We start from the raw sequence: 72089 nt of genomic DNA, 5'->3' as shown, positions 1-72089 counted from the left end.
TCTCAAATAGTGCAATGTTCCTAATGACTCCTTCTTAACTTCTTGATTCCCTTATTGTGGCCTATTGTTAACACTTTGACAATTTGACATATTTTGGTATTGTACTTATTTGCATTACATATGCTAATCATGACCTTTTGACCACATTTAACCATCCTAATACCTTCTAGGATTCCATTTTCCCTTGAAACATTGTAAATTACCCTAGGTATATTCTAATTCCAATAATGCTATTTAGGCTTAAATAATTGTTTTTAATACAAGAATGATCATAAAACATATTTGAAGGACCATTTCATGGTCTCATTACAACCAATGACCTATCATGGTCATGTTCACATCTTTTCGCCTTTAGTGTCTTCTTGTGTCCTCATCCTTGGCCTTGATGCTCCTGCATCAGACATCTTTAAACTGCAAGACAACACCACTTGTCAAACATAATTTGGGTTTTATCTTTCATCTAAAATCAAAATGCTAAGAAGAAAAATCTAATGAAGATATCCTACTTAGATGATTTCTATGAGTATAATATGTATTCTTTAAATACAATTTGTATTTTGTGGTTTCTAGACAAAATGAGAATTTCAATTAGAACACTTAATCACAAAATTAATCCAGTATGTTTTCTCCTTAAAGAAGATATCTAGCAGCTCCTTTCTCATTTATGGATTCACACAAAATATTTATCAACACTTACCTTGTTGCTTGTAACAAAATGCTACATTTCTAAACTCAGATCTACAAGCATTTAAACCCTCCAAATATAATATTCCTTTATAAACTCTAAGTTAAACACAAAATCCATTTGAGTTTAGATATCTTGATCTCTAATTTATTTTCCAAAATCATCCTCCAAGGTGAAACTTGCCAATATGCTCTTCTTATATGCTTATCGAATTGTTTTGGATGTTCCAAAGAATTTCAACATCCAACCTTTATAGACATTTGAGTCCTAAATTCATGTCCCTTGATGTTAGGCCCAAATGGTCTAAAGATTAAGTTTTTTAAAATTGTACAACCACCATGAGGCCAAACTTGAATAAGCTAATTGATTTGTAATTAAGTGAAATTTGAATTCTTCTTTTGACCCTTAGGCCAACCCACTTAGGCCTATTTTTCAACAAATTTCAATTGCAATTATTTCATGGCTGAAATTGTAATGATCTTAGGCTCACGATTTTTTGAGATTTACCCATCTTTTGAGCTCACACGTTCTTGATTGAAGATTGCATTAATATGTTTCAATATTTTAGTCATCTTCATTAGTTGATGCATTAATCACATTAGTCATTGCTATCAAGATTAGTCATGGCATGCTTCTATTAGAACCTAAGTAACTTTCACCTTGTGAAATCTCTTTGAGGCATTTTGCAAATAACTAAGATACATTGTCTATAAATCCACATTTTGCAAACATCTAGGCCTTCTAGAAATTATAGGATCATTTTAGTTACATTTGAAAACATTAATCAACGATTTTCATATGTGCAAATATAAACATTAACTACAACATGTCCAATTTATTTGCAAATATATTTTCCTGTGAAGAAAGACCATGCCTAACAATATGAACCTAGAACAAAATAATGAGACAATTGCTGCATTGTGGGCTCAGTTCTGAAAAAAACTTGATAAATGTTATTGTCCTTGCAAAAAGTGTAAGGGGTTAAAGAATCAAAGAATTCTAATCACAACAGCCCAGAGTCATTGTAGGCAATATGGTCCTATTGAAGGGGGGCAATATTTTCATCCATTTCTAAATTTGGATTTCCTACTGGAGGAAAATGGAGGTGTGAATATCCAAGTTGAGGATAACACTCCCATGGACGAAGATGATAATGTGCTAGAGGACATGATTGAAGAAGATGGTATTGGGGCAGATGATGAAGAGGCTCACAATGATGGTACTATCGAATCTAATAATGATGATGAAGATGGTCTTGATATACCTTTACCTAAGAAGGCACACTAGCCCTTATACGAAGGCACCCAAACAACTCTACTCTCGGCTATAGTTTTGTTGGTGAACTTAAAGGTTATGAATGGTATATCAAATGTAGCAATGTTATGTATGCTAAGGTATGTCATTTTTTTCATCTTCAATGTTAGCATACAATTACTATTCATTATATTAACAATGCATATTTGTTGTTGTAGGTTAATTAGTGAGTTTTTGTTACCACCATCAAACATTTTTCCTCATTCGTATCGAGAATTATCTAAAATTATGGATTAGATTGGAATGAAGTATCAAACAATACATGCATGTCCCAATGATCACATTCTATATCATAAACAACATGAATTTGCAATAGAATGCCCTGATTGTCATGTTAGTAGATATCGGTCAAATCAAATAACAAAAAAAGTGCCTCACAAGGTTCTTCGATACATTCCCATTATTTCATGTCGTCAACAGTTATTTAGGTGCACTAGCTTGGCACAATTTATGGACTACCATACACGCAATAGAAGTTAGGATGACATTATGTGAATACCTACTAATGGTTCTACATTTAAAGAGATAGAAGAAACATGGTCACACTTTAAAGAAGAACCTCATAATCTAAAGCTTTCATTGGTGACAGACGGTGTCAATCCATATGGAGATATGAGATTTTTTTACTCAGTGTGGCCTATTTTTGTTATTAACAATAACATTCCTCCTTGGATGTCCATAAAGAGGGAGCACATAATGTTGTCAATGATTGTGCCAGGTATTTTTTTATTTTATAGTTATCTAGATTAATTTATAAATCTAGTGCATGAAAATGGTCATAATAATTATGTAATGTTTATGTTTATTCAAATGCTAGGTAAATACCAAGTTAAAGATATGAATGTGTATATTGAGCCCCTAATTGATGAGTTGTTGAAGTTATGAAATGGCATCACTATGTATGGCATCTCTAGACCGATAGGACATCAACAATTTCAATTCCATGCAATGCTTGTATGGACAATACATGATGCCCATGGGCTAACTCATTTTTGTGATATGTTATATTGTCAAGATCACATATTTTTGGTCTGTTATAGTGCTTACACATTACTATTGAATGCTTAAGTTGTGAATGATAATTGTACATGATCCAATTATACATGATCTTTTAGGTCTTTAGATAAAGGAAAAATTTGCATGTCTAGTTTATGGTCTGAAGATGAAAGGTCATCATTCGAGAAGTTTAGGAAAGTAGGTGTTTGATGAGTTTAGACACTTTCTTCACAATAATCATAGGTATTGAATTGCCAAAATACAAGTGCCCTTCCTTGGTTATTAACGGAGAAATGAAGTGATGCATTAAAATAAGTCATAAAAAAAATTCCAATAGGATTTGCTACAAATATAAACACTCTTCTATCAAAGAAAGGTAATTTTGGGCCAGGGTTGAAAACACATGATTGTAATACCTTCCTCAAGGTAAGTCATGTTCTCTGTTTACAGTATATTTGTAAGATTGAATGTAGTACCAATTGCATTATTTAATAATATATTGAAATGATCATTTTTTAATGAGTGTAGTTCATCCTACCTCTATCCCTTCCACAATAGTTTGATAGCAGTATTAAACAAGTTATATATGATCTTGGAAAATACATGAGGTTAGAAGTATTTTTTCTTAGATTTGTAGCTTTTTATCTAAAATCTATTGTATAATTTTATTTGAAATCTCCTTTATGTGTTTTTGTGTGTTGAATCTCTTTTAGGTAGTTATCATCTAAAGAAATTGATACAAAAGATATAAAATATTGGAAAAGAAAAATTCCATAACTTATGTGTGAAATGCAAAAGTGTTTACCTCTAACATTTTTCAGTGCTCAAGAACACTACCTCATACATCAAGTTGAGGAGATTGAATTGTGTGGAACTGTACAAGCTAGATCAATGTGGATTGTTGAGAGGCACTTGAAATTTATGAAGGGCTTGGTTCAACAAAGAGCACATCTTGAGGGTTTTATGATAGAGGGATATATGATATACCAGACCATGGTGTATATTACTGAATATCTTCCAAAGTTTACAGTAGATATCCATGTAGATCACATTTGGGATCCCAACTGTAATGACAAATTCAAAGGGGAGTACCTAACGAGGAAATGTAGATTGAGGAGGGTGAGAGGTAATTATAAGTTTTTTTTTGTAATTTAATAATTTTATCCATCATCAATATATATAAGTTGTTTCTAATTGGTGTAATTTTCTTCTTTATAGTTGGTTGTGAGTGGGATGCACTACACTTGTATATTGCAAACAATCTTGATTGGATGACAGTATGGATTGAACAGTCTCAAGAAAATGGTTGCTCATTAACATGGGATGGTGTTGATCCCAATGTTATGCCAATGGTACTTGATCTAATATATGGCTTAAGAGATACAAAGGTACGCATAAGATTACTAATCATGAGACATAAGTTTAATATCAACTCACAAATCAATGAGAAGATTCTTGACATGTTTGAATAATTGTAGGTCAAACACCACAAAGCTATGTACTACCATGGCTATAAATTTTGCACAAAAAAGTTAGATGAAATGAAGAAAACATGTGATTTTAGGATAAGTGTTGTCTTCACGGTCACCAATATTTTATCTAGAACTAACATACATCCTCAACAATCTAAAAATCAATACTATGGCATTTTGGATGATATACTTGAGTGTGACTTTAATTCATTCAAAATAGTTCTATTTTTCATCAAATGGTTCAAGTTACGATTGAATCAAAATGATCCCGATAGGACTGTTATTGAACATGATAGTGGATTTACTATGATTAATACAAGGTCATTTGAGCCAATCAGAGGTGAGCCCTATGTTCTTCCAAGCTAGTGTGAGCAAGTGTTTTACTTTGGTGTTCCACACAAACCAAGTTGGTCATTTTTTATTAGACATGACCCAAGAGGAAGGCCAGTAAAGTATAATGTGATCGAAGAAGAAGATATTGAAGAAGCACAAGAGGAAGTAAATGATTATCAGGAATGACAGTTACCCAGTGATGAAGAAGAAGAAGATGGTGATGATTTTGGTCATGCTAACGATAATGGTGATAATTATGATGATGATGCTGATGACGATCATAATCATGGTGATGATGATGGTGATGATCATGGCGATGATGGTCATGATGATGATAGTGATCAAGATGATGATGATGGTGATGAAGATGGTGGTGGTGACAACAACGATCAAAGTGACAAGTACGATGATGGTGATGATGATGATGATATGAATGAAGATCATGATGATCAATGAAATGTCTAGGTAGGATCAATGTCAACTATGATGGGGTCTTGTATGACCAAATTTTTATTTCCAAACCATATGTGCACATATAAACATTAAGTAGAACATGTCAAATATTTTTTTAGATATAAACATTAGTTACACTAAATTTTTAACTTAAGACAAATGATTTACATATATAATCTACTTTATTATTATTATTTTTTTGGTAAGTCTATTACTTTAATTTTGCTGCTGATTTCTAAGACTTACTAATTTTTTTCATAGGGCAATATGGATCCACCATCTCAGACACCTTCAATAGAGGTAAACATTAATTATTGTAAATTTTTATGTTAATATAGAAACAAATGTTGTCTTATTTTTTTCTTTTCTTTATGGCTTTGGACTTATTTTGATGAAATTATACTGATATTTGATGTCACAAATGATCATTGATCAAATGCAATCTGAAATACGGGCGTCATATCTACATGACATTGCCCTTAGTACTAATCTTGTGTTCATCACCTAGAAAATTAATAAAAGATACACTAATGAACTTTTTAACATTATCATTGAGGGTGACAAAAGTGAGGATGAATCTCATGTTTGGATTGCAAACTAAAGCTCCTTATATAGATGGCTTGAATAAAATATATGATACCTTTCATTGGTCCACATCCATGGAAAATAATAAATGCATAAACTAGCTGGTACTAATATTTTTAATGAGATTGACAATTACAAATCATTTAACGGCACAAAATATTTGCCACATCTAACTAGGCTCCCAATAGGTTCTATATATAGTCATCCCAAGTACAATTCTAAAGTTCCATGAGGAGTTAGATTATAAGACTTTAAAAACCTTTTGAATAATTGTATTACTTATAGTTGCATACATAGAGCTAATTTTAGCATTTTATTTTCTTTTTGCAAGTTATTGTTCGTATAACATGGGATCCTATTGCTTTGTTTTTAAGTATAATACATTTTATGGCTATCTTACTTGCAGCCTTCAAGGACCTTGACACTTCAGACCCTTCTAGTTTAGGAAAGATGGCTTTGTTGAACTATATGAAGGCAAGTACTAGCATAGAGCCTGGGTCTTGTAGCTAAGAAATCATTTGATTAGTGAAAACCATAGAAAAATGACAGCACATGGAAGCAAATTGTTAAACTAGATTTTGATGTTTGCATTGTGTATGGTCTAGCCAAAGTATCAAGTGTAGTACTTCACAAATAAATTAATAACTTGTGATATGTAATCTCTGCTACACAATTGGGATGTTATCAAGCTAAAGCATTTGCTGCAATAAGTTCAAATTCTCTATTCTGGATCAATTTTCTCTACAAGCAACAAGGTTAGCAACAAAGTATGCAGTTACCAATATAATTTTAATTGAATAGCTTATGTTTCAATGCCCATTTCTAAAGAGTAGTAGTCATTTTGATCATTCAAAGGAAGATCTAGTATTCCTTCCAAAGTAATGTTTGTTCTTTAAAAACACGATTAAAGTATAAATCTTTGTTTCTAGTGCATTCCATAGAAAGCCTATGTTTGTCCTTAAAAGGGTGATAAAGATGACACAGCAAATAAATTTAGAGAAAAATGGAAAAATAAAAACATATCCATCATTCTCAAAGCCATTGGTACAATCACTTGAACTTCTAGATGTTAGTTTTATCAGGGTATTAAAAATTTTGAAATGGCATTTACACAAAAAAAAATCATCCTAGATACAAGAAAGGAAAAGCATAGATCTCAAATCCTCCAAGTATTTGTATATAGTAAATAGCTTAAAGCCAAATTATGTAACCTTGGGGAAAAGAAAGCTAAAACTATGTTGATTGAATTTTTTCTGGCATGGACCATTTCTTTAATATTTATGCATACAAGTAAAAAATGGGTATCATTTTAGCAGTTATGTTTAATCTTACCATGTTTTATTGCATTTTTAGACCATGGGTGATCATTGATGCAGAGAATGCATTATCTAAAGGTTCATTTGGAGGGTTCTCTGCAAGGCATAAGGTTAGTTATCTTGCATGAGTTTTATCCCTTAAGGAATATGGGGTGTCTCAAGTTCAATTAGTACCTAGAAACCAATGCTAAATAATATTTATCATTCATTCCCTGTTTAATATAGTATTTACTGGTTAGCTGACAAAATGGAGTTTATGCATGATGCTTGAAGCAGATAAGTGTTCATCACCTTGGTTATTTTTACTAATTCAGTTTAACAAATTAAAATATATTTTTTTAATTGAGAGTCTTGACGAGCTTGACGTTTTCAATATAATGGTTCTAAGTAATTTTGCTAGGTGAGGATACAAGTAGTTTTTAATCCTTTTTAGGGGGTTTGCATGCCTACTTAGAGCGCAACCATTTTTATACAAATTATATTAGTATGCGCTCAAATGATTTGAAAAGCCAAATTTCAAGGCATTCTAAAGAAAATAAGGTTGGTCCATTAAGAATGCCTATTTTTCGTGGCATGATATAATAATTTTATACACGAGTGCTACTTTTTGTTCAAGCTCCAACTTTGGAAGTCACATCATGTGGCCAGTGGTTGAACATTATAAAAGAAAAACTAGACCATTTGACTATTGACTTTTCTCTGCAATTTTCTTTAAAAGTAGCTCATCCATAGTAATTTAGGACATGCCATTGAAGCTTGGATACTTTTAAGTCTAAGATTTTAACTCTAGAGTCTGTATCATGTTCAAGAATGACCAGTGCTCTTTTCAATTACCTCATATGTGATCTTTTTAGGTATAGTTTTCTCTCTATGCTAACAAGTCTAGTTTAATCTTTAGCTCATTAGTGTCCATAGTGTCAACCACAACTTTTTAATAAGTGGCAATGGAGATAAACATAAGTCACAAGTACATTTTAAGTACAGTACCAGAAGTATGGATATTTATTTGAAATAACTTTCACTTTTTCTCTCTAAAGCTACCATTTTCTCTAGGCTTTTCTAATATGGGACACACTTCTACCCATTGCTACTGGAGCATGGATCTATATCATTTTAGCTCTGCTCAAACATCATGCATTAAAATCCAGTTGTTAGTTTTTTTTGCCTTGAGGTGAACTATTCTAGAGTAGCCTTTATCTTTTAAAACATCAGTTGTTTCAATATTAAAGTGTGAGGTTGTCTAATGCATGAGATAAATATCAATAAGCACCAGTCCCTTTATAAAAATTTCTTCCCCAAAGATGAGATCAATTTTTAATAAGGTTTTTAAAGTTCTTTCCTTTACCTATATTTTGACCATCTTTGATGTTCTTCAATTTAGGTCCTATTTTTTTATATTTCAATATTTGAATTAATTCATGTTGATGTTTGTGTTTATGACATATGTTTGATCCCTTTTGGGACATTTGTAGACTATCCAGCTACACAAAATACATGAATGCTTACTTCTAGCCATATCTTGTTTGTGCTGCACAACTCTCAGTTGCTATTATTGCCAAACCCTTATTTTGTCTACCCAACATTTGTCCAATTCTGAAGACATTTCAAAGTTCTATAAAGAAAACCTTCAATGAGTAATGTCTTGGCAGGTAATAGTCACTCAGTTTCTATATCCAAGTGGATTATTGATTTATAGCATATAGATTTGTACGAGCTACACTACGTGGTTAATGATATAATGTTTTTCATTCTATATTTTCCCAAATTCGAGTAGTTACTCTTATTTCTTTTGAATACATTAGTATTAATACTTAGATTTCATGAATTACTTATGTTATCTCTTCTCTCCTATTTTTGACTTTTAGAAGTAAAAAAGAGATCTAATTTGTTTCTAACAAGATAGAGCTATAGTTAAGACCCATTATTTCTAGTCATCATGACTTTGGTTTACCTGCAATACCATGTTATTTTTCAACAGATTGGTGACTTGCACTGTTAAAGGATCTGGTTCATACTCAATCAGTGAGGTTTATAAACTACTTACAAGTTAAAGTGGGTGTAATCATGTATATAGATATGGCACATATTATCTATTCTTAATTCAAAATCAACAGCTTGCCTTAAATTATATAGCTAAATCCAACCATCCTGCTCTCTATCAAACAACAAAAAAGTAAATAAAGATAAACTTTGTGTTAGTGCTTATACCAAAAAGGCAAAGGAATGTACCATTTTTCATATCAATTCTCCTATTCCACTAACTCCTTTCTCTGGGACATCCCAACAGTCCTCCTTGGTCTTTAGAAATCACTTTTCTTACTCCCAAGGAAATATTTTAGAGAATGTAAAAATAAAGTGCTTTGGTCTTCTGGAACCTAAGTTCTTATCCTTGGATCTCTAGAAATGCTCTAAAGGGAATATAAACAGCAAGAAATCCTAGTCTTCTAGAACCTAAGTTCTCATCCTTGGGTCCCTAGAAATGCTCTAAAGGGGTAACCTCAGCTGCCAAGGTTGTAGGAGGCCTTTTCTATAATAGCACAACCTGCCTTAAATATGCTTTGGGCTTTGGATCTTCAAGGAATAATATTGCTTCAATGTAGTACCTTAATCTTAGCTAAGGACAACAGAATCAACTCAGTGAAAGTTTTCAATAATCCCAGTGTATTGTTAATCCTGTGAACAAGGATTTCTATAAAAATGGCATCTTGTAAGAAAAAAAATCTGCATTCATGTTTGACCAGATTTAACTAGATGTAATGTCAGAGTTCTTTTTTCATAGAAGGGATCAACTGATAACTTATTCAAAATATCAAGCCCACCAGTAAGCTTATAAAATTTTGCAATTTTTCATCATTAATTTGTAATTTGCAAAGCTTTGGGGCTTACAAACTAGCAACATTTGTTTATACCAACTGAAGAATCCTGTTCTTTTTTTCCTCAATTCTTTCACACGCATAAGAACTATGTTCGCAAACTACAAAAACTTGTTTGGGAAAATGTCTGATAATAATACCATCTTAATATTGGATGACTATATCTAGTTCTACATGTTTAAGAATATCAATTTAAAAAAGAACTTAGAAAAAAACATTAGAGCACCATTTTGAAACTCCCAAATACTTTTTGGGATATGAAATAATTTGACTGGTTAGAGAAGGATAAGAACAAATGGGACATAGTAAAATGAACCAAAATAAAAAATAAGGGAATATATAAAAAAAGAATCAAGAGAGCTCAAATTCCAAGAATTTTTAAATCTATTCAATAGGCTCTTGCAAATGTACATTCATTTGGGCCTCGCAATTCCTTGTATAGCCTCTCTGATCCACAGGAAACAAAAATCCAATAAGAGCTTTTGTAGGCCCGGTTTATTCCAATTGGCACTCAAACTATAGGCATATATTTCATGTTTGTTAGAATTAACAAATTTTTATCATAAACAATGGCTACTATTCATGAACTTTCTACAAACCCTACCACTATTTCTGCTACAACCACCAAGGGCAAGTCCTTCAAGTACCATTGTAGCTGATGGGAATGTCATGGAGCTTGCTATGGATGACTAGCTTGCATACAACAGCTGTCAAGGTCATGCGTGTTGTTGATTGGCTCCCAGAGACAAAGCATAAGGATGCTTTGTCTGGGCTTTGCAATTATGGTGCTCCAATCATGCTTGGCTACATGAGGTCACATATGCATGCCAAGTTTCATGTATGTCAGATACAGTGCAGGGATTGCATAAAAAAAGTTATGTTGATAAATGTATCAATCAGGCATGAGGTCACATCTACATGCCAAGCTTCATGTATCTCAGATATAGTGCAAGGATTACATAAGCAAAGTTATGTTGATAAATGTTATGGTTGGTGTGGATGTTGTTGGCTATTTTCATGTCCTTCATGTACAAAAGGTTCTCTAGTTGGATATTTTGTCAGTGTTTCCATTTTTGAAGTGGTGCTCAAATTCTAGAAGATGCTATAAATTTGCCTTTGATCAACCTCCAAGTTGCTTTTTGAGATTGATTCATTGTGTCTGTGCAATTGGATGACTCTTTTCATGTTTTTGCATTTTTCAAAATAGATATCATTTTTTATGTCAGGATTTGAACCATATATATTGATCATATCATGTTAAATTGGTTTCAAGTTAATCACAATGGTAAGAGACTACCAGACATCACACTCCCAAACCTTTTCTTATCTCAGAGGTCTTTGGAGAATTTTGCACTTCATTTGTGTGCCATATCCTAGGTTGTGCAAATATTTGAGATGTTATTCCAAAGAAGTATGTCACATGGAGATGTTTTGACTATATACAGACATATAACAATAGTAAGATGGAGAGACTGGGGGGATCTAGGTTTATATCACAACTAATTTGTGTTTCTTTATGTCTAAAGGGCCCACTTTTCTTTGGAGACCCAATTTGGTGTTTTAGTCTAGCTTGTTATAGACCTGATCCTGTTTCTTTTGTTGCAATGTTTGGCAGTTCCAAAGAAAGGATGTTATTAATTCCAATTTCTAGGAGCATCAAATCCATATTGACTTTGCACTAGTATTTAATTGTTTTAACTATTTATCCTTGAGAGTAGTGGTTTATTTGCTTTCATCTCTGAAAGCTCTAAGAGATCCAATGTAATGGTGGATGCAATTGCATTCTAACATCTAGTTTAACCAGTAGAACAATTGAAAATTTGTTAAATCTTCACCAATTGCGCTTTACACCAGTTGCTTGTTGTGATGGATCCAAAGAACCACTTGTCTTAGTTAACTATTGTATTCCATGTACTGTAGGGAGTACAGGTTCAGCTACAAGATAATTTTTTTTAATTCACATAGCCTATTGAATAAAAAAATCACTACTAAGATTATCCAAGATCAATTTGCAGTAGTCTAAAGATATTCTTCTCCTTGATGCACCAGTAGATCTAATTTGTTGTAAAGTAGGTTTTAACCAAGGATCAAATTTGACCTTTGATGAGTTGAAAGGATTATTTCCAATGCATCTATTAAAAATAATTCTTTTAACTATGAAATCCAATTATTTTATATAGAAGTGTTAATCATCTCATAGACTTCATTCCAGATTTGACTAGAGTTCAAAATTTTAAACGAGTGTTACATTTGTCAATCAGTAGAAAGGAAATTTGTAAGAGTCTTACATCTGCCTATCAGTGGAAAATAAATTTATGTGGTACATCTGCCAATAAGAAAAAAGAAAATTTACTTGGATAAAGTTAATAAATACATTATACTTTTTCTAATTGGACTAAAGGTTTTGTCCCAAAATTTTACACCTCCAATATGTGGTATATGACTCCATGGACAAATTACATGGATAATCAAGGAAGCATGGAAGGTAATTGACCATTCTAGTAGCAGTTGAGTAATCAAACAGAGTTGATTGTTTAGTTGTGCAAGGGTATTTGTTAGAGTAGAAAGGTAACTACCTAGTTATTTAAAACTTAAATATTAGGTCTCTTTTACTCCAGCATACTTAGAAAGCAAGAAAGAAAGACATGTGAAAGAAAGAAAGGATCAATGTATAATATATAAATCTTATGCAATTTTAATGTGATCGGTATCCTCCTATAAGATGATTGTTTTTCTGATCACTGGGTTTGAGTGAATGTGTTGCACCATATAACAAACTATTGCTTGATGTTGCATATAAACTTCACCAATAAGTAAATGTGTTTAGCATTTTTCAAGACCTTGGCACTTGAGTTGCACTATCCAGTCTAAGTGTTTCAAGTGCTTGTACCATAAATTTTTATCCATTCAATTACATGTCATGTGTTTCTGTAGGGATCCAGTCTAGTTTGAGCCTTCATCAAGAGAACATGTTTATTTCAAAGGATCAAATGCCTACAAGGTTCACATTTTAGGTATCTGTTAGGATTTCTTTCTACTCTCTTTTACATTGATTAATGATATAAATCATTTTTAGGATTGATATGGTTTACATTTTTGTTTTAAGAAGACTTTCGTATCAACATTTTAGATGATATTTCATAATCTATCTTCTACATTAACTAAGATCACATGTCAATTGAGCCTCTACAGTTTCTTTTCATCTAGAGACAATTCTAACACTTTGTGAACATTATGTTATGGTAGAAGAAAACAACAAGGACACTCTTAGTATCATCTGCAAGGAGCCATGGGGACAATTCAAAGCAATATGCTTCTCCAAGTAAAAATAAAGAAGCCGGTAAAAGAGATGAAGCTTCCTTCCAAGGGGGCAAAACACCTTCCACTCCACGTGAATCACACAACTTCTCAACCTCAAGGTCTTCCACATACCAATCAAATGAAACTGATCTCTCTGACCTTGTTGATATGGACAATGGTAAAGTGTCTGATATCTAAGTGTATGATGGAATAGAGCAAATCTAGAGCACCACTATAACTTATAATATAGAGGGATGGTGATAGTATTTAGTTGGAAGTTAGTTCTGACATTCCATCCATCCCTTTTTGGGTACATGATGATAATTTTATTTGGTGGTTGTTGTTGAGAAACATAATAGTTCTATTCACATTATATATCAAGTAAATAAATGGTTTGACATTACTTAAACTTTTCATGCTATCCATTTCCTTTTATAATCAAAAGGCTTGAAATGTGGCAAAATGTTCACCATTAAATGGGGACAATCCCTATGGAAATTAACTGAACTTAGTTGAATTGTGCAATAATAAGTCATGTTATGTGTACCCCATATGTTCAAAACATGAAAATAAGTCTTTTTATCATATGTTTTATCTTTTGGTGGGCCCTGTCAGACATAGACTGCCTTCATACAATGTACATGATTTGTCTCAATCATATAAATAATTATATATTCTTCATATTAGTTATTGTCAATGTTTTTTAGGCACTCTAGAAAATACTTCACATGCCTTGTGTAGGATATGACATTTTGCATGCATCCTACACTCTCTCTCATTTGGTTGATGATGGATTACGCAGAGTGATCTGAAAACATGATGCTAAAAAACACACAATCAAATCCAAAATGAACTTGCTCTACAAATGGATTGTGGAAATCTGATATTGGTAATTTTGAATGCATGTCTACCAGGACAATCACAACTTAAACATATATTTGTCCTGGTAGACATGCATGCAAAATTAACAATATCAAATTTCCACAATCAATTTGTAGTGCAAGTTCATTTTTTATTTGATTGTGTGTTTTTTAGAATCATGGTTTCATATCACTCTGCATAATCCATCATCAACTGGATAACAGAGTACAGGATGCATACAAAATATCATATCATACGCAAGGCATGTGAACTATTTTATAGAATGCCTGGAAAAAATTTTACACCTAGCTGTTGGTCAAAATTTTCACCAATGCCTGGGTTTTTTCTACCTTTGTTGGTGGAAATTTTCACCTTCATTGGTCGAAACTTTCTACCTTCATTGGTCAAAATTTCCACCAACACCTGAATTTTTTCCTACCTTTTTTGGTGGAAATTTCCACCTTCATTGGTCAAAATTTCCACCACCGCCTGAATTTTTTCCTACCTTTTTTGGTGAAAATTTTCACCTTCATTGGTCAAAATTTCCACCAACACTTGAATTTTTTCCTACCTTTGTTGGTCAAAATTTCCACCTTCATTGGTCAAAATTTCCACCAATGCCTAAATTTTTTCCTACCATTGTTGGTCAAAATTTCCACCTTCATTGGTCCAAACTTTCCACCTTTATTGGTCAAAATTTTGACCAATTCCTGATTGAACTTGTACAATGGCTCTGGAAGGCTTTTGACCAATGGATTGGTCAAAATTTCAACCAATCAGTAATTTGGTCAAAATTTTGACTAGAAAAATTTTGACCGATGGGTTGGTCAAATTTGGTCAAAATTTGGTCAAAAACTTGGTCAAAAATTTAACCAATAAGGATTGAAAAATGAACCCAAATGTACTAGTGATATTAAGTGCTAATGGAAAGTAAATAAGTTAGAGGGGGGGAAATTATGAAAGAATAAAGGACATGAATGTGAATCTGAACTAAAAAAGTGTATATCCTAAGGGAGAGAAATGTTGAGGATTGATGTTGTTCAAGATTTAGACTGATTATACCTAATGGTGAAATATGTTGCAAAGAACCTAGAGATGATAAAATAGATGAATAGTTGTATTTTTGTCAATGTATACATTTTATTACCTTATGCAATGTTTTATCATATAAAATCATATGTTGTGCATTCCCATCAATGCCAAAGGGCGGATTGCCATCCCCAACTAATGATGTAACTGAGAATTCTATGAATGTATGTAAAAGAGTCATATCATTTGTTATGTTTTCATTGATGTCAAGTCTTAGTTGGCTAGACAGTATGCTAGCTTAGTAGAGTTCTATATCAATTTATTGATGAATAAGAAGATTTCAAGAAAGTATGTTGATGATAGAGTTGATAAGTATGGTATTCAATGGGAACTTGAATGAGTTGCATATTGATAATGCAATATTGGTTTGATTATTTTACAATAATGTAATATTGTAATGTAATGAGATATACAAGCTACACCAAGTGACAAGGTGAAAGAAGAAAGACAATGTTCATCAAGTAGTTGGCAAGGCAAAGACAAAGTTTAATGCTAATCGATTAAGTTTAGTATTAACTGAGTAATGTATTACCCAAGTCAAATGTTATGTTCACCAAGTAAGATAAAGAAGAAGAAAAAATTAAAGATGGAATATGAAGCTGAATTTTGGTGGAAATAAAGAATGTTCAAGAAGTTCAAAGGCATGGCTCAAAGTTTATTACAAGATCTATGGTTGGAAAAATAAAATGAAGATCTTATGATGGACATTGAAGAAGAATATGAATGAGCACAAAGTTATATAAAAGTTATATTTTCTAAGTGACTATGTGCAATTAATCTGAGGTTGATGATTGTGGTTAAGAGGAAAAACATGGGAGAATTTGGAAGCAAAGAGACTACTATTTAAAGAGTGGTTGATAAAAATTTTGGTTGTGTGTTGAAAGTTTATTGAATATTAAGAAAAGAGATAAAAGTAAAAAAATTTTGAAGATGAAAGAAGCAAGGTGAACTAAGAAGAAAAAAGAAAAGTTAAGGCAAAGTGAAAGAGAGAAGGAATGAATCAACCACTAAAGAGATTAGGAAGAGACCAAGCAAAACAAAGATTTGAACAAGCAAGGTAGTTCTAAACCCAACATATCATTTGTACTATTACTTTCAGAAAATTGTAGCAAAAAAATATGTTACCAAGTAGACTTAACATTTCTATGAAATCCTATATTGTAACATCGATTGGTGGTGTTTATAAGTCCTTTAAAGAAGACCACTCTTTATACAAGATCAAGGATTGATAAGGCCTATATGATATTTTGGTGTAAATCCTTTAACCAAGTCACATTAATAATGTTTATATAAACCTTTAACAAGGTTGACTACTACTAGAACTCAGTTTAGAAGAGTGAAAATTTTTGGGTTGTGGTCCCATGTGGTTTTTCCCTTTACAAGATTTCCACTTTAAAACAATGGTATAAAATGTGTGTTTGGTGTTATGTTGCAAGTTGATTTTCATGATATTTAATTTTTATTTCAACTTTGTAAATAATAACTAATAACTAGATAACAAAACAATTTTATTACCAAAACTTGGTAATAACAGGAAAAGTGAGTTAACAGTCTAGAGTGAAATAATTATAAATGTTAATTGTGAAGTTGAATGAGATCATCAAGTAAATGTTTTTTTATGTTACAAAAGTTTGATTTGGTACTAAGATTTGTTAAGGGACTGGAGGATAATAGATTCATCCCCCCCATCTCTCATTTATCTATCAGGTATTACCACTACCAAGCCTGAAGTAGAGATACCAAGGAAGGCCTTAATACATCATCCACAAACAATCAAATTAAAAGTATGGATTAGTGAGAAATGAAGAAAAATCCATAAGGGAGAGGTTAAAAATTTATTTTCAAAAGGGTAAAATGCCATATATAGGGAAGAATCCAAAAAGAAGAGAACAAGATCAAAGGACAAAAGAAAAGGGGAGAATCCATGCAAGCAAAAAAAAAGAACCCATATAGATGAATGAGGGAAGTCAAAGGATGTGGATGCATCATCTCAAGGGAAGATGTTCAATAAGAATAGAAGGAGAAGAAAAGGTTGTAGTACTATTTTCTAAGCATGAAATAGTGAGAAAGGATGTGATCAAGTATGATCAAACTGTTGACATCAATGCCAAAGGGAGACATTGTTTGCATAATTGTTTAAAGTCTAAAACCAACTAGTGAAGTTATCAGTGTATTTAGTTATGACTAAATTTTCATTGATGTCAAGGTAAAGATGGAATGTCAACCAATATGAAGCTAGGACTAGTTAGGTATATTGAGAACACATGTATAACTCTAATTCACAAGAGTGACCAAAGGAATGAGAAGGAAAAGCCAACAAAAGGGACTAGTAGAGGACATCCACTTACACTGATTCATGACTAATTGAGTAATCATATGAAAAATGATGTCAAGTATGTAGGCAACATGATGTGACCCTAGGTCATGTAGAAAGGTTAAGACAAGTTAGAAAGAGGAAACCAATCAAAAGATACATGTGACCTGCTACATCACAATGTAAGTAGAATGCACTCATAGTTACATTTAATGGTGATGGTGTTGTCACATCGAGGATAGACAAAAATGAAAGAATTCAAATTTGAATTCTTTCTAATAGAGTAAGCCATCATGGTCACATAATATCCATGACTTTTGTTTATGCATTGTGCATCTGGCAAGAACAACACATGAAGCTCATCATAGTCACATAATATTTGTACTTACATTTCACATTTGAAAATAGGATGACTTGGGAAAGGGGATGAAAAGCACATGAACATAGACATAGGGAAATGCAATGAACTTTTGTTTGTAACCAAATTGTTATAATTTGGGCATTTTGATGTGTTGACCAAGATATGTGATTGTCCACCTTGTCAACATACCTATAATGGCTTATAGAACTATAAGGGTGGTTGCATGGCATTGATTTGTGTGGACATCATTCAATCTAACCTATCTTTATTTTTGAGTCTCTACTACCATTCACTATCCTTTTTAGTTGATAGCCTCTTAGGTTTTGAAATGTCTTAGAATCAACTATGTAAGTCTTAAACTCTTTAACTTCTAGTTTCCATCACTACAAAGAAGGACTGAAAAAAGTATAACACTTCACTCTTCCTTCCATTGACATTAATTGCATCTTGACTCACCTTACCTCCATTTCAAATCTACCCAAATTTGAGAAAAAATCATTTAATGCTCAATTCTTCTTGTAATGAGGAAACTACCATTTCAATAGCTTTATAACATTAATATATTGTAGACCTCACAAATTCACTTTCTATAGTGAACTACATCATAATTAAACATCATAATGGTCTCCATGACAACATGTTCTCATTGAAAACCTCATAAAAATTGAAAGATTATTGAAATATGATTATTATATGTGCTAGAAGTAAAGTTGATGTTTATTATTCTTGGTTTTCATCGATGTCAACATGGGGTTCATTAGTATCAAGATCTTTATCTAGACCTTGGTTATTATGGTGGTCACCAGTGGTTGTGAATTGATTGATTTCTTGATACCACGGTGTATCAGTTAGATATGCATAAATTATCTTTCTCATTGATATCTTGTATTTCATAATTTATTCATGACTTTTGGCTCAACATTTATTGATTTTTCATTTCATGCATTGGTGGTTTCTTAGATCATCTTTGTGTTGCATGGAGATTATTTTTTGGATTAGTTCTTTAAGAAGCATGATGTTGTTTTTTGATCCCAACTATTTATAATAGCATTGTCATCATAATTTTTGATACCAATATTTGAGTTAGCATGTTGGTGTGTTTAACAGTATTTGTATTGCTCAAGGTGTTATGTCCCATCTATTTTGGCTGATAGATTTATGGTATCAGTTTGGTAAATATTAAAGTTTGGTATATATTATTTCATTGTGTATGTATTATATATGTGAAAGTTTTCAAGTGTGTAAATTCAGTAATTCATGTTTCTCAGTAATGAAAGTGCAAACCATTAAGAAAAATTGATCGAGGACTTATAGACATATCATAATTGGTAGCTATAGATGTAGGATTTGAGAAAATAAGCCAATCAAATCCACGAATCCCAAGAAAACTTGCATGTAGAAAACTTGTCACGGAGATGACAAAGACAAGAAGAGGCAAGGGTTTGATCTGAAAAAATCAGACAAAGAAAAATATTATCCAATAGATTCTTAGAATTTACAAAGAGATCAATCCTTATAAAGGAGATTGAAACCTGAAAAGGATAACCTAAAGCCTAAAAAATCTAGGGTTGCACATTATAATTAATAAAATATTAATTATATGCACCTATGAGATAGCTTAAGTAAACTAGAGTAATAGGCAACTTATTTAATTAAATCAAAGTGATTTAATTAATAAGTGAAAATAACTAAATTACTCTAACACCCCCCTTAAGCAAAGCTCAGGAGGTAAGCTAACCTAGCACAACTATGAAAGCAAAAAAAATGGGTCCTAGCAATAAGGCTTGATCAGGTACCCAATCACAACAAAATCTCTATGAAATAGAGAAAGAGAGAAAACCATATGGAAAAAATCATACTCCAAAAAGAGATAGCAGAGAATGTTCGAGAAGATAGGAATAAAGAAAGATCATGAAGAGAAACACTAAAGCATGAAAAGTTGCAAAACTCTATCAAAAAGTGTTGATCTGTAGAACCTCCATGAAAATAGAAGGCATAGACCGAGCATTTCTATATGGTAGATGATCCATCTCACCAAAATGAATAGGTAGCTAGCTACTACAATCACCTAGTATGTAGGATTAGGTACTAAATACATAGCTCACACTAATGAACCATCAAACCAAGGAAGCATTAGAACCAACAATATAACCCCCCCTTAATATAGATGGGGTGAGTTGACATGCAACTGAAAAAGTGAGCCAAAATCTCCTACAACATAGGAACCAAACACATTGAGAGTGAGGAATAGACACCTATAAAGGCATGTGCCATTGACACTAAATGAGGCAAAAGAGGAAGAGGGCACAAAATTGGTAAACAACTATCCCCCCATGGCACTTTATAAAATAATGCAAGTACAACAAATCACAATGATGAAAAGGATCCCAAAATGCAAGAGTGGCACATTATCTCAGTGCATTTGCATAAGGATGCTTACAAATGATATAAAAAATGATTAGAAAAAGCATAAGACTGGTACAACAAAAAGTACAAGCCAAAACAAAGCATCTGAAGCAACAAAATTGATCCCCAAACCTAAAATAGCCAAGATATCCACCAGAATGCAAAAATGTATAAGACTAAATAAAAGGTTCCTAGCATAGAATCTGGAACAACAAATAGCATCACTAAAAAGAGCATAGAAATAGCTTTCCAACGATATAAAGAATTCCCAAATCAGAGACTGGATGCTCAAGATACACCTCCTAGAGTGCAAAATAGAACATTTGGCTTTGACTACCAAAATAGGCAACCAAACTGCATCAAAACCCAAAAACACCTCTACCATCATCTGCATCTTAAAACCATCTTTTTGGTGCATTTTTTAGATAAAAAAAATACATTTGTATGCTCACGTTACAGAGAAAAAACCAACAGGGCCTCTGGAATACATTAAAAAAAATTAATAAATAAATAATAATAAATAAAAATCTTCAAAAAAGTGTACCATCATGATGAGTAGCAGTTGAGTGGCATAGGCACGGAGTTTTTGATGGCCACGGTGGTGGGTGGGAGGCACCATAGGCGGTGTGGCCGCTGAGCGACGACGATGACCAGTAGCCACTGCGATCAACAGACCCCCAGTAGTTTAATCGCAAATGGTTACCACTAATCACCAATGGTTGTAGTGACTGTAGATGGTTTTTTAAAACCACTAGGGAAAAAATGCTACTTTAAAAAAAAGAAAATTGCAATTTTTGGTATTTTCTATGCCTTGAATAGTGTGCAAGGGGTCATATTGACCTATCGAGCAAAAAAATTTTGCCTCCCATATCAACGTTGTCCAAATCAAACAAATTTTATATCAAAAGGGGGGTTTTGATGCCTTTTGAATCCATCCGTGAGGTCTGTTTACCCTCAAACTACTCTAAAAACTAGTGACCCCCTATTTTCTTAGAAAAACTTGAAAAAACACCAAATCTGATCTACCAAACTCTTATTCTCCCTTTTTCTTGAAACATAAAACAAGCTACAATAGACCTAGCTCTGATACCATGTAGGATTTGAGAAAATAGGCCAATAAAATCCACAAAGCCGAAGAAAACCTGCATGCAGAAAACCTATCATGGAGAAGAAAAAGACAAGAAGAGGCAAGGGTTTGATCTGAAAAACTCAGATGAAGAAAAATATTATTCAACAGATTCTTAGAATTTACAAAGAGATCAATCCTTATAAAGGAGATAGAAACCCAAAAAGGGTAACCTAAAGCCTAAAATGGCTAAGGTTGCACATTATAATTAATAAAATATTAATTATATGCACCTATGAGATAGCTTAAGCAAACTCGAGTAATAGGAAACTTATTTAATTAAATAAAAGTGATTTAATTAATAAGTGAAAACAACTAAATTACTCTAACAATAGAGGCCTGAAGTTATATTCATTTTTTGTCACACTTTTCATTATGGCAATGAGCCTTCATTTTGGCAGTGATGCTTTCTATATTTTGAAGCATAGTTGCTAAGGAGGTTAGCTTACTAGTAGGACTCCTTATTCTTCCTAGAGTTATCCTTGTTCTATCAAATTACATAATCAGTGTCACCTTAATTAGTATTATTATTCATTTCATGAGAGTTAGTTTATTTGTGGTTTTTCCCATTTTGGGTTTGCATGAAATGTCTAGCGTTCATTGTGCCAATGTACCTTCATTCTTAATACTTATCATTTGATGATGTATTGTTGTGTGTTGACAAAATATCTTTAGTAACAATGGATGCATAGTTTTCCATAACCTACATTTGGATAAGTTTTAAGAGTGTGGAATAGTTGATTCACCCCCTCTTAGTTATTTGGCCTATTAAATAATATGTGTTGGCATTAGTGTTCTATTAATTATGTCAATATATGTACCTACTATTTGAGATAGTGTTCCTATGATGTTTAGTGAGTTTTTTTGTTCTATTAATGATTGTAGCTTTAGTTGGATGATTTCTAATTGATGAAATAAAATGTTTGAATGGCCTACTAGCCTTAAACATTTGATATCTATCCTACACTATCATTATAATGGAGCATTACTATTATTGCTAATAAAGTATATATGTTTGTATGTGCCTAAACACACATATTTGTGTGTGTGTGTGTCTATTATATATATGTATTATACACACACACACACATAAACTATAATTATATATTTTAATCATGACCATGCTTTTAGAAAATATTATTTAATAATTGATGAGAATTAAAGAGACATGTCTATTGGAAATATTCAAGACTATGCTATGTTACTGAGAGGGGGGGGGGGGGGGGGGGGGTGAATTAGTAACCTTAAAAACTTTACCAAATTCATATCTTAGTTGCAATAATCCAATTACCATTTAATTCATTAAATGAGATCTAACTACATGCATGACAAACTAAAAGCATAAAACATTCATAACACTTGAACACAATAATTTGGTGACCCAAAAACCTTCCAAATAGAAAGCAAAATAGGGGTGGGGATGATATCCACAAAACTTCAATAATGCAACATAAAGTTAGCCTGTTAAGGATTACAATGATCACTTTTGATGATCTACCCTATTAGAAGCAATTAGGACTGCTAGGTCCACCTTGTTAGAGGTTTTACAAACACACAATGAAGTATGCACTTAGTAAAGAGATTTGACAAAAGACTGTTAAGTCTACCTTGTTAAAGGATTTAGATTGGTTCACCTATTAGGATGAAACAATAGATCTCTAACTTACAACTAGATTGCTGATAGAGATTATTTGAAGTGCTGATCACCTTTATGTGATAGATATGACTCTACCGCTCCTTTGTTAATATGGCCTTAGAATACATTTTGTCTACTCTTGATTCACATTCGCATGCTTCTATTTCACATTTTTCACACATTCATGCTTTCTCATATATCCTTGGATATGATACAATACATTACATATAAATCAATCCAATTTATATAATTACAAAGTCATCCAATATACAAGTTAACACCAATATTACAAAGTCAGCCCATATGTAGATACTCAAGTTCTGAAGACTAACTTGGTGAAGTTTTGATACTTGGCGTCCACTATCACTACTTGACATCATCATGCATTTGGTAGAAGTAGAAGCTTGGTCCATACTAATCATCTCAAAGTAGTCTTGAACTCAGTCTAGACTGGTGACTTGGTAGATACTATGTAACTTGGTAGAAACTGAATTACTTGTTTACCATGACTACACTCAATAAACACTAATCATCACATAACTTGGTTAACATGGGCTTCGCTTCAAATGAACTACTAGCTCAGTAGAAAATGCAAACCTTGGTAACCATTTAAATGCTTAGGTTGAACTGCTAGACTTCACACTGCCTAATTCTACTTAGTTTGAACTATTGCACTTCACACTAACTGAATTCCCTTGGTAACCATTGGAATGCTTGATAGGAACTATAGAGCTCGGTGGCTAGTGAATTACATGGAAAACACTGTAGATTGTTCAATGAGTGTGGTAGCCATACAAAATCTGAATAAGTGTTGTCACTAATAAAAAACTTGACTAAATGTGAACAATCTCCCCCTTTGGCATTAGTGACAAAAACACTTATTAGCCAAAACTTATATACATGACAGTGTGGTACTAGCTCGGTATGGTATACTACTTTTTTCATATTTTTCAAAATTTATCTTTGTAAGTATATATAGTATACTATATCTACAAATTTTCTACTATATACACTTTCTCCATTTGCATGATTTTTCCCCATACAATATACATAATATAAAAAGTGTCTCTCCCCCTTTCATAACATACTAAGTGTCTCTCCCCCTTTTTGACAATAATGCCAAATATTTATTCAAAACTTATTTACATGGAGACACCAATATAGGAAAGAAAATCAGAATGTACCTTGAGCATGAGTGCTAGAGTCTTATCCCAATTCTCTTGTAAATTATTGCACATATGTAGAGCAACTTGCACTTCTACAAAGAGTTCTATCATGTGACCTACAATGGAGAAGTTGTTGTCATGGATCAATGTATTTCAATAAGCAATATGCTTCTATATTGTATCCATGATCGGAAGGATCATATTATGAATATCTATCAATGAAGACCAGATCCTTGCTTCTTCTCTCAACAACTCTGTCTACATATTTGACAAGAATCTGATTTTCATATGATGTGTAGAGCTTGAACTAGCATCAAGTTGCAACTTTTGTGTACTAGCCTTCAAATCTTCATCAATCTTTGTCAATTTTCTCTTTATTTCCTTTGTTAACTCAATACCATTACAAAACTTTCCAAAAAGTGATGTTACATTTGTGCAAGAGGTTTCAAGACTGGTCAAAATTGAGGAAAGCTCCACTTGCTAAATAGAAATTTGTTGAGCAATGTACTCAAGCACTTTATTATCAAATTTCTTTTTTGCTTTCTCAATCAATTTATCTTGACCACTAGAGTCCTCATTAAACTTCTAGACTACCTCTTCCAATTGAAACAAAATGTGTTGAGAAGTATCAACTTCAAAACCTATCACCTTAGTTAAAATAATCTTAGCATCTTCTATGATTTTATATTCTATGTCTCTCTCCTCTCTCAATTTCTTCTACATTGCCTTCTTTAGGAGGAATCAACTAGCTATATGCATTTGATCTGTAGTGATATTATCAAAATCCCATTTAGGAATCTCAATCTCCTCATCTAGGTCTATATCCTCCTCTATCTCCTTTCCTCTACTTAAAAGTCTTGTACTCGGTTGAGCCTTAGGTTCAACTATCCTTATACTTAATGCCTTTGAATCCAGAATGGAAAAAATTGTAGAGATAGTAGGACTAGTAGTAAAAATTGATATAGTCCCAATAGATGGAATACTAATTGGAATGCTTACTAAATCCAAAATTGAAGTACTTACAGAAGCATCCAAAATTGTAGAAGACAAAACTATAGAATCCAAAATTGTATAACTCAAAATTGTACTTACTATTGAAGAATACAAAATTGTAGAACATATTGTACTCATTACTGATGATGCTAACTCAGAAGCTGAAGAAGAGGTAGGTTGTAGCTTAGTAGATGAAGTGGTAGACACTTCTATCAGTGATGTGTTTAGCTATGAGGGAGAAAAGAGTGATTGGACATTTGATGTACCTATTGTGGTCACAATCAAACTTGTTGAAGCTATCTCTGAACTTGATGATGTTGCAAGTTTAGCTGGAGAGTGAGGAAGTGAGGCAATGACTATGGCTACTATCTTAATAGGATTAGTCTCCTCATCATCTTCTTTGTCTTCCTTATTAGCTTCTTCCTCTTTATCTTCTTCAACTTCTTCATTGTCAAAATGTGTTGGCTAAGTGTATATTTCTTCTTCCTTATCATCATTGTCATCATCCTTGACTTCTACTGGGAAGTCACTTTGTTTATGCAACTGATAAACATTCTTCCACATACTTGTGGAATTTTTGGCCACATGTTCTATATCCTTTATCAAAATTAAAAAAGTATTAAATCTAAGAGTCATCTTGTCTTCATTTTTCTTTAATGACTCTTTTACCTCAGCATCTATGATGCTCGGTAGCAACTGCCTCAAGGTTTGTGAATAGATATCTTTTTATATTTTCATAGAAAATTCCCATCTTGGCTTTATTTTCTCTAATAATTCATTAGAGACCTAGAAGGCTATCTAATCAGGGGAATACTTCCATTTTCCCATCTTGGTTAGCACTAATTCTTTAACCTATTTCTTCTTAGCGTCTGACCTAGATTAATACTTCAATGATTTGAATTTGGTTATGCCAACACCTTCTTCCAATTGTTTCAATCTTTCTTGTAAGGTGGGAGGAGACTTGCTAAACACAACTTCATTGCCTTTCTTCCTATATCTCCTTGTGAAAATCATAGTGGATGGCTTGGTGATGATCAACTTGCCTTTCTTCTTCACTAGCTCTTCTTCCTTTTCTGAATCTTCTTCATCCTCTACTTCTTCCACATCTTCTCCTTTACCCTTGGTTAACATGAGAGGTGTGCTTGTTTTCAATTTTGCTATCCTTCTCTTACCTTTGTTAACCACTTGTGGAAGCTTGATTTCAAGCTCTATTCTTGCCTTGGCCTCATCATATGTTCCAAATCATGGTGCCTTTGGATCAATAGGTTCATTCATCAAGGCTTCAATTATGTCCTTTTATTCATCTATATTTACCTCATAGGGAAGAGGTTTTACCCATACAACTCTGGGTTTCACTACTTGAGTGTAGACTTTGTCACAGTCTACCATGAAACAAATATCATCTTTGTAATCTTCAACCAATTTTTGGGGTATCCTGAATCTATTATTCATTTTCTCCTTGAAGACATCAAAATAATTATCCATTATACTAATAAAATTTTCTCCCATTTCTACAATATACTCATTAATCTGATATAGCACTGGCACATCCTTTCTCCATACTACTACGCCTTTTGAAGGGAAAAATTTTTGAACATAGAAAAATAAACAAGTCAACAAAGAACCAAATTTACAAGGATTTTTCTTGGAGGTTCTAATACTTTCCATATTTTTATTAAACTACTTCAATAAAAAATCTACAAGGTCATATGACATATCATTCTTCACTACCTTATAAGCCAAGTCTACTACTTTGCATGACACATTGTTCAGACGGCTAGAACTATAGATCTTGTGAGCTATCACATATATATCAAATTTAAGTTCTTCATCTATTACACTCTTGATCTTCATACCTCTACCATCCCACTCGGGTAGGGTTTTCTTTTATAACTCCACCTAACCTAGGGTTTTAGTGGTTTTGGCCTTGGAGAGCATGGGAAGGCTAGTTATGCAATGAATCATTTTCTTAGTAATAAAAACTGATTACTCAAGCCATAACTGACCATTGTGAACTTGGCTTAGGATGTATCTAATCCATTTCTACAAAAAAATTTAAAAATACTACGAAAGGCTTCCCCAACTTGAGATGTGTACAATATACAAATTATGCTACCAATGTAGTATTTTAAATAGTAATCTCAAGTGCCTCCAAACTTGGTCTTTTTGCTTGTTCTTGATGAAGAAATCTTAAATTTAGGACCTCCATGACCATGGCCACCACAATGGTCTCATTCTCTAGAAGAAATCCACATAATTCTTCTAGGGCATCATCCTTCTCTGGGTTCCAATTTCTTGAATTGCACACTTAAAATGAGTTTGGATATCATTAATGAGTAGTACCTTGGGAGGGATCTATGATTGTACTCTATTTGGATCAAGGGTTTCAGCAACCATCGACACAAGTTTGAAATTAGGTGCTTTCCATTCAACTCCTTGGACCAACATCTATAACCCTTTCCTTGCTTTACTACTACTACTTGATGCTACCATGGCTACTTGATAAGCTATGAAAAACTTTGAAGGGTTTATCTACAAATTTTTCTCAAAGTCACTTGATCACTCTGCAATTTGCTTGATTGCAATAACACGGTGAAAATGAATTCAATTTCTTAATTTTTCTTAAGACTTCACCATTAATGCTTGGTATGAAGGTAGTTGTGATGACATCTTTATGTGCGACAGGCTATCATCCACTATCTATTTGGATTGTTCAGTAAAGGCTTCATAACATAGTAATCAAACATGTTCTTGTTACTTCCCACTTTGCTTGGTAGAGTCTATAACCCAAACTTGCTCAATAGAGAAGTCAACTCAATGATAACTCATACCAATCTTTAGTGATCCTTTTGTATCTTGAATATTGATTTGGATCTTTGCTTCCTTTCAATTTTGGAACTATTTGGATGTGATCTTGATAATGTAGTTCCAATTCTTCCTTAAGAACTTTAGTTGGAAATGGTGTAGTCACCCACTTCTTAAGTGACATGACCACCATTTCTTGAACTAGCTTCTTTGGTAGATTTAGGAATCCATTGTTGTCTCATCTGATTTTTGATGTTATCTGCTTTTGCTTTCTTTTCATCTTCAATTCTACCTGTATTCATGTAATTCTTGGCTAGATGACCAGTTTTGTACAAGTGTAACATCTTATGGTGGTATCTCTCTTTCTTGTGTGATGTTTAACACATTTCATATTGTTTTGTCCATATTGTCCACAACAATTACATCTACACCAAGTGTTATAGTCCCAATTGAATATTGCTTTCATAATTTTCTCTGTTGGATTGAATGACTTGGTTCTGTCGTCTGATGTCTTGTGACCTTGTTTCTTGCATTTGTGACACTTGCCTTCAAATTTTGGTTTCTCTTTGCATTCATTAGCCTTGTGACCATGCTGATTTAAATTGTAGCATTTACCATTGAATTTTGCTTTACCATTACTCCAACATATGTTTGGTGTATGACCTATCTTACCACAGTGATTACAAGTAGGTATTTGATTCCTTTGAGTACTTTGTTTGGAGGATTCTCCTTCTTCTTTGAAATCCAATTCCTTCTTTTCCTTTTTGTCTATAGAGATTCTACTCATTCAATTGATTTAATTGATTCATATCTACTTGGGATTTCATCATTCTTTTTGTTCATTTTCTTTTCAGTATTTAGGTCATTTTTCAATTTTTCATTGATTTTGTTTTCATATCTCAACTCACCTCTTATTCTTTCATTGATTTGTCTTTCCAAATTTAGATTATTTCTTAATCTTTCATTGATCTATCTTTGGCTCATGATTTCCTCATTTGCATTGGAGATTTGATCCATAAGATCTGCATGCTAAAGGGATTGGTTCTAAATCTCATTGTTCCTTCCATCCATTTCTTCTTTCATATTGTTCCTTTGTTCCAAGATTTCACATAGCCTTACTGACTGAATTTCTTGTTCACTTTTGAGCTTTCTTACTTCTTCTTGTAGGGAACCATTCTTCTCTAAGATTTTTTTGATTGCACCATTTGCTTCATCTGAACTACTTCAAGGGAAAAAGTCTTCACTCTTTTCTTCAATGCATTGATGATCATTCATTTGATTTGCAAGTTCCTTCCTTCTTTTCAAGGATTGGGAAAGTTGTTCCTGAGCTTTATTGAGTTTTGCAATAGCCATTTCTAGATCTAGCTTTTCATTGTCAATTGCCTTATCAAGTTTGAATATCTCCATTGTCCTTGATCTTTGCTCAAGCTATCAAACTTTATCCTAAGAACCACAAAGCTCTTATACCAATTGTTGGAAACATTTAGGACTATGCTATGGTACTAAGAGGGGAGGGGTGAATCAATAATCATAAAAACTTTACAAAATTTAGATCTTAATTGCAATAATCCAATTACCATTTAATTCATTAAATCAGATCTAATTGCATGCATGAGAAACTAAAAGCATAAAACATTCATAACACTTGAACATAATAATTTGGTGACCCAGAAACCTTCCAAATAGAAAGTAAAACTGGGGTGGGGATGATACCCACAAAACTTTAATACTACAACATAAAGTTGGCTTGTTAAGGCTTACAATGATTACTTCTTGTGATTTTCCCTATTAGGAGCAATTAGGATTGCTAGTTCCACCTTCTTAGAGGTTTTACAAACACACAATGAAATATGCACTCGGTAAAGAGATTTGACAAAAGATTACTAAGTATACATTGTTAAAGGATTTGGACTAGTTCAACTATTAGGATGAAATAGTAGATCTATGACTTACAACTAGATTGTTGATAGAGATTCTTTAAAGTGTTGATCACCTTTATGTGATAGATATGACTCTGCTGCTCCTTTGCTAATATGGTCTTACAATACACTTTGTCTACTGTTTATTCACATTCACATGCTTCTATTTCACATTTTTCACACATTCATGATTTCTCATATATTATTGGATATGATACAATTCATTACATATATATCAATCCAATTTACATAATTATCAAGTTGTCCAATATACAAGTTAACACCAATATTACAAAGTTAGCCCATATGTAGATACTCAGGTTCTAAAGACTGACTTGGTGAAGTTCTGATACTTGGCATCCATTGTCACTACTCGGCATCATCATACATTTGGTAGAAGTAGAAGTTCAGTCCATACTAATTATCTCATAGTAGTCTTGAACTCAATCTGCACTAGTGACTTAGTAGATACTATCTAACTTGGTAGAAACTGAATTACTCATTTACCATGACTGCATGTGGTAAACACTAATAATCACATAGCTTGGTTAACACTAGCTTTGCTTCACATGAATTGCTAACTTGATGGAAACTACAAAGCTTGGTAACCACTAAAATGCTCAGGTTGAACTATTGGACTTTAGACTACTTGATTCTGCTTGGTTTGAACTATTGCACTTCACACTAACTAAATTCCCTTAGTAATCACTAGAACACTCGGTAGGAACTATAGAGCTTGGTGGCTACCAAATTACATGGAAAACATTGTAGATTGTTTAATGAGCTCAGTAGCCATATAGAATCTGAATAAGTGTTGTCACTAATAACAAACTTGACTAAATATCAAGAATTTCTCTAAGGAAATATGTATCTTAATATTATATTCATATTCATTGAGATATGTATCTTAATAGGAGTAAACATTAACATGATATTTAAAAAAAGTTACAATCCTGAAAGAGTTATTCTTACAAGAAAATCCTCATTAATGGGGCCAACAACATTCATGTGGAGTAACTAAGTTAATGGATGCCAGATCTACCATCTATATTGAGTTAATAGAAGATGCATCAAATGGGATCATAATGAATGAATATGTAAATCTTGTGTCACTCTATGCTAAGAGTATGCAACATTGAACTATCAAGCCAACAACTTAGATGATACATTGACTTGTTGTAAGATTGCAGGAAATGACCTCATCTAATCTAAGCATCACAAAAGAGCCATAGTGAAAAAATATGTGATATCTTCTTATATCATTGAATAAGTTGTAATCTACATAGTCCAAATGTGCCTTAGATCTACATTATGTGTTCCCATGTCACAAAGAGAGGACCAAATGTGAGCCTAGATTGCAAGTTAGCAAGTTCAATGTTTCAATGTCTCTACAAGTGTGCAATATCGAAGGGGATAGAAAGAAAGGGATGTGATTAAATATTGAGGATTATTGAAACATACAAGAGAAGGAATAAGAGATACTAATTTAAAAATAAAAAGTTATTCTAAATGAAATAGGATGCAATCCATGTTGACAACTCATAACAAAATGGGATAGACATTGATGGTACTCTCAAACCTTAATGTGTGATTTGTAAGCCATCCATATAATTCTTTTCTATTTTATAACTTCATCATCATCTATGATGTGATGATTATAACCTTAATAAGTTTTTTGTCATCACTTCTCCAGGATCCATATACTATTGACTAATTCATTTTCTTGCTCAAACAAAGCCTACAACAATAATATGAAGTTGCAACTCTATCTATAGTTGGGGTTCAAAAATTACATTTTTCTTATGTTTCATATTCCAAATTATTTATTGGCATTGGAATTTGCCAATAAAACACTTTGTGGACTTCTAAAAAGATCTCTAGATTCTATATAAAGCCATGACCATAATATTTATTTATAATTATCATGAAGATCCCTTTAAATATAAAGGCTTTAAACTATATCATCCACTTGTTTGATATCACTAATAAGAAAAAGAATAAGCCACTAGTACATTTGGGGGTCATTTTCAACCAAAATTTTTGACAGCGGGCCAATTTGGTTTGTCAAATTCATTTTTTTTTAAAATATGATCTTGATAACATCAAAATTTCAACAAAAGTTAAGTTTAGTGTTGAATTTTTCACATTTTCGGGGATATAACCCAAAAAAAAGAAAACTAAAACATCATTTATTCATGTGGCAAAGTGTGGGTGCATAAGAGGGAGGCTTCATGAAGATTTTTGCAGCATTGTTGAAGGTAAGGGTTTTTAGAAAACAATTTTCTTAAGTGCATTCATCACATTCATCACATTATCTAGGAGGAAATTAGTATTTCATGATTCATTCTATTTGCAAGCCCATATAGAAGGCTAAGACCATAACCACGAACAAATGATCTATTAGAAAATGAGATAAGCCAAACAACCTGAGATGTATGAAGTTCCTTCCCCTCTATTCATCAAAAGTCTATTCATGTTTATCAATTGGAATGTCTTTCAATAAATAGTAGGGGTATTCTTTGACTTGATCAATTAGCCATGAATATATTAGGGTTCAACTAATACCACTTTAATTCAATAGGTTATGCTCATTGCTTTGCTTCATAATATGTTGAGTCTTTCATTGAACAATGGGATTTGGATATGGACCCCAGTAAAGAAGGAATGTCATAGACCCCATGGATATGTTGGGCATTTTTGGTGATGTAAGTAGGGAACAAAGCATGTTTTGGGAACAAACCCTAAGGAATCACCAATATGATTTGTAGATGTGGAGCAAAGTCCCCTTCTATATACCCAAGATGTGTCACTTATAGGTGCACAATTTTTTTACAACCATACAATTCAGGACTCCACTATGTGATTCTTAATACTTGCTCTCCTTAGACCATAATATTTATTTATAATTATCATGAATATCCCTTTAAATATAAAGGCTTTAAACTATATCATCCATTTGTTTGATATCATTGATAAGAAAAGGAATAATCCACTAGTACATTTGGGAGTCATTTTTTACCAAAATTTTTGATGGTAGGCCAATTTAGTTTGTCAAATTCTTCTTTTTTTAAATGATCTCTATAACATCAAAATTTCAACAAAAGTTAAGTTTAGTGTTGAAATTTTGACATTGTTTGGGATATAAACCAAAAAAAAGAAAACTAAAACATCATTTATTCATGTGGCAAACTATGGGCACATAAGAGGGAGGCTTCATGAATATTTTTATAGCATCGTTGAAGGTAAGGGTTTTTAGAAAACAATTTACTTAAGTTCATTCATCACATTCATCACATTATCTAGAAGGAAATTAGTATTTCATGATTCATGATATTTGCAAGCCCAAATAGAAGGTTGAGACCATAACCATGAACAAATGATCCACTAGAAAATGACATAAGCCAAACAACCTGAGATGTATGAAGTTCCTTCCCCTCTATTTGTCAAAAGTCTATTCATTTTGATCAATTAGAATTTCTTTCAATAAATAGTAGGGGTATTCTTTGACTTGATTGAGTGGCCATGGATATATATGGGTTCAACTGATACCACTTCAACTCAATAGGTTATGCTTATTGCTTTGCTCCATAATGTGTTGGGTCTTTCACAAAATAATGGAATCTGGATATGGACCCCAACAAAGAAGGAATGTCATGGACCCCATGGATATATAGGGCACTATTGGTGATGCAAGTAGGGAAAAAAGCATGTTTTGGGCACAAACCCTAAGGAATCACGAATATGATTTGTAGATGTGGAGCAGAGTCCCCTTCTATATACCCAAGATGTGTCACTTATAGGTCCACAAATTTTTCACAACATACAATTTAGGACTCCACTATGTGATTCCCAATACCCACTCGCCTTAAACCAAATTAAATTCAAAGTCTAAGACACCTCCTTGAGTCCTAACAAGACAAAAAATTAAAGCCAAAGGTTTCAAGGATGAAATATGGCTTATTTCAACCTTGGATGTAATTTCCCAATGTTTTCTTACACAAGTCCCACAATATTTTTTTAAGAAATCCAGTTACACACCTAAAACTCCAAATAGGGCTACAAGGATAAACTAAGGATTTTTTAAGGAAACCTTCTTGGAACTCCACCATAGAAATTCTTAAACACCTTCAAACACTCCAATCCCTTAATCAACAACCCCTACCAAGTTATGACTCTTGATCAATCTCCCAACTCAAGTTGTTTACAAAACTCTCCTAGGCCTAATAGCGCTAATTAGGTCTCTTTTCCAAAGAAAGTACAAGAAATTCAAAACATCTTCCACCCAATCCTATTGTAATACTTCAAGTACATTTCAAAACATCCAAGCCCAAGTTCCTATGGTTCTATTCCACCCCTTGGCCAAGTTGTGCCTCAAAAATCCAAAACTAGATAGTCACATTTAGATGCATGTCCAGAGGGTTTAGTGTTTTCTCCAAACATCTTTCGCTTCCTAATCTGAGACCCAAATAATCTTAACTTACATCCTCTCCCCCTTCTTTCCACTGAGTCTTATCTTTTTTTCCATGGTGTAATCTCTAGGGAAAAAAAAATTCTCTCAAAACCTTAGTTAGGGCCTCCCTGTGACCAACAAACAATCAAAATTCAATTTCTCTTAACCAGTATGACTTCAAGACCTCAAACCACATGAAAAAACTTCATAATAAAATTCTTCAAATTTTCCAATCCTTCAAATTTTTATGTGAATCTATAAAATTCTATAGAAGTAGTTTTCGAAGCAATTTTGATAGGAAAATAATACAATTTTATTGATTTGAAGCAATGGTTACAATAGGTTCTTATCTTCTATGTTGAGAAATTTTTCTCAACCTTATTTATTTCATTCATAAATAGTTTCAACTAATAAAGGTGGTTGTGAACATTGGGATTCAAAAGTTTCATTTTTGCACAAAAGTTACATTATGCAACATTGACAACTTTGACAACTTTATTTAAAAGTTGTCAAATGTCTCTAAACTTTGCTAAACTTTAATCCTAGACCATACCTAGGATTACAAGAAGGTTTTGATCAATAAACAGTCATTATTTAACCTTCTAAACTATCTTATCTTCATTCTACCTAGAAATTTCCCATAAAATGACTAAGGCAGACAATTAAGTTTATAACACACCTAATGTCTCCTTGCCTTAAAAACTTGGAAATTATTTATAGCATTGGATTCTAGATTTAATTCCTATCCTAACCCTTTGTGTTTGATCCTCCTGATGTTCTTGTAATGGAAGGTTTTGGAAGTGCTCCTACACCATACTCCTGGGGTGTACTAATCTCAAGTCCTCTTGAGATAAGCTCTTGCAAACTTAGCTCATGATTATGGATCTCTTGTTCATCCATCCATATAGACTCCTTAGGAATTCCTTACCATTGAACCAAATACTTCTTGTATGCATTTTTCCTAGTTTGTTTAATGACCTTGATGTCCAAGATCTTTTCAAATTTTCTTGGTTCATGAGCCGGTATCCCTACAACATCTTCTTCTAGTTCTTCAAGCTACACTTCTAAACCTACATTCACGTCAACTTTATATGGGGTTAGATCAAAAATATTAAATATGGGAGAGATACCAAGGTTTGAGGGCAACTCTATCTCATAAGCATCCATTCCATGCTTCTTCAATATTTGATAAGGTCCTACTTTCTTCATGAGTAGTTTGGTATGCTTTCCCTTTAGTAATCTCTCCTTCTTCAAGTATGCCTAGACCAAGTCTCCAACTTGCAATTGGACATCTCTTCTATTTTTTTTTTAGCATGCTTATACTTCTCTACACTCTTCTCAAGTGCCAACATTACTGAGTCATGAATATCCTTCATGCTTTCTATAAACTCCTCTCCATGAGCACTGACTAGAGTGTTGGAAGGTAGTTCCCTAAGTTCTAGGATACCTCTTGGATTCTACCCATACACTATTTGAAAAGGGCTCTTCCCTATGCTTTTTTTGATAGAGTCATTAAATGCAAACTCTACTTGTGGTAGGACTGACTCCCACTTGTCTCCATAATGCTTTATCAAGCATCTAAGTTGGTTTTCAAGAGACTTGTTGACCATTTCTATATTCCCAACTATTTTTGGATGGTAGGAAAAGGTAAAACTCAGATTAGTTACCAAATTCTTCCATAAGGTCCTCCAAAAGTGACCAAAAAATTTCACATCTATGTCTGATAGTATGGTTAAAGGTAAAACATGAATGCTAACAATCTCCTCAAAGAACAAATTTATAATTGTTGATGCATCATTAGTGCTTCTACAAGGGATGAAGTGGGCCATTTTACTAAATTTTTCCACTTCAACATATATGTTATAATTTCCCTTCTATGTTCTATGCAATCCCATGACAAAGTCCATGTTGCAACTCTCGCAAGGCCTTGTAGGAATCGGTAAAGGTTGGTATAGTCTTGCATTAGTGGATGTACCCTTTTCTCTCTGATAGATTGTACATGTTTCCTTAATCTTCCTAACTTTAGTTTGAATTTTTGGCCAATATTAGAACCTTCTCACCAATTCCAAAGTCTTGTCCAAACAAAAATTTACCCCCATGTTGCCTACATGTTTTTCTCTATTTATGTTCTCCCTCATTTTACATTGTGGAATTTGAAGTTGATGCCCCTTGAATAGTAGGCCATTTTGAATCAAGTAGTCAACATATTTAGTATAATATTCCTCAAAGAAGTCATAGAACACCTTATAGATGTCTTTAAAATAATTATCATCCTTATACATGTCTTTCAAAGCATTGATCCCTACCCTTTGGAGTTGGATTTCTTGCACAACTAGATTCCTCTTGCTTAGTGCATTTACCGCCTTACTGGCAACTCCCTTCTTATGTTTTATTGAAAAGGTGTAGGCTTGAATGGATTATACCCATTTCATGTCCTTATGGCTTAGTTTCTCCTGGATATTCAAGAAATTTAAGGCTTGGTTGTCTATGAAGACAATAAATTCTTTTGGAAGGAGGTGGTGCCTCCATTTCTTCAATGACTGGACTAAGGCATATAGTTACAAGTCATAAGAGGAGTATTTCCTCTTGGATTCATTTAATTTCTCATTGACAAAGGCTATTGGTCTACCTTCTTGACTCAAGAAAACCCCTATAGCCAAGTTAGAAGCATCACATTCAATAGTAAAGATTTTCTAAAAATCAAGTAACACTAGGATAGGTTTCTACATTACCTGCTTCTTCAGTATTTGGAAGACCTCCTTTGCATCCTTGTCCAACGCAAACTTTCACTTTTTCCCACCCTTGATGGTCTTAAGGATAGGAGCACACAACTGACTAAAACCTCTGATGAACCTTCTATAGAAAGAAGTAAGCCCATGAGAGCTTCTAACTTTAGTCATGGTATACTATGAAAAACTATCCAAGGAATGGCTTAAGCACCTCATCAATTAGTCTCATGAATGTGCTTGGAGCATTAGACAAGCCAAAAGGCATCACCCTCCATTCATACAAGCCCTCATTGGTTTTAAAGGAAGTTTTCCATTCATCACCATCCCTAATCCTTATTTGGTGATAACCACTTTTTAAATCTATCTTGGAATAGTAATTTTCTCCCCCTAGTTGATCCAAGGGGTCTTTTATCCTGGTCATAGGGAATCTATACCTAATAGTGATTCTATTTATTACTCTAGAATCAGTGCACAATCTCCATGTGCCTTCTTTCTTGGGTACCAACAGGGCAAGTACTACACAAGGACTAAGGCTTTTTGGGATCAATCCTTTATCTAGGAGTTCTTGTATCTATCTTACCATCTCCTAATTTTTCTCTAGGATTAACTTATATGCTATTTTTTTAGGTAATGTTGCTCCTAGGATCATATTTATGTTATGACTTATATATCTAATTGGGGGAAACTCACTTGGCAACTCTTTGGTGACAATGTCCTTATACTAGTCCAATAGGTCTACAACCTCCTTAGAACCTACATGTCTCAAGGGATTCACTTCCTTCACAACCTTCTTAGGCCTTTCATTCTTAGGAAAAATGACTAGAGAATAGCATGGAGCCTTTTCTTGTTTCACAACTTTTAGAAATTCTTTTCCATCTAAAATCAAAAATTTTGGATCCATTTCCTCTTCTAAAAAATCTAGTAAAGGTAAGAGAGTTACCTTTTCACCTCTATGTTTGATGTTATATGTGTTCAACTTACCATCATTGTGTGCCTCAACATCATATTGCCATGGTATCCTTAATAGAAAATGATAGGAATCCATTGGTGCAATAACACAAAGAACTTTGTCCTTGTACTTTCCAATCTGGAATTCTACCCAAGCTTGCTCCTTTATGATGGTCTATTACTTATTTTTGAACCAAGAAACCTTACAATGGTTTGGATGTGGTAACCTTCTCAAATTAATCTAATTTACCACCTCCTCAAATACAAAGATATCAATATATCTAGTGTCATCATCATCCTACAAACTGTCTCCACACTTGCATGTGGTTATGAACAAACTCTTCCTCTATTGTGGTTCATGGGTGCTTGGTGCATTCAATAGTGTCCTTATCATCATAAGGGATTATCCCTTCTTAAGTCTTGCATAAAATCCTTGGGTTTCCTCTTCTTGACTATCCTCTTCCCTGACTAGGTTTTCTCTCCTATAAGTCTAATTATTTTCCTTTCTAGAACACTTAGATGCCAAGTGCCCTAGTTGGTTACATTTGTAACATCTTGGAGGTCCTAATGATCTTGCTCCAAATCTCCCCCTTGAGTCTCCTCTTCTTCCCCTATGGGATCCTCTAGCACTTTTCTCACTAAAGGAATTATCTTGACTGGTCTACCCATAGTCTCTAGGAGTTTTTACTCTGCCACCACTCATTCCTCTTCCTCTATTTCCAAAACCTCTTAGACTTGTTCCTTTCCCTCCTTGGTCTTGTTTCCTCTTAAGCTTTACCTCCACCTTCAATGAAATTTGAAAGTATTTTTGGACTATATTAGGAGAACACAAACTCATTTCATCTTGGATATTCATCCTCAACCCTTGCATATACCTAGCAAGTTTGACACACTTTGATTCCACCAATTTGAACTTCATAATGAGTTTGTTGAACTCTTCAATGTAATTAGAGAAATTTGTCTAATTTTGACTCAGAATATGACTCTTTTTATGAAGTAGAATATCATAGTCTTCAGGCACATAGGCTTCCTTTATCAAGGTCACCATCTTTTTCCATGTGTTAAGCTAGTTTTTTTTCCATCTTCATCCTTTCTTCTTGAGTGAAACTCCATCAAGTTAAGGCAGACCCCTTCAACTTGGATTTTTCTATTTTCACTTTTTGATGCTTTGGTATCTTCTCATAGTCAAAGAAACTAGCTAGTGCATTAGTCTAATCCATCACTTCTTCTGGATTCATCTTCCCACTATAGACAAGAAGATCAAGTTTAGTGTCTATGGTCCTTCTCTCCATGGATTTTAAAGTCTTAAGGAACAACTTTTGTTCTATAGGGATCTTCTCTTCTTCCTCCTTCCAAGGGGTTTCTTCATCACTCCCATCCTTCTCATTCTTAGAGTTATCATTGAATCCTTTCTTGACTTGTTATTTTAGTTTTTCCATCCCTCTTTTCATTAACTTCCTCTCAACATCATGCTCTTTTACTACCCTCAATAGTTCAGCATTTGTCATTCTATAAGGAAGTTCATTTTCATTTTATTCTCCACCATCTGACATGGTTGCAATTTATATTTCTCCAATGATCTATTAAGTTGCTTTAATACCACTTGAAACATAGTCCCCTTCTATATACCCAAGATGTGTCACCAATAGGTGCACAAATGTTTCACAACCATACAATTCAGGACTCCACTATGTGATTCCCAATACCCACTCTCTTTAGACTAGATTAAATTAAAAGTCTAAGACACCTCCTTGAGGCCTAACAAGACACAAAATTAAAGCCAAAGGTTTTAGGGATTAAATAGGGCTTCTTTCAACCTTAGATGTAATTTCCCAATGTTTTCTTACACAAGCCCCACAATATTTTCTTAAGAAATCCACTTACACATCTAAATCTCCAAATAGGGCTACAAGGAGAAACTAAGGATTTGTGAAGGAAACCTTCTTGTAAATCCACAAAAAAAAAAAATTTAAACACCTTTTGACATTCCAATCCCTTAATCAACAACCCCTACCAAGTTAGGACTCTTGACCAATCTCCCAACTCAAGTTGTTTGCAAAACTCTCCTAGGCCTAATAGGGATAATTAGGTCTCTTTTCCAAATAAATTACAAGAAATTAAAAACATCTTCCAACCAATCCTATTGGAATACTTTATGGGCATGTCAAAACATCCAAGTCCAAGTTCCTATGGTTCTATTCCACCCCTGGGCCAAGTTATGCTTCAAAAACCCAAAACTGGATAGTCAAATTTAGATGCCTGTCTAGAGGGTTTATTGTTTTCCAACATCTTATACTTCCTATCCTAAGACCCAAATAATCTTAATTTACATCCTCTACCCCTTCTTTCCACTGAGGCTTATCTTTTTCCCATGGTGGAATCACTAGGAAAGATTAATTTTCTCTCAAAACACTAGTTAGGGCCTCCCTGCAACCAGCAAACTATCAAAATTTGATTCCTCTTAACCAGTATGCCTTCAAGACCTCAAACCAATTTAAAAAACTTCATAAGAAATTATTCAACTTTTCAAATCCTTTAGAGCTTCATTTGAATCCATAAAAGTAGTTTTTTAGGTAGTTTTGATAGGAAAATAGTAGAATTTGAAACAATGGTTACAATAGCTTCTTCTCTTCTATGTTAACAAAGGTTTCTCAACCTTATTTATGTTATTCCAAAATATTTCTAATTGATAAATGTGGTTGTGAATGTTAGAATTCAAAATTTGTATTTTTGTGCAAAAGTTACATTATGCAACATTGACAACTTTGACAACTTTTTGTAAAAGTTGTCAAATGTCTCTAAACTTTAATCCTAGACCCTACCTAGGATTCTAAGAAGGTTTTGATCAATAAACAATCATTATTTAACCTTATAGACTATCTTATCCTCATTCTACCTAGAAATTTCCCATAAAATGACTAAGGTAGACAATCAAGTTTATAACACACCTAATGTCTCCTTGCCTTACAACTTGGACATTATTTATAGCATTGGATTCTAGATGCAATTACTACCCTAACTCTTTTTGTTTGATCCTGCTAATATGCTTGCAATGGAAGGTTTTGAAAGTGTTCCTACACCAAGATGTAATACAAAACATTTCTCTCAACAACATTAATGATAGGAATCAAGCAAAATAGACTCATCTTTAGGATTGACAACAATATTCTCATATTTTAAAAATCACTCATTACAACTCTCAAATTTTACAATAAAAACTAACTATAAATCATACTTCACATCTACAACCTTACTATAACACCTTGATTGGCAATAAGCCCCTTTTGTTGTATCTCTTATCAATGACACTCATAGACTTGAATTTAAATCAATAATAATTCTCTGAAGTACTATAATCCTGATATCTAAAGTTTGAACTTAATGCTTCTTCAGAAAGAATTTATAGTATAAAAAAAAAATCAAATTACATATTCTTTTCAAACACTCATACAATTTGAACAAAAATATAAAATATCATTGCTATAATAAATCTCAATCTTTGTATCATTGATTCATATACTTAGAATTTTCTCATTTGCAAAGATACATAACAAAAATATCATAACTATCTTGCATACTCTAGTATCTCACCTATTCTACTCTTCCAAAGGGTTCTTCAGCTTCCCATGAATGATTGTAACCCTCCAAACACTATGCAGATTATACTTGAGCCTTTGTCACATTTCTTGGATGTTGATTCACTATATTTTGCATGCAACAACAAATACTCATTAATTCTTGGTCCATTCCTTATAGGAATTAGGGTTATGGTGTAGACCCATGAGAGTGAAATCTTACACAACAAAAAATACCTTTAAACCTTCCCTAATCTTGACACAAAGAAAGCATTCATTCATTGTGGTACTTTTATCTAAAGTGTGCAGAATTTATTGTTTACATAGTTAGTATTGAGATTGACCTTGGTAATAACCCCCTTGATACTAGGTATCCATTTAAAATCCAAATTAATTCTACCCTCCATTTCCCTATATATGAAACTTAAGAATCATCACAACCACAAGATAAGGGAGAAGATATTTGGACTACAGTTAAATGCCAGTACACAAGTAGATTTTCAAATAAAAAATTGACTTTTATTATACAAAATCACACACACCATACTCTTTAAATTTATTCTCTATTTTCTTCATGAGATTCATTTCTTATGTAATAGAAGACCTTTCAAATCCCCAAAGAGTTTTTCCAAGATGATTGACCTTCCATCTTCTACAAAACTATCATTTTTTAAAAAATGTTGACAACATTTTTACACATTTTTGACAATTTTCCTCTTTTGCTAATTCGTGCCTATTTGACACCATATATAGGTCTAAAAAGCTTAAAATTTAAATGTTTAATTCATTTGTGACCTTGCATGATATTTTAATACCACTTAGGGTCTTTGACCAATTTTGACTAATCCTTGACCAACCTTTGATATTAAGAATCGATCTAGTAAAATAGGAATTTGGATTTTAGTTAATAGGAGGAAGAGAAATATTCACATCCTTAAGTATTCCCCCCTCCCTAGCCCCTCTTTTGAACTAATTCATTAATTTTTTCTCTAGTAGTTTCTAACTTCAATCCCTAGTAAATTATTGCATTTTTATGCATGTTGGAAGAAGATAAGATCTTCAAAAATAGAATTATCCATAATCCAACTATCATCCCTAAACTTGATCCTCCTTCCATTACCAAGATTCCATATTTTTCCTTTCTAAACGTGTTTTTATCTTTATGGATAATATTCCAAATCTAGTTAACATAAATCCAAACATTTAAATAGAGGTAATCCTCAAGGTTAGGAGCTACAAAGTCATACTTTTTCTTAATTAGAGAGTTCCATTATTTTTCCTCTTCAAATATTCTCTAAATTTGTTTAGATAGAAGAAATTTGGTAATCATTATGATAGTGTTGATGCCAATACATCCCTTTCATAATTGGTTTTTAGGCATTTTCTTAAGACACTAACAAAAATGAACCTTCTCCTTTGTGTCCATCCAAAGAAACTTCCCCTAGATTTCTCAGTTATATTAGCATACTTAGCAAGAATAGAGAAAAGGCTTAATGTATAAACATGCATATTTTAGTGAATAGACTTAAAAATTTGGATTTTCCCAGCTTGACTTAAAAGGGCTCATTTCTAACTAGTCAACTTGCTATTAATTTTGTCAATAATAGAATTCCAAAAAGAATTAAAAGGCTTGATCCCTAATGGGAGACAATATAAGAAAAAGGGGAAAAAAAATCTATCTTACAATCAAGGATTTTAGATTTTTTTTTTTTTTTTGTCTCTCTTCTAGATTATTGATAAAAAAAATGGAAATTTTGGTCCAATTGATAAGTTGGCTCATAGAAATAAGTATAGGAAGAAAGATAAATCTTAATTTTTTTGCCTCTTTGACAAAATCCATTCGCATCACAATAGTGTCATCAAAATATTTCTTGTGGGAATAAGGAGAAAAACTAGAAAAATGTTAGAAACCCTACTTATTATTGATCTTCCATTTTGAGAAGGTTGCTTCCTTAATTACTATTGATCTTCCATTTTTGCAAGAAAAGTTTCATGACAACTTTTTTTTGAAATTTTTGTAATTTTCCAATATTCAAAACAAATGACTTTGAATGCTTACAAAACCCTAAAAAATCATGCAAGAATACCAAAAATCATGAAAATGAATATTTTTGGTCAACTCACAATGTTGACCAATGTTGACCAACCTTTAATTTGCCTATATACCTTATTACAACATGTAAGAAACTTGTCTGAATATATTCTAGGGATGCTTTGAGATTGCTTAAATATCGTGTGTCATCGTGGACACTTATTAACCTCCTACTCTATCCAACATTGGTGTTTGACCACCTTATTTAGGACCTTGGGCCCCTACACCAACTTTGGACATTTTGCAAAATATGGGCCCACTTTTACACTATAAGGGTTCACATATTACATGTTTTCATTTCATATTTTGAGACTTTTGTGTAATATTTGAAAAGAGTTTAGAGGCATTATAAATTATGATTTTATTCACGTATTTTACTATTTGGCATTCAAAGAAACCTTGCATACATATTTAGTTTTTCTTACTCCCAACAAGAGGAACATTGTTTAACATTCTTTATTTTCATCATTGTTTGTTGAACATTCAACATTGATTTATTTGATTATACATTGTGGACCTACATACCTTCTCTTGTTCTCTTCGATGGGTGGGAACAATGAATGTACATTGGTGATGGAATTTCCTTGTGGGTTCCTCCTTCCTTTTTCACTTGTAAATTTTTTCTTCATCTTCTTTCTCTTTTGCAGGGCTTTTTTCCCATGGGTTTTTCTCCTTTATGATGTTTGTGAAAGATTCCCTTATACATAGGTACCTCACATGGTCTTGTAGCAATGACCTATCTTTCCATGTTCTTTCCTTCTCCCTTAAGTTGCACTCAAAGTGATCATAGGCTAAACTTACTCTAGGAAGAACCTTAGAATCTTTAACCCCATTCTCGACAACAATCTTAATGGATACCAAGTGTTATTATATGCCTTAATGAATTGAAGTTAATTGAAATGACACGGTCTGAGGAGGGAAGATCTTACCTCATAAAAACTCATGGCTTGCATGAAAGTGCCACAATAGTAATTGAGATGCTCAAGTTTCTCAAACTCCATTGGTAGTTCCAAAATGCAATCTAGAATTCAAAGGCATATGATTTCCTTAAATGGTTTATGACATATGTCGTTGAATGTTATTTGCAATCCATATTTATATTGTATAATTCATTTAGTTTGTTTAAATGTCATCTTTACTGAAGAGATAGTAATATTTTATTATTTTATTATTATCGATTATATACAAGATACTACTAATGCTTGTATGTTTATATTTGATATAATTTTATAGCCCAAATATTTTCTTTTGAATAAATTCCATGCCTAACAATATGAACCTAGAAAAAAAATAAGGCAACAATTGCTAGATTGTGGTCTCAGTTCAAAAGAAATGGTGATGGAAAATGTTATTGTCCTTGAAAAAAATGAAAGGGCTTAAAGAATCAAAGAATTATAATCACAATAGCTCAGGGACATTGTAGGCAACATGATGACATTGAATGGGGAAAGGATTTTCATCCTTTGGTGAATGTGGATTTTGAACTCGTGGAACATGGAGGTGTGAATATCAAAGAAGAAAGTAATGCTTCCATGCAAGAAAATGATACTGAGGTAGAGAACACAATTGAAGATGTTGGTATTGGTGCAAATGATAGTATGCCAAAGAGCAGGATTGAAGATGTTACTGGTACAACTAATGAAGATGATGAAGACAATAATAGTCATGCATCTAATGATGATGATGAACAGAACCTTGATATACCTATCATTGAAAAGGCATACGAGCCCCTATACCAAGGCTCCCAAACAACATTTCTCTCTATTGTATTGTTGCTAGTAAACTTCAAGTTTATGAATGGTATATCCAATATAGCAATCTCATGTATCAAGGTATAGTATCATTTTTTTCATCTTCTATGTTAGCATACCATTAATGTTCTTTATATTGTCAATGTTTTTCCATAGGTTGATAGGTGAGTGTTTTTTACCACCATCAAACATTTTACTTCACTCTTACCGAGAATTATCGACCATTATGAAAGATAGTGGAATGGAGTATCAAACAATACATGCATGTCCTAATGATCATATTATATATCATAAGCAACATGAATTTGCAACAAAATGCCTTGATTGTTAAATTAGTAGATATCAATCAAATCAAATAACGAAAAAGGTGCCTTGCAAGGTTCTTCGATATATTCTCATTATTCCATGTTTGCAATAATTATTCAAGTGTACTAGCCTGACACAATTTATGGATTACCATGCATGTAATAGAAGTCAAGATGACATTATGAAAATTCCTACAAATGGTTTGTATTTAAGGACATAGAAGATAGGTGGCTAGTATTTAAAGAAGAATCTTTTAATCTAAAGCTTTCATTAGTAGCAAATGGTGTCAATCCATTTGGAGAAATGAGATCTGTTTACTCAATCTGACATATTTTGCTATTTACAATAACATTCCTCTGTGGATTTCCATAAAGAGGGAGCACATAATGTTGGAAATTATTGTAATAGGTATTTTTCCATTTAATAGTCATCTAAATTAATTTATAGTTATAGTATCAAAATGGTTGTGATAATTATATTTTATTTGTGTTCATTGAAATAGGTAAGTACCAAGTGAAAGATATGAATGTATATATTGAGCCCTTTATTGATGAGTTGTTGGAGTTATGGAATAGGGTCACTATGTACAAAATCTCTAGACTAATTGGTGAAAGCAAATTTCAATTTCGTGCAATGATTGTATGGACAATACATGATGCCCCTAGACTAACACATTTTTGTGGTATGTAAAATTGATAACACATATTTTTGGTATATAATAGTGCTAATGCATTTTCATTGTAAGTTTAAGTTGTGTGTGATAATTGTAAATATGAATCTTATAGTACACATTTCATCCAATTATACATGATCTTGTAGGTCTTTAAACAAAGAAAAAATTTGCCTGTCTAATTTGTGGTCCAAACATGAAATCTCATCATTCAAAAAGTTTAGAAAAGCAAGTGTTTGATGAGCATAGACACTTCCTCCAAAAAAATCATAAGTATCGAATTTCCGAATAACATCTTTTCAATGGGAAAGAAGAAACAACATCAAAGCCATGAAGAATGACACATCACATGTGGAAGTTGGAATACAATAGAATAAATCATCGAGGTAATGTGATTCCATATAATGTAGTTTTTTTGTATGAAATTTAAATTTGGATACTATCTTTTGTTTACTAATGATATAATTGATGTTTGTGAAGGTTGTCAAGGCATCAATGAGCAATTTCCAAAAGGACTTAAAGGTTATCCTAGACAATTTAGCAGGTTAGTGTACTATGAGCACCTCCCAATTGTGCATTTGTTGGATACTATTCATATTGGAAAGAATGTAACAGAGACTATGAAAAATATTGGATGGAAGGCATGACAAAGAAAATTTGGTAAAAATTTGCAATGACATTGATGAATCCAATCATGCACTGAAGTTCTTTCTTGATGAAATAGCAATAGAAACTGGATTTATATGAGTGTCATTCCTTCATTATTGATGCAACAACAAACTGATGCCATATGTGAAGCCACAAAAAAATTTTAAAAAAAGCTAAGCTTCTCATAGGATTTGCTGCAAACATAAGCAATCTCATATCAAAGAAAGGTGATTTTGGGCCAAAGTTGAAAACACATGATTGGTATACCTTCATCAAGGTACGTCGTGTTCTTTATTTACAATAAATTTGTAAAACATCATGTTCTTTTGATTTCTTTATTTTATAATATATTGAAAGATCATTTTATTATTATTGCAATACATTTTACCTCTATCTTTCCCACACAACTTCAACAACATGAGTGTCAAACATGTTACATATGATCTTGTGAAATACATGAGGTTAGAAGTGTTATTTATTATATTTGTTGTATAGAAGTTTTATTAGTGTCATTAATATATTTTTTTGTGATAAATATCTTCTAGGTGGTTTTCATTTAAAGAAATCGATAAAAAAAGACATAAAGAAATGGAAGAGAAAAATTCATCAGCTTTTGTGTGAGATGCAAAAATGTCTACCTTCAACTTTTTTCAATGCACAGGAACACTACCTCATACATCTAGTTGAGGAGATAAAATTGTGTGAACTTGTACCAATTAGGTCAATGTGGATGGTTGAGAGGCACTTGAAATTTTTGAAGGGCTTGGTTTGATGAAGAGCATGTCCTGAGGGTTCCATAGTCGAGGGATATATGGTCTACTAGACCATGGTGTACATTAGTGAATATCATCCCAAGTTTGCATCAAAGATCCATGTAGATGGCATTTGGGATACCAACTCCATGAACATATTCAAAGGGGAGTACTTGATGGTGAAAGGTAGATTGATCAAAGTGAGAGGTAATTATAAGATTTTATTGTAGTTAATTAATTCTTATCCATCATCAATTTAAGTTTTTGATAAGATAAATAGGTTTTACAAGGGCCCTAAAACCTAGAAGTAGCTACATAAGCAAGGCTGAAAATAAGAAAAAGAAGCCCAGCCAGAATAAAACAAGTCTAACGCCTAATAATAAGCATGAGGCCCAGCCAAAAATAGAGGCCAACAAAAAGGCCAATACAAACTATCTTTAACAGAACTTAGCAAAAGCTAGAACAAAAAGCCAAAAGTGAAACAACAAAAACACAAAGAGACAAAACATGAGGGCTGCTCTTCATTCTTCTTCTTGAAATCCTACATGGTCTAGGTAGCCTCATAAATCTTTTGGGGCTCCTTGACCATCTACTCCTAGACTTTCTCCATTTCCTAGTTCAAACTAGTAAAGGTGATATCAATGGCCATTTCATCATCAAACCTGGCTCTACCTCTTTCCTTTCTATCCTCACCAACCAACAGACCTTTGTCTTTGAACACACTGGTTAAGGAGAGAATATTATCATTGATCAAATTGAGGGAGATCATTTGACTAGCCAAATTATGGTTGTATTTTTTGAGATTCTTAATTCTCCTCTCAACTAGACTAACTCTATCATCCTGATCCTCCTAATTCTCATTTTATGTCTTCTTCTTGTTGCCCTCCAACTGACACATCTTCTCTCTAACCTCTTTGAGCTCATGGCATAGCCACTTGATTGATCTAAAATTATCAATCATTCTATTACAAGCATTTTTTAAAAGGTTCAACCCATCTCCCTAGCATTATCAGTGATGGCCAAAATAGCAGGGTCTATGAGCTCTTCAAGCCAAGGCTATTCCTAGTTTTCCACTAGAATCTGAGGATTCATTGGTTCTCTAAAAATTCTCATTGTCACAGTCCTAACATTGAAATTCCTCCAAGCTTTTCTCCTATTTTTGACAAGAACTTCCCCCTCTTTACCACCAGTATTATCCTTTTCCTTCTCCTCAAGATGTAAATGAGGATGAGGATGAATAGGGGAAAGGGGGAGAATCATAACATTTGGCCCCTGATTTGAAACCCTCTCATCATCCATATCATCCCTCTTTTGCTTCTTCCTAGCATGTTCCTCTTTAATCTCCTCTTTCATCTCCTTGCACTCATCATCAAAATCCATGTCCTCCTCATCCTCATTATAATCCATATCATCTTTACCAGAGGTTTGGCTGTGGTCCCTTGGGCTCTTTCTTCTTCGGGTTATATCAAAGGATAGCTTCTTAACATGACCCTTAATTTTCTTTCCAGAAGAAATGTTCCCCTCCTCCTCTGAGCTCATGATCTGAATATCATTAGAGTCAGAAGAGTAGTTGGAGCTACCATTGTCATCTTTTGCATCCAACGAGGGATTTTTGGTAACCATATGAGCTTAGAAGTACTTATGGATAAGTAGCAACAATCCCTCATGCAGAGCAAGGTTGATAGTAGGTTTCTTCTTAAAGCTAGTGATAGCCTTACTCATGGAGTTAAGTAAATAGTAAGAGAAAGAAATTTTACTACCATGGTAGAAATGATTAACAAGAATGAAGTGGTGGGTTCTTACTTGATCAAATCTAGGGTCTAGAGTAATATATTCAATGATAGCATGCAAAACATACCTCCAAAGCTTCTTGATGGAATCTGTCACATAAAATGTCTCACTTTTAATCAGTTCATTCATTTCTTTAGTGCTCTTCACAAAATCCTTCACTGCATTGGTTGAGAGTTTTTTGTCCTTGTAAAACTTGAAACCCTCCATTGGAATCTTAGTAAACATAGCAACAACCTCCTCTGTGATAAAAAACAAACAACATTCACCTTCACCTTGCCATCTTTCCATGAATTCACCATGTTTTTGGTGACCTCAAGATCGAAACCATGAAGTTTTGCAATATAACTTGCAACCCCTCCCTTTTTCAACTTTTTCCAAACTTTTCCCCTATTTCTCCATTTCTCCAAATCCTCCACCAACTCCTTTCTATAGTGTTCTCCCACCATCTCTTCAATTTTAGCTCCTACAATTTTCATATACTATAGGCCCTACAACTCCTTTGTAGATGAAATTTTGATACTATTTCTCTAATAAGTACCAAAATGATTCACCTTACCAAAACACAAGAACTAAATGATTATTTCAACCCACAAAATGTGTTGAAAAGATAATGATAACCTCAGCTACTTAGAAAACCAAAAAATCCTTTATGACTTGTACTCATATTCCAAATTCCTTTAATATTCATTATTTTCATTAGATGTCCTCTATACATTGCTAGAGTTTTTCCAGGTCAATAAGGGTCTTGGATTCCACTAGAATATCTTTTTCTGATTGCCATGTAATCAACTTGTCAGATCCCACACCTTTGTTGGCAAACCAATCTACAACTGGATTTTCTTCCTTGAACGCATGTGTGACGTGGACAATCTCATATTTTATAAGAGTTTCATGAGTCTCTTCTATTAGATTGGTAATCAACCAAGAAGGGAGAGATTTTCCATTTATACAATTAATTATGTTATTGGAGTCCCCTTCTAACCAAAGTTTAGTCATTTTGACTTCAAAAACTAGTTTAATCACATGGCATGCTACTCTGGCTTCTATAAAATGATTAGTTTGGAATCCCAATAGAAGAGAAAAAGCCATGACTCCTTCACCAAAATTATTTTTTATTATTCTACCACTTCTTGAGGGACTTGGATTTCCTTTAGAGGCACCGTCAAATTTGGCTTTGTGCCATCCCTCCAAGGGAAGAAGCCATCTAGCTTCCTATCTTTTTCCTTTTCCATCTTTCTGCCACCAACTTCAAATTATCCCCCCTTCTTGACTTGACAATTTTCCAATATATCTTTATAAATCTTCCCCCAAATAACAAGAGCTAGTTCCTTGCTATCCCTAAATATTCTATTGTTCCTTTCCTTCCAGATACTCCAGCAAAAGTGAGGCAAAATCCAAGTGCTTAATTCTTGCAAAATAGAAGATTTAAATAGACTTTTCCATTGACTGAAAAAATCTAGAAGATTGTCTGGCATGCACCAATAAATCTCAAAATCTTGGGTTAGGAATTCCCAAACCTCTCTAGAGTAAACATAATGAATGAAAAGATAGTTTCCTAACTCAAGCTGGTTTTTACAAAGAGAACATATATTAGGCATTACATGTCCTCTCTTTATAAGATTATCTTGAGTAAGGATTTTATTCTAAAGGGAAAACCAATAAAAAATGTTGATCTTGGGAATAAGACCACGAAGCTAGGCTTTCACACAAGGGGTTTCTCCTTGAAACACCAAAGAGAGTTATAGCCTGAAGAAATAGAATAACTACTGTTGGGATTATCCCCCCAAATCATTTCACCTCTCTTATTACTTAGAACCACAGAGTTTAACTCTATCATAATTGGTTTTAGATCCTTAGATATGAGGGAATGATCATCAATTTAAGTTGTTTCTAACTGGTCTATTTATTTTATATAGTTTCTCATGAGCGGGATGCAATTCATTTGTATATTACATACAATTTTGATTGGATGATGGTATGGATTGAATGATCTCAACAAAATGGTCACTCGTTAACATGTTAAGGTGTTGCTTCATGGGTTAAAGAAGCTCATCATAATGGAGATCCCAATGTTATGCCAATGGTAATTGATCTAGAAAATGGTTTAAGAGGTGGAAAGGTACATATAAGTTAATCTATCATGACCCATTTTTTTAACATCAACTCAAGGATGGATGCATAATTTTGACATGTTTGAAAAAATAACAGGTCAAGCACCATAGAGCTATGTAATAAAATGGTCATAAATTTTGCATAAAAAGGGTGGACAAGACTAAGAGAACATGTGATTTTGGGATAACTATAGTCTTCAAAGTCACCAATATTTCATCTAGAAATGATATGCATCCTTAATAATCTAAAAATAGAAATTGTGGCATTTTGGACAATATAATTGATTGTAACTTTAATTCCTTCAAAAAAGTTCTATTCATTGTCAAATAATATAGGCTATGACTAAATCAAAATGATCCTAATAGAACTGTTATTGAACATGATAATGGATTTAAAATGATTAATACAAGGTCATTTGAGTTATTTGGAAATGAGCCCTATGTTTTTCTAAGCCAATGTGAGCAAGTGTTTTACTTTGGCATTCCACATAGACTAGGTTGGTCATTTGTTGTTAGACGCAATCCAAGAGGATGATCGATAATTTATAATGTGATTGAAGAAGAAGATACTGAAGAAGTGGAAGATGAAGTAGATGATGATGATGGTGAAGATGAAGAAGGAGATGATGATACTAATGATGGTGAAGATGAAAAAGGAGATGATGATGATGATGATGGAAAATATGTTTATGATGATGGTGATGGTATTGATGATGATGGTAGTGGCGATGGTGGTGGTGGTGGTGGGGGTGATGGTGATGGTGATGGTGATGATGACGATGATGACAATGATGGTCATAGTGATGATCATGATGTTGATGATGCTCATTCTGACAATTTGGATGATGATGACAATAATGATGATGAGATGAATGAAGAAGATGATCAATGACATGATCAATGAAAATGTGTTAGGTTTTGATTACTTATATATGTATTTTTTAGAGGTAACTAATTAATATATATACAATGTTATCTTTTTTGCGATGTATGCATTCTGTTCATGTTATGTTCTATGTAATTTGTACCATAAGTATCATGTAATATGTACCTAACTTAAAATAAATGATTTACATATGTAAGAAACTATACCCCTTTCACGAGGATCTTATAGATGACATGGATCGGGAGGTATAAGTTTCTTACACGCTTTCTTTCTCTTTACCTTTTGACATTAACTTTAGTCAAACTTCATCAATATTAGCCTCATTTTATAGAAATTTATTTTTATCCTTCAACTCTATCTCTCAGTGATGGGATCTAGGTACCACCAAATAGGTATCTATTAGATTTTTCTTCCTCAAGTGAGGAAAATGTAGGAATAGAAGAGGATAGTGAGACATGTAGTAGGTCTACAAAATAGAGACAAACTAGAGGGAAAAAGATTAGAAGAAAATTCAATAAACACATGCAATTTTTCCTTGTTCAAGGGGGGTCTTGTTCTTATGATGATGAGACAAAGGAAGACATCAAGGTTCCCTTGAGGTAAACACATCTTGAGAAAGAATGGGTACCTAAGGAATTACCTCCAATTAACACTAATCTTTGTGTTAACCAAAGGATATATTGCATAGCTCCATCATCATTACATGGTTTGGTCCTATTCTCCATGGATGGCAATAAGGTTAGTTATAAAAAAGTTGTTGAATTGATGGAGTATGTAGGACCTTGTTACAATTACAAAAACTATATGCAAATAGTTCAATATAAAAAAAAGTATGCATAGGTGTGCACTATCAAAAAATTATCTACAATGGAAAGAAAATGATCAAAGTAAAAGACTTTCTATGTACATTGATGGAAGGCCAAAAGAAACTAGAAAAATTGTAGTTTTTATAAATAGTATGTGTCCTAGGTCAACTAATAAGTGACCCAATTACTTTTTGAGGCATGTGAGGGAAATCATGTTTTTGTATGTGCAATAAAATCATTAAGTTCAGTGAAAGAGTTGCTAATAGATTACAATTTGAATCACATAGATACAAAGAAAGTTAGTGTCATAGGACTTGTAAGTACTATATATGTAATATTTAAACTAATTACTTCTAATTAGAACTACAATACACAATATACCATTTTAATAATAAGTTTTTTGCTATGTTAGCTATTCCTTTCATTATATTGATGTTTTTATATATATCCTTTGTCACAGGGTGACCTAGCCAATCCATTGGATGATAGAGGTAGGGATATTGCTCCCACCCCTTCTGTAACATAGGTAAACCTTCTATATAAAAATTTATGCAATTGTAATTTACAAAATTTCATATTATTATGTTACTTTCATTAAGGTTTTGGACTTGTTTTGATTGTTTTAATGATATTTTTTGTCACAATTTGATTCATAAGGAACATGAAAAGAACATATTACACAAGAGCAATTACTTGCTGATATGGCATCCATAGTATTATGTGATAATGAGTAGTGACCTTGTAACCTTTTGTATAAAGACCCTTAAGACCATCAATCTACAAATTATTGGGCTTGTGATGGATCCAAATCTAATAGAAAAGAAATAGGAAACAAGAAATGAATTATGTTATAGAGCATGATGTCTGGAACTAAGTAGAAATGAGTCTTTTTCTAGGACAATAGTTCAATAAAGCTTTATGTTTTATACTAATTTATGGATCATGAACCACAATATGTATTTTTCATTATAGGATTTTTTGAGACCACACCGAGTTGTTCCACTTGACGAGGTTACCAGTGTAGGTCATGTTGGAATACTTTAGAATAACTGAGGGGGGGTGAATCAGTTATCCAAGGTCCAAATGTATAAATTAAAATTTTCACAACTTAGTAAACCCATAAAAAATTCATGCCCATGCATGCATCCACAAGATTATGAAATCACTAAAACTTGTAAGTTACTATCAAATCAACTTACAGAAATGTAAGCATGAAACATAACAGATTCATCAACACACTTGACACACTAATTTACGTGGAAACCCAATTTGGGAAAAACCACTAATAACATGCTACTCATTTTCACTCTTCTATAGTGATGCCCTCTGAAAGGCTAACCCTATTAAAGGTTATAATACATGTTGTTAAATGTGACCTGATTAAGGGATTACAATCACCCTATTAAAAGTGGGCCTTGTTCGAGGACTTGAGGCCATTCACTTGGAATGCCACCCAATTAAAGGATTTACAAATGACTATTAGGTCAACCTTAAACCAAAGGATTTACCCTAGACTGATACAATTGTTAGAGAGTAACAGTAGAGTTTTGATCTGATACAACTTACAACTTCTCTTGTAGATTACAAATCTCTATTCAATCCTCAATTATACTTGGCCTTCATACTTTGTAGCTCTGACAGCTTGTTCACCCTTCAAGCATTTATCTCCTTAAGCCTTCTTGCTTAACATGCTATTGCAGATTCTCCTTTGAGGTCACTTGATGAAGAAAAACCCTTAACTCCTTCTCTTCCTTACGTTCTCGCACATGACAAATTTTGCTTCATGACTAGAAATTCCTATAAATAGGAAATTAGGATATTTTCCCACTCATTTTCCATCATCAAAGTTTAGGGTTTGGATGGATTAGGTTGGATACAATGTATCTACCCCATATCTTGTATATCTTCTAGAATCTTCTCCTAGAATCCATTTGAATTTGCCTCAAAAATGGTTTGCATCAAGTTCTATGCCACCAACTCATTGACCTTATATTCCTTTTTGTTCACAAGTTTCAAGAAAATAAACTTGTCATCTTAGATTCAACAAATCTTAGATCTTTAACATAATGTAGCAGCATGACATTATCAACCTTCTAATGCTCGACACATATTGTGTTGCTCGACATCAACTATAAAATCACTGAACATCAACTAAAGTTTGCTAATGCTTGACATCAACTAAACTTTATTCAGCATCAACTGTCTTGCTTAGCATCAACTAAAATTTTCTTTTGCTTAGCTCCAATTGACTTTCTTCTCGGCTTGCACTGAATTTGCTTGGCACCTACTATCCACTTGGTCAAGCTTGGTAGACAAACTTTGTATAACTTGTTCTTCTAAATGTTCTTAGTGTAGCCAAAATTTGTAACATTAAATAGATTATTAATACATCATGTCTTCACCATCTTAACTAATTCGTGTACTTCATTACATAATCATAACTCAACCTTTCCTCTAGGTGCTTTTGTTACATCTTATTGATCAAATCTTCTTCATCAATCAACTAAGTGATAATACTTGAATCTTATAAGTAGTCATCTTACCAACAAATAGAAGGTTTGACATTAGTGACAAAATAATGATTGAAACATAGAGTCTTCTTCAACAATCTCCCTCTTTGATTAAGCCATTCTCAACAATGATCTTTTCAATCATATCTCAACAATCTCCCTCTTTGGCATTGATGGAAAACCAAACTGATCAACCAATTCAATCAAATGATGAACATCTTGTTCAAGAAAACTAAGTAGGTTAAAATAGTATGACAATACCAAAAAGAAAACTTGTATCAAAATTTCTCCCTCTATCAACAACTTCCATCTTCTGATTAGGTTATGAAACTCTTTCTTATAACTCCCTCTTACTAGGTAGATTAAGATTTCTCCCTCTATGATTATACATTTTGGATCTCTTGATCAATTTCTCCTTTCTCTATTTGAACTCAACTCTTGATATCTTTCTTTAATATACTTTCTCCCTCTGATGATGATCAATGTAATGTACTTTCTTCCTTTTTTATCAATAGATCTCCCTTTCTGATGATGATTAATTTAATGTACTTTCTCCCTCTTTGATAACAATGCCAAAGATATATACCAAAAAGCTTGTCATCTTAAAATATGTGGATATAAGCTTTTGTAGTTTCTTTAGTTCCTCCCTCTATCACCTTGCTTGTGACTGATCTAAAGTTTCAGCTTTATGATTACTTAAGGTAGCTCCTAAAGTAACATCCTTTGCATCAATTTGTAACATATTAATATCAACTTGTTTGATGTAGGGCAATACTTTTGTTACTTAGATAGCTTTTGATAGGGGTGTCACCCCTAATTTAGCTCTTAGGTACTTATGAGCAAATCCTTAGGTAATGGTCTTGTGAAGATATCAAAAATTTGTTCCTTTGAGTTAACATATTCCATCTTCACCTCTTTATATTGAACTAACTCTCTTAAATAATGATACTTGATTGCAATGTGCTTTGTCTTTGTGTCGATCACTAGATTCTTTGATATATTGATAGTACTTGTATTATCACAATAAAGTATCACTGGTTCTATGATTTCTTCCTTCATTCCTTTGAGTAGTTGTTTGATCCATACAATGTTTGTGCAATTTACAATAGGAACAACACATTCAGCTTTAGCAATAAATTGTGAAGTACAACTTTATTTCTTGCTAGTCCATGTAACTAGTCTCTTGCCTAAGAAAAATACTCCTCCACCAGTACTCTTTTTGTCATCAATGTTTCTAACCCAATTTACATTAGTGTAGGCTCTCAATTCAAACTTTTCATTCTTCTTGTAGTAAAGACCAAACTCTTTTGTTCCTTTTAGATATCTCATTATTCTCTTCATAGCCATTAATGATTCTCCCTAGGATTAGCATAGAATCTTGCAACTATACCTATAGATAATGCAATTTCGGCCTTCTATGTAATACATATTGCAATTTGCCAATCATAGACTTGTATAATGTTTGATTCATCTCAGCAGAAGTGTCATTCTTTGACAACTTGTGTCTTATCACCATAGGTGTACTTACTAGTTTGGAATCCTCTAATCCAAAAGTTTTTAATATTTCTTTGACATACTTTTATTAAGTGATGTATATACCATACTTCATCTAATAGACTTGCAATCCCACAAAATAATTGATTTCTCCAAACATAGATATTTCAAATTCTTGCTTCATCTAATTTGCCAAATCTTTACATAAAGCATCTTATCCTCTAAATATGATATCATCAACAAATATTTCAAATAGAAAAATACCTTTTCCTTTCTCTATCTTTATGTATAGATTGCTATTGTCATTAGTCCTTTCAAATCCAATCTTCACAACATAAGTATGAAGTCTCTCTTACCATGCTCTTAGTGCTTGTTTTAAACTATATAGAGCTTTGTGCAGTCTACATACCATGTTCTTGTTGTTATCATCAACAAAACCTTCTAATTATTCTATATAAACCTCTTCTTATAATATGTTATTCAAAAATGTAGATTTAACATCCATTTGATAAAATTTGAATCATTTATATGCAGCATAAGCAAGTAGAGTTATTACTCCTTCCAATCTAGCAATAGAGGAAAATGTCTCCCCATAGTCAATTCCTTCTCCTTGTTCATATCCCTTGAAAATTAATCTTGCTTTGTTTCTTATGACTTCACCATTTACATCTAGCTTGTTTCTGAATATCCACTTGGTGCCAATCACATTTTTGTCTTCTAGTCTAGGAACTAGACTCCATGTTTTGTTCTTCTCTATCTATTCAATCTCTTCTTCCATGGCCTTTTACCAATCCACACCTTCTAATGCATCTTTCACTATTTTGGGTTCCTTCATGCTTAGCAAACATGATTCACTTCTTAATTTGATTCTTGTCATTGGCCTAGCATCTTTATCTCCAATGATTTGATCAGCTGGGTTATGTCTTTTGACATATTTTGGCAATCTTGGCTCAATTGTTGTTTCTTCATTGTGTCTTTTAGCCTTAGAATCATTATTGTAGGTATCTTAGCATCTCTTTCATGTGTACTAATCTTAGAAATAGAATGTGTATCTTCTTCATTGTGTAACTCAGCATTTGAATGCAGCTAAGTTACTAAATGCAACTTGGCATTCATAGGATGTGACTCAGTAGTCACTAAAACATTCTGTTGGTTTGTAGCTTGATTTGTAGCATCTTCTTTAGTAGGCATTCCTTCATAAAAGTATACAAATGTTTTGTATTATTCTAGCTTTTTCATAGATTTAGCCTCATGTATCTCTGTATATTCATCAAAATTCACATTTGCACTTTCCACTATTTTGTTAGTGTTAGCATTCAAACACTTATAAGTTTTACTTCTTGAAGAGTAGCCAAGGAATATTACCTTCTTCACTTTTTGTATCAAGATTTCCATTCCTAGCATATTTAAGAATGTAACATTTACTTCCAAATACTTTAAAGTATTTTACATTGAGTGGATATCCATACCATAGTTCAAAAGGTGTTGAATGGGTACCTTTCTCAATTTGCACACAGTTCAAGGTATATACAGTAGTACTTATAGCTTCTCTTCAGTATATTAGAGAAACACTCTTCTTCATCATGAGTGTTCTAGCACATTCCATTATAGATTTGTTTCTCCTTTCAGAAATCCCATTTTGTGGAGTGGTTCTAGGGGTAGTGTTAGAAGTAATAGTTCACCAATATAACTGAGATGGGGGGGGTGAATTAGTTATGTATCAATCTTTAAAAATTCTTACTTTATCAACCAAAGTAAACAACAATCATAAAGAAATGCACATACACTAGATATGTTGACTAGGAACAAGCCACTCTCTACCTCATCAACAGGTGCCCAACTACAACATGCACCAACTACAAGACCACAAACAAGGTCAAAACAAGGGACACTTCCAACAAGAGTTGGAATCATGGGGAATAACCATCCCAAACTCCCAAGAATACTATCATGTCACACATGATCATTCTGGAATCCACGTAAACTCACCCTTAGAACAAAGAGGATGAAAGTTTACGAACAAAAGGACACACTCCAAAGGACTACTCACCACCAAGCGTAGGAGCATGACACCTCACCAAGGCACAAAAACTCAACTACCACTGGAAACTAGGGTAACACAACCCAACCAGACAAGATATCACCTTCTCACAAGGTTCAAAGACTTTCGTCAGTGGACACAATCATCAAAAGTTTGCATACCAACTCACGAGATGGTAACATGATTCCAACGATACCATGTCCCTCTAGCACCATGCTAGGAAAACTACACCTAATCTATCGCTAAACTCAATCTCTAGCCTCAAGTCAACGGTTAATGAGAAAACTTGACTGAGACAATCCACATGAAGATATAAGCTTAGGGAGAAGGATACTACAGAGTATAGGACTGAGAGGGAGTCGCTCTCAACCTCTGCACAAAATCAGCCCAAGATGCATTAGGGTACTCACAATTCCCCCAACCATCAACATACTCACCAGAAAGCAGTAACTGAGCTAGTGGCATAGCCACACTAGCCTACTCTCACACAAGAGAAAAGGATACAGAGGTGCACCCAAGACAACGTCCAAGAAGGAAAATCTAGACTCATCAAAGAACTGAGTCACTCCCAAAAAACAAGGCAACCTCAACCCTGAGCAAGGAACGCTCACAAACCACACTACACCTCACAAGGGTGGGTTAGTGCAATAGGAAACACAAAAAGCCCAAGCACGAACTCCAACAGGTACCTAGTAGATTATGAAGAAAAGATAACTCTTCCATATGAATATCATGAAGAGTTAAACTTCTCCAATAGCCATAAGTATGATATGTCATGATTGAATTGGCCTCTACTCAAAAAGGTACTCAGAACATCGATCAGCAACTCTAGAAGCCATAGCTTCACGTCCAGACTCGGATTGAATCCATTTGAAAAGCGTCGAAAAGATATCAACAAGGACTACAACATGAAGAAGCTAAGAGAGACTAAGACCTATGATCTGAGCCACCACTCAAATCAAAACAACAAAGACAAAACCAACAGCCTTGGTCACCAAGACAAGCGACGGACAAAATGTCCAAATCCACACAAGAGCGCACATGCCCAAAACAACATAAGGCATGGAATGAAAGGTAAATCACACATTGAAACCATTATTACTCCTCTTTCATAATTTCATTAATTAAGCATAACATAAGTACTAATGCATAATGAACTGAAAGATTTTCAAGCAAGGGTCCAAGAGTCACTATAGAACAAGTACACACCTTTCAATTTCTTTCAAAAATAACATTAAGTTTAATCACCATTTAAACCATTCAGTTAAAATAACAACTTTAAATCTAACAAAGACACACTAGCATGTTCTCCATGATATTATCCCTTGAACGTACTACCAGAGGTTCGAGATGAACATGATAGAGTCACAACACACAACTGGGTAGTAGTAAAACACATCTAGAATAGTCATCATAAAACAAAATAAAAAACCCAAATGGGAGAATTGCCAATTCCAATAGTAAGTACCAAAAAGAGCTCATTTCAACAATAAGTCAAATGTGACAACTTCCACAAAGAGAGCGATAGATAAAATTGATGACTACTCCAAGAGAGGAAAATACTAAAAACCAATGCTAGCCCAATAACATGAGGAAAGTACCTCCAGCCAAATAAAATAAGGCATCAAACAAATCACATTACAAGTGTTGACTGAGTACAATCACACAAGAGGGATAAATCACCACACAATGCTAAGGAATACATCATCCTAGCAATGTTAGAGAACACACTCACACACATCAAACAATATCCCATCAGTAATCTCATGCATATGCAGAAACACTAATTTCCATGCAATGCAACATTTAAATATTCAACAATTTAATGCAACTTTATATAAGGTTAAGAAACAATCAGATTGGGGACTTAAGTCATTAACCCAAATATATAATGCAAAACTACAACTTTGCAATGATTCACAATAAACACTCATTTTCAATGAAAGGAACCATTTCATCATTATAATAACAAAATAAAGAATCACAAATAAGATTCATTCATCAACTTACAATCAGGAGAAAATAGGGAAACAATGCACCTAATCCCCAAGGAGAAACAAAAGTAGCACTCAAAGCCAACACATGGACACCAATCAGTGGTTCCATCCAAAAAGGGTCACACAAGCAACCAACCAACCAAGGCACATCGATCCCACCTACAAAGCCAGGAAGACTCACTTCCTTCTCCACACATTGCTCTAGTTGCATATATCAGACAAGCAAGTCCATCATGAGTAGATACCAAAGCAACAAAGATCACGAGTTCTCACCAAGACACTCGCACTCAACCAACGCAGCAACAACTACAAGGGCAACATAACACAAAGATCCCAATGTTTGAACATGGGCTCTGATACCAGATGTAATGCCCCGCCCGAAGATCCTTGGAATCAAGGATTCAAATCAAGCCAAGATATTTTTTTTTTTACAAGTATGAATGCACAAGACAACATCATACAGGGATCACAAAGATCGCAACGAAAGACTTCAACACAATCCCGACAACCAACGAATCTCCAAACGCCACTACCAAATTGACACACACAACCAAATCCAACAAGGACAACACACATGATGAGGGCACAAGAAAACCCCACTCATCAACAAAACACCAAGCTAGGGTAATATGCAGAATCCCAAAATTTGGCTAAGCCTAAAATCCTGGAGCCCTGAAAATTCGCTAAGTCTGGATTTTTGAAGCCCTGAAATTTCCTAGAATCCATAACTTATCTCTGAGAGGTTTGAAACCTATCTCAAATGATTTTTCGCATATATTAAAATATATCTTAAGTATAAGGAATACTTAAACGATATATTTTAAACCCCAAGAGACTAAAACAGAAACACGAAAACTCAATTTCTAGAGAAATCGACAGAATTCAAAATGCAACAGCATAGGGTCAAAGAATGCCCAAAAGGGTATCCAAAACCACTCTCAAAAAGATCGGATCATGAAGAAAAGTGCCTGCTGATGGCCCACGCAGGTTTTTCACAAAAATCGTGCGACACTTTTTACTATGGGAGGGCGATACTTCTCCTTAAGGCATGCGACACTCTTCCAGTGTCGTACGACATTTCTCAAGAAGCCATGCGACACTTTTCAACATTGTACGACATTTCTCAAGAAGGCGTGCGACACTTTTCAGCATCGTACGACATTTCTCAAAAAGGCGTGCGACACTCTTCTAGTGTCGTACGAAATTTCTCAAGAAGTCGTGTGATACTTTACAGTTCCTCATAGGTGTATATCCAAGATCAGCTCATAGTTACCAAGATCAGACATGAGGAAAGCTATATCCTGCAAGGACCTATCAGAGAGCACCTAAGCTGATGGATCGGGATGAGTAATACATCTGGCAAGCTAAACTAAGAAGGATAACACTTTGGTGACATGAGATCTAGCTAAAGGATGCATTGGAATAGCTAACCAAGGTGTGCAATGTGTGCAAGATGTTGACCAAGGATGAACTAACATGAAATCCAGATAGATACAATGATACTAAGCTAAAGAGGATGTACAAGCTGACGGACCAAGATATGTTACAAATGTACAAGTTTGTTCATGTTTTGTTTTTTTGTGAGATGGAAATGTTTGTGAAGGATGGGATGTCTATAATAGTTGATAGGTGGATAGGTAGATGGTTTGTGAAAAGCTTAAGGAAAATGGGATTCTGTGTGTGCATGTGATAGGATACAAGCTAGGATACAAGATTATTTACAAGCTGGAATATGGTACAAGCTTTGGACAAGATTCGGATATATACAAGGTATGGTACAAGATTTACAAGGTATAATACAAGCTTTGGTACAAGATTTACAAGCTGTACAGGGGGTATTGACAAGCTCCATCAGATTTTGGATATTTGATTGGAACACCAAGGGAACAAGCAGGTGTTTTATGGGATGGTGGGTGGATGGATGAGGGATAGGATAGTGATAGATAATGGATTAGTCTTTAGTGCACAAGGTGCCTGAATTACCAGGTTTTCACCAAGGTACCTGTCCAAGGCGCTTGAATTGCCAAGTTTTCACCATTGGACACTTATTTTTTTTTTGTATTTTTTTTTTTTTTTGTATTTTTTTCAAAAGCTGGGTATACCAAGGATCTTCAAGCATAGAACTTCTTGAGATGAATGATGTTAGTGGGATCATTCAAGAGTTCTCCTTCTGGTGTAGATAATTGATAGGCTCCGAAGCCAAAGGAGGTAGTAACCACATAGGGACCAAGCCATGTAGGTTCAAACTTGCCTTTTTTTTCTCGATCTACGTGGACTTTCATATTTTCTTTGAGGACCATGTCACCTGGCTGAAAGTGTCGTGGGAGCACCTTCTTGTTGAAATTCCTTTTGAGATGAGTTTGGTAGACTGTGAGATGGTCATAAGCTTGTTGTCTCTTCTCGTCTAAGAGATCTAGCTGGGTGAGTCGAGCTACTCTATATTCTTCATCTGAGATTTGCCTTCGCAAAGATATGCGTAGTGAGGAAAGTTCAACTTCTATAGGTAATACCGCTTCGGCACCATAGACTAGGGAGTATGGAGTTGTGCCTGTGGATGTACGAAAGGAAGTTTGATAGGCCCATAGAGCTGGGTTTATTTGAAGGTGCCAATCACGGCTGGAATCATTGACAACTTTCTTTAGGATTTTGAGGAGAGTTTTATTAGTTGCCTCTACCTGGCCATTACCTTGTGGGAAATATGGGCTAGAAAAGCGGTGATGGATGTGGAGGGAAGTGCATAATTCTTCCATGTTGAGATTTTCAAAGTTACCTCTGTGGTCAGTGAAGATGGTGGATGGGATGTTGAAGCGGCAAACAATGTGGTACAAGATGAACTTGGAGACTTGAACTCCTGTAGCTGAGACTAGGGGGACTGCTTCCACCCACTTAGTGAAATAGTCTGTAGCTGTTATTATCCATTTATGTCCATTAGATGAGAGAGGGGTGATAGTTCCAACTAGATCAAGGCCCCAACAAGCGAAAGGCCAAGGTGGTGCAATAGGTTGTAGATCTTGTGCTGGAGCGTGCACAAGATTTGCATGCTACTGACATGGGAGACACTTTCTGACAAAGTCACAAGAGTCTTCTTCAATGGTAGGCCAATAGTAGCTTGCTCTAAGGATTTGTTGTGCTAGGACAATACCACTCATGTGGGCACCGCAAAGTCCAAAATGTACTTCTTTTAATGCCATTGCGGCCTCATTTTCATCTAAACATCAAGAGAGAGTATCATGATAACCCCGACGATATAGGGTATTGGCTATGATAACATAGCGGGATGATTTTTGAATAAGGTTTTGGCATTGGGTGCGTGTGAGGTGAGGGGATATGATACCATTGTTAAGATAAGCATGAATTTCATGGTACCAAGGGGATTGGGGACCAACCAAGATACAAACACGGTTTGAATCCTCATTCACATAAGCGGGTGTGAGGAGCTGCTCAACTAAAAATTCATACTGCGTAGCTTCTTGGGGAATTTCCAAGAGCGAGCCGATAGTGGCCATGGCATCTGCTGCCTTATTCTGCATTCGAGGCACTTGTATAAACTAAAGCTTTGTAAAATGTTGGGTCAGCTGATCAACTAGCTCTTTGTAGGGTAATAGCTTTTCATCTTTGGTTTGATATTCATTTAAGACTTGTTTGATGATGAGCTGGGAATCGCCAAATATTTCTAACTCAGTGATATTCCATTCTGCAGCTATCTTTAATCCTGCTACAAGAGCTTCATATTCTACTATATTTTTGGTGCTAGGGAATTGTAGCTTGAAGGCTTTTGGAATGTAATCTCCTTGAGGTGTAACTAATAATATTCCTGCCCCTGATCCATGAGAGGTGTATGAGCCATCAAAATAAAGCTTCCATGGGGGCTGTTCTTCAATTAGGCAGATATGCTCATCTGGAAATTTTGTGAGCAAAGGATATGCATCTACTAGAGGTGCATCAGCTAGGTGATCTGCTATAGCTTGCCCTTTGATTGCCTTTTTCTCCACATACAGGATGTCAAACTCACTTAGTAGCATAACCCACTTTGCTAGCTGACCTGTGAGTGTTGTTCTAGAGAGCATATACTTGAGATGATCAATCTTAGAGACTAGTTGGATGGTATGACTTAGCATGTAGTGGCAAAGCTTTTGAGTTGAGAAAACAACTGCCAAACAAGCTTTTTCCATAGGAGTGTAATTGAGTTCATAACCAACTAGGTTTCTACTAATATAGTAGATGGCTCTCTCTCTGCTATAATCATCATGTTGTGCTAGAAGTGCACCTAGAGCAGTAGGTGTTGCTGATATATACAAGATCAAGGGACGACCAGGAACTGGTGGAACCAAGATAGGGGGATTGGTGAGATACTGCTTGAGCTGATCGAAGCTGCGCTAACATAAAAGATCCCACTTGAAGTTCTCATTCTTCTTTAACAAGTGTGAAAATGGTGTACACTTATCTACAAGTTGGGAGATGAAGCGCCGAATAGATTGAAGTTTCCCCTGAAGAGAGCGAAGCTGTCACAATGTCTGGGGAGGAGGCATGTCTAAGATAGCCTTGACCTTTTTGGGGTCGATCTCTATACCTCGTTTAGAAACTATGAAGCCTAGAAGCTTGCCAGATGTGACCCCAAAGACACACTTCTTAGGATTTAGCATGAGATGATATTGGGCCAACCTATCAAAGACTTTTTCCAGGTTAGCAAGATGATCCATGAAGGTGTGAGATTTGACTAGGATATCGTCCACATAATCTTCCAAAATGCTATGGATAAGATCATGCAAAATGGCTGTCATAGCTCTTTGATAGGTAGCCCCAGCATTCTTTAGGCCAAAAGGCATCATGGTGTAGCAAAAGGTTCCCCAAGGGGTAGTGAATGCTGTCTTATGCTAGTCCTCTTCTGCAATCTTGATCTGATTATACCCAGAAAATCCATCCATAAGGGACAGAATTTCATGTCCAGCTCTAAGATAAACAATCATATCTATGTTGAGCAAGGGAAAATCATCCTTTGGACAAGCTTTGTTAAGATCTCTAAAATCAGTGCAGATTCTGATGTCACCGGAAGGCTTAGTGACAGGGACCATGTTGGAGATCCATTCTGAGTAGTCGATAGGTCGGATAACCTTAGCAACTAACATTCTTTCTAGTTCAGCTTTGACTAGTAAGGCCACCTTGGGGTGCATTTTTCTAAACTTTTGTCTTACGGGCTTGATCTTTGGATCGACTGCAAGATGATGAACTACAAGCTTTGGATCAAGTCCTGGCATGTCCTGATATGACCATGCAAATCGGCCAATGTTCTCTCGTAAAACCTCAAAGAGGAGGTCAGCTTGGTCTTGTGATAGGGGTGCAACAATGTGAACAATTCTAGGGATCTCTGAAGAACCAATGTTGACTTCTCTAGTATCCTCTATTAGAATAGAAGACACCTCTGGTCGATTATCTTGAGGAGGCAATACTAAATCTTCATGTTCTGCTTGTGGCTCTGGATTTTCTTGCTGAGGGGTTCTCTTCGTTGCCTTAGCTAGTCCCAGATTTACCTTAGTTCCAATTTTGGGTGTATCGAAACTAGGTTGGGGATTTTCTCCAAAATACCCCTTGGGATCTAGCTTGTAGATGTAGGCAGAATCTCGCTTTGTCTTCTTATGAGGAGTTTTAGCTCCCATGAATCTTAGAAGTACTTCCTCTGATGTGAACTCATCAATATGTATGACACTTGGTTGGTCCCAATCTATGAGTTGTGGATGAGCAAGTGGTAGGTCAATGAGATGGATGGATAGTTCTCGGAGAATAGAGTCTCCTAGGAAGATTTGGTCTGGGATATCGTTGTAGGCTCTCTTTTCAACTTCCTCAAGAATGTCTTCGATTTTGACAAGGTCGCGGTGGATATTCGAAAAAGTGTGACCATTCTTGTTGGTGCCCCCAGTTGTGGGTATGCCAAAGCCAAGTCCTGACTTTGTTTCCCAATTATGTGCTTCGATGGGACATTGCATGCCCCTTTCTTCTAGTCCTAGTCCACCTCCTTGATAGTTCCATTTTTTAGTGATGAGCTTATGTTGTTGGGGATACTTTTGGCTGAAGTGATCAAGGCGTGCTTGATTTTTTGGAGGTGCATCCTTATGTAACCAATTGTTGATATCTGGAGTGAGCTCTTCATGAAGAGGGGTTTTTGAGGACACAAAGGTTGTTGGGCCAAACTGTTTGTATCGAGGAGGTGGAATCTCCCTAGCTTTGTGATATGTTGGTTGTCCATGGGTATGTGGATCAAGTGGGATTGCTCTGACAGCAAATGCATCTGACAAACTATATTCTCCACAACCTTTGTTGTTGATCTTTACGGTAGATAGGGTGGAGGCGAGGATGGTTTCTGCATCATTACAAGTGTGGGATGAGCTGGCGATAGATGTGCCGATGTCTATTCTAGGGAAATGGTTTGTATATGAAGCTTCAACCGCATTACAGTAAGCAAAGGGTTCTGGATCGACATGGATGGTTACCTCAGTGCCCTGATGTGGAAATTTGATGCACTGATGGTAGGTGGATGGAATGGCCTTCATAGCATGAATCCATGGGCGACTGAGGAGGATGTTAAATGGTAGGTTTAGATCAACAACATGGCAAACTGTCTCTTAGATGACTGGCCCAACCTTGAGTGGTAGCAAAATAGTCCCTTCTATGGTTCTTTCCAAGTTTTCATAAGCTTTGATGGTGATAACTTCACTGATCATATCTACCTCAGTATACCCAACTTGTTTTATGAATTTTAGGGTGCAAATGTTCAAGGCTGATCCATTATCTATCATTACTCTTTTCATGGCGAAATTGGATACCATGATGGCTATGCGAAGCGGAAGGGTGTGATCTAGCTCAACCGCGAGTATGTCGGTGGGTTTGAAAGATAGGGCACATGAGGATGAGAGGTGTCCAACAAGATTATGAAAATTAGTAGTATTGATATCAGAAGGGACACGAGATTCTATGAGAGCACTGTCAAGGATGTCTTTGTACACAGGACTAGTGCGGAGAAGGTCTAAAATGGAGATTTGGGCTGGCATGTTCCCAAGGTGTTCCAAGATATTGTACCGGCTTTTTGATGGAGCTGATGGTGCTGATGAAATTGGTGAGCCTGCGATGTTAAATTGTGCTCTTCGAGTGGTGACCAGACACTCATTGTCTAGTCCTCAGATATTGATAACATTGACAGAAGGCTCTTTCTCAGATATACAACCTATAAGGTTACCATAGTCTATATAGGATGAAGTGTGGTCATTGTTCTTCCCATGCTGTTGGTTTGGCTGGTGGTTGTTGGTGTTGTTTTGGATAGGTGCTTTTCTAGGATTTTGGTTGTTGTGTGGAGGAAAAGAATTTTGATAAATCTGTAAGCCTACATTGGGAGAGGTTTGGGCACCAACAATGATTTCCTTCCGATCAATGAGGTCCTGCACATAGTCTTTCAGTTTGATGCATCTGAGGGTGGTGTGACCATTTACCCTATGGAACTTGCAATACTCATTTTCCTTGTACCATGCAGCTTTGGATTGGCTTGGATCAATTTTTTGGGTAGGAGGAAATTTGATGAGGTTTTCCTTAGCCAATTTCTCAAAAATAACATCCAATGGCTCACCAAGGGTGTATAGTTTCTAGGTGCAAGTTGGAATCTGGGCTTTTGCCCTACAACTACATTGATGGCATTAGCTTGATTGTTAGACCCTTGAAAGTTGGGTCTTGTATTGTGGTTTTGATAGCTTTGGTTATTTTGTTGTTGGTAATTGATAGCTTGTTGGTTGTTTGTTTGATATGGTGGGTTAGACTAGTTTTGAGAAGGACCAACAATATTCACATGTCTGGTGTCAGTAACCCCATCTATTGCAACATGCTTGTTTTTGTTCCAATACCTAGACCTATCATTGGAATGTGATTGATTTTGGTTGGCCTCTTTGTAAATCTTGACCACACCATCTTTGATGAGTCCTTGCTCAAGGATCATTCCTTTCTCTTTGATATCCTTATAGGTCTGCAAACAGTTCATGGTCATGTGGTGAGCCAAGCTGGGATTTGCATTATCAATAAAATTTTTCACCACATGGCATTCTGGAAAGGTGCAGGATATGCGGGTGGTAAGGGTTTTCCATCTTTGCAGGTATTCGGCAAGGCTTTCTCCACCTTTTTGCTTGGTGTGGACAAGATCAACTATTGATAGCTCTATTTCAACAAGATGGGCATATTGGGCTACAAATGCCTCAGATAATTCAGCAAAGTTTTTAATTGTGTGATAGGGGATTCTATAAAACCATTCAAGAGCTGGTCCAGCCAAGCTTTTGGGAAAAAGGCGCAAGAGGAAGACATCATTGTATGCCATGTCCTGGCAGTGCATGTAAAATTCTTTGATATGTGTGACAGGGTCTCCTTTTCCTCTGAATTTTTCAAATTTAGGTACCTCAAAGTGTTTGGGAAATGGTGTCATGGTAATGGCTCTGTCAAATGGGTAAGGAAACACATTCTCAAACTTGAATGTCTTTGGATCATTCCCTTCTTGGATGGCTTTCAGAGCTATCTTCATTTGCTCCCATTCTGAATTGATAGGTGATGGTTGGGGTGCCCCCAATGTAGGAGTGCCTTGAGGTAGGTATGTGCTAGATGGGGCCATTGAATATGGATGGTTATGAGGGATTTTCTAATAGGGATTGTACATTGTTTGGGCAGCTGCATGGTGGATGACGGGTTGTTGAGGGGGAGGTGGCGCATATTGCTGCATGTGCTGCGAGGCTTGCTGTTGATATGGGATTTGAGGTTGGGATTGAGGAACATAAGCTGGCTGTGGGATAAATGGATTTCTTTATGGAGGTAAGGTATAAGATGGTTGTGAGGCTTGAGGAAAGGATTGGGGGGCTTGTGGGGTTTGACCAATATATGTGGGTTGTGCCCCCATTTGGGATGGTATCTGCAAATAATTGGTGGTTGGTTGGGGTGGTGGATTACCTCCTAGAAGTGGCATTGAAAAGTAGTTGGTAATAGGAGGTAATGGATTAGTTGGTGGTGGAGGTGGTGGGAATTGAAAGCTTGGGAATGGAATTGATGGGGTTTGATAGCTTGGTGGCTGGATTTGGAAGCTTGGTATAGTGGTGGCGGGAGTTGGGGTCACTTGGGAGCTTGGTAGAAGATTGGCAGTAGCTTGTGAGATTTGATAGCTTTGTGGAGTGAAGGTAGTAGCTTGTGGATTTGTGGCTAGTGGTATTGAGCTCCCAAGACCTAATGGAAATGATGGGATTGTGCTTTGGGCTTTGGTGAACAAGCTAGGGGCGATGAAAGGTTGATTACTTGGCCCCATGGGTGGCATCCCTATTGTATATTGCTAAGGTTGGCCAAAGATGCTAGCACTGATTTGGGAGATGGGTGGATTTGGAAGGCTGGGTTGGGGAGCAGCAGCAATAGTGAAGGGCATGAACGGTGAGGTGTTTTGGGTAAAGGGGGTTTGGAGCGGAGAGTTATGAACCAAGGATGGAGTGGTGGTGGTTGGGTTGGCTTGCGGCATGGAGATTTCAACTTGGGTGGAGGATGGTATGTTTGGGTCTGTTGGGTCATATGGATTGGCTGGAGGCTCTTCTTTTGGAATATATTGAGGATAATTTGGATCATAAGAGCCTATGGGTGGTGGCAGCTGCCCAAACAATGGGTGCGATGGATCTGATAATGGAGGGGGTCTTCCAAAGTCAAAGTTTCCTACATTGTCCCTTCGAAAATTAGCCATGATTGTCTCTTTGTTTTTGTCTATAATGGCATTTACCAATACTGCATTTCATGGTTGGTTCATGAAAGCTTCAATGTCAGTAGGTGATGGCATAGCTTGCTCTAGGCTAAAGGATGGCTGAGTTCTCAAGGGGGGTGAGGCTGTTCGATCCAAATGATAGGGCTCCATTGTTTCTTTCTTCTTGGCTAAGCGAGTGACGGGTGGCATGAAAAATGCTCCTAGGGATGAGATGCAATAATGCTGATGGATGCAAAAGGGGAAAGGCTTTTCTATGCAAATGATTTCCTAGGTTGAGGCAAATCTATATGACAAAACCTAAGGAGGATTGGGTTGGGGATTCTAACTTCAAAGATATGTTGTCAAAGCACAAAAGGTCTGCTTTCCTATGTGCAAGCTTGGTGGTGATTGTGTCAACTTAAGGATAGACTGATGATCCTTTAGGAAGAACACAAGATTAACCACTTGCGGATCCCAACCTTTAGCTCAAGGTGATGAGGGATAACAAGTGTCAAAGGGATAACCTTGGTGAGATTGGTGGATTTGGAAGATTTTAGGAATGGCAAACTTTTAGCAAGGTGACAACAATTTTGAAAGCTTAGATGTGCAGATTTTCGATTGCTGGCTAGATGGTTTGATTCTAAATGAGATGGATGAGCTAATAATGCTTAAGGGGATAACCTAAGATGGCTAGATTTTCTACAAAGATGACTCTAAAGTGAAGCTTATCCAAGAAGATGTGGAGAAACAAGGGTGTCTAATCATAAAAATCATGCCTAGTTGGTAAGGCATAAGC

This window comes from Cupressus sempervirens, chromosome 9 (assembly GCF_028749045.1).
Source record: "Cupressus sempervirens isolate cs-2001-9-10 chromosome 9, ASM2874904v1, whole genome shotgun sequence".
NCBI classification, from domain to species: domain Eukaryota; kingdom Viridiplantae; phylum Streptophyta; class Pinopsida; order Cupressales; family Cupressaceae; genus Cupressus; species Cupressus sempervirens.
This window is presented reverse-complemented; position numbering follows the sequence as displayed.